General features: G+C 49.2%; 7 protein-coding genes across 11 annotated transcripts in view; 2 read left to right on the top strand and 5 right to left on the bottom strand.

Moving 5' to 3' along the window:
• LOC131206697 (cuticlin-4) overlaps positions 1 to 4,689 on the bottom strand; it is a 37,803-nt gene extending 33,114 nt beyond the window's left edge. The window contains exons 1-2 of one of the 2 annotated variants that reach the window (XM_058199363.1): positions 4,671 to 4,689; positions 3,321 to 3,712 (exon numbers count right to left, since the gene is read on the bottom strand). The gene's annotated coding sequence lies outside the window, so the exon portion shown is untranslated. Of the gene's footprint in view, positions 1 to 3,320; positions 3,713 to 4,419; positions 4,449 to 4,670 lie in introns of those variants that run through there. The other variant, XM_058199364.1, reaches the window with a different exon arrangement.
• Positions 4,690 to 8,747: 4,058 nt separating this feature from the next.
• Positions 8,748 to 11,634, bottom strand: LOC131215604 (macoilin-2-like). The gene is made up of 4 exons (XM_058209996.1): positions 10,955 to 11,634; positions 10,674 to 10,884; positions 10,389 to 10,556; positions 8,748 to 8,984 (listed from the first exon to the last, which is right to left on the bottom strand). The coding sequence occupies exons 1-4, from the start codon at positions 11,632 to 11,634 to the stop codon at positions 8,748 to 8,750; spliced, it is 1,296 nt and encodes a 431-aa protein (XP_058065979.1).
• Positions 11,635 to 13,435: 1,801 nt separating this feature from the next.
• LOC131205816 (uncharacterized) lies at positions 13,436 to 15,515 on the top strand. Its single transcript, XM_058198074.1, has 7 exons — positions 13,436 to 13,622; positions 13,691 to 13,937; positions 14,003 to 14,144; positions 14,204 to 14,286; positions 14,351 to 14,548; positions 14,612 to 14,878; positions 14,932 to 15,515. The coding sequence occupies exons 1-7, from the start codon at positions 13,515 to 13,517 to the stop codon at positions 15,135 to 15,137; spliced, it is 1,251 nt and encodes a 416-aa protein (XP_058054057.1). The 5' UTR covers positions 13,436 to 13,514; the 3' UTR covers positions 15,138 to 15,515.
• On the bottom strand, positions 15,410 to 19,800 carry LOC131205815 (protein I'm not dead yet-like). Its single transcript, XM_058198073.1, has 7 exons — positions 19,438 to 19,800; positions 18,865 to 19,369; positions 18,745 to 18,809; positions 18,218 to 18,673; positions 18,052 to 18,149; positions 15,871 to 16,151; positions 15,410 to 15,792 (listed from the first exon to the last, which is right to left on the bottom strand). The coding sequence occupies exons 1-7, from the start codon at positions 19,506 to 19,508 to the stop codon at positions 15,517 to 15,519; spliced, it is 1,752 nt and encodes a 583-aa protein (XP_058054056.1). The 5' UTR covers positions 19,509 to 19,800; the 3' UTR covers positions 15,410 to 15,516.
• A 1,625-nt stretch (positions 19,801 to 21,425) lies between these two features.
• LOC131205569 (protein I'm not dead yet-like) lies at positions 21,426 to 28,431 on the bottom strand. 4 transcript variants are annotated; one of them, XM_058197717.1, is made up of 9 exons: positions 28,250 to 28,431; positions 24,149 to 24,236; positions 23,565 to 24,078; positions 23,418 to 23,500; positions 23,106 to 23,354; positions 22,834 to 23,040; positions 22,674 to 22,771; positions 22,332 to 22,612; positions 21,426 to 22,257 (listed from the first exon to the last, which is right to left on the bottom strand). In XM_058197717.1, exons 2-9 carry the CDS (start codon positions 24,190 to 24,192, stop codon positions 21,976 to 21,978), a joined length of 1,758 nt encoding a protein of 585 aa, XP_058053700.1. In that variant the 5' UTR covers positions 24,193 to 24,236; positions 28,250 to 28,431; the 3' UTR covers positions 21,426 to 21,975. The 4 variants fall into 4 exon arrangements, with proteins under 4 accessions (XP_058053700.1, XP_058053701.1, XP_058053704.1 ...); XM_058197718.1 differs by lacking the exon at positions 28,250 to 28,431 and adding an exon at positions 27,167 to 27,239; XM_058197721.1 differs by lacking the exon at positions 28,250 to 28,431 and adding an exon at positions 26,885 to 26,902.
• On the top strand, positions 24,983 to 31,314 carry LOC131205570 (FMRFamide-related neuropeptides). Its single transcript, XM_058197722.1, has 3 exons — positions 24,983 to 25,062; positions 30,845 to 30,985; positions 31,070 to 31,314. Exons 2-3 carry the CDS (start codon positions 30,847 to 30,849, stop codon positions 31,159 to 31,161), a joined length of 231 nt encoding a protein of 76 aa, XP_058053705.1. The 5' UTR covers positions 24,983 to 25,062; positions 30,845 to 30,846; the 3' UTR covers positions 31,162 to 31,314.
• Positions 31,315 to 31,781: 467 nt separating this feature from the next.
• On the bottom strand, positions 31,782 to 36,157 carry LOC131206538 (steroidogenic acute regulatory protein-like). Its single transcript, XM_058199118.1, has 11 exons — positions 35,766 to 36,157; positions 34,907 to 35,113; positions 34,670 to 34,827; positions 34,424 to 34,582; positions 34,294 to 34,347; positions 34,091 to 34,223; positions 33,852 to 34,015; positions 32,991 to 33,248; positions 32,291 to 32,925; positions 32,102 to 32,225; positions 31,782 to 32,030 (listed from the first exon to the last, which is right to left on the bottom strand). The coding sequence occupies exons 2-11, from the start codon at positions 35,070 to 35,072 to the stop codon at positions 31,911 to 31,913; spliced, it is 1,971 nt and encodes a 656-aa protein (XP_058055101.1). The 5' UTR covers positions 35,073 to 35,113; positions 35,766 to 36,157; the 3' UTR covers positions 31,782 to 31,910.
• Between the last annotated feature and the right edge of the window lie 32,854 nt (positions 36,158 to 69,011).

Genomic DNA, 69,011 nt, shown 5'->3' with positions numbered 1-69,011 from the left:
CAACGGCCAACGGCCAGAGTATGCTGGGCCCGTCTTCTGCCGTTCCGCATCGTCGATAATCGCGCCGTCGATCGCACCGTTCGTTTCGTTGATTTGTGTGGCCTTTCGCAACGGCCCCGAGGAGGGCTCGCGTGACCATCGCGCAAAGGCCGGCCGATGATCGGTCGGATTATAGACAAAAGCATAGTCTTCCCCGCTGATCCCTCCGCGGCCCGGGAGGCACCACATCGGTTAATTCGAGGCTGACCCATTTTTCGACGGTGCCCCGTTTTTGCCGGCGCGCGTTTCGATCGAAAGACTTCAACCAGTCGGGGAGGCCTAAGGCACGAACCCGGCCCCTTTCCGGGGTGGCCGGTGCCCGGGAAGCGGCGAAGCGGAGAGAAACAATAATTAACCGCGAATTCAATCGTCGTCGTCGTCGTGATCCTCGCTACATACTGGCGATGTCGCTTGGCGATCGATTTGATCGCTCCGAGAGATGCATCGAATTGATTCGATGATCTCTCTCTCGCTCGCTCTCTGGGTTCTGGGTGTCCTCATTTCCGAATCCGATGGGTACGTTCGCACCCTTCACCCGATACGGCTGAAGTAAATTGTTTACCTCTTCCGAACTGCTGTCAATCGAGTCAGTATCCGATTGAGACGCTTCCTTCGCAAACGGGTGCCTCGCCCGCATGTTTCGGTGACGTTCACGGGGGTGCAATAAACCTTTCGGAATAATTTCACGCACCGAGCTCCGAAGCTCCGAATTAAATAAACATTCTCGAAGCCGTATGGTAGCGTGGCATTCCGTGCCGCAAGGTCCCGGCCCGGGGCTGTGAACGCACTCGGGCCGTGGGCTAATGGGGACGCACGCATCTGCTCCGCGGGCCGCGGGGCACCGGTTGAAGGAACCCAAAACATAGCGGTACCCCAGCCATGCGGTGGATCCGCCGCATTTCGAGGGTGGAAATCGAATCGAATTTCAATTTGATGTTTGCCCATTCACTCACCACGCGCGCATGTGGCCACGCCATGTCGGTGGAGCTACCGAAACATACACGCGCTGAAACGGAGGCTATGCTGCTGCGGGCTGGTGGTTCGACAGACTGCGTTTGCTTTCAATGACCTCCAGCAAGCTAACGGCGCTCTGGGCACAGAGGCACAACGTTGCGCCTTTTGGGGGGACTTTAACGCCACTCGAACGCTTTGAACCCCACGCAAACCGCGGAATTCGAGGGTCTGCGTTCTGGTTTCCTTTCGATCCAGTTTTGGGCACTTACGGAGCTATTTCGGGGGGCGCACACAACCTAAAGCGTGAGGAAGTCGACTCGCGCGGCCCATTCATTGGGCGGCCCATTACCATTAACATCCAACAGCAGTCCGAACTCGCCATTTTCGATGTAAGCCCAAAAAGCAGGTGTGTAAATAGAGGCGCTCTCGAAAGGGTTTGCTTTGGGGAAAAATGGTAAGGCACCGGGGTTTGCAAATCGAAGCAAATGGCCTCCATTAAAAAGGGCGCTGCGTGGGCACTTCGTTTCCGTTGTAATGGAATTAAACGCAACCATAAGCATCTCCCCATGGCACTTCCCTTGCGCTGCGCCTCTTCTCTACACCGAGAGGTCACCGACTAATGGGATTCGTCGGCACAATGGCCACGTCGTACTCGACGGCCCCGTTCGACGGAAGTCAGCTGGGTCTTGCGTGGGCGCACGTGAGCTTCGGACCGAACCGCGCAACCCCAAGGCAAGCGAGGCGAGGCAGCAACGACTTCTATGACACCTCCGCTTCGCTTGAACGCCGTTGAAGTCTTTCGTTACGAACCCAGGCGACGAACCCCCGACTGAGTCGGAGTGATGACGATGACATCATGGTTCGGTCGAGACGATGCAGGAAGAGCACGTCCGCGTCCCTCGTCCCTCTCTCCCTCCCTCCGGAGTTGAAGGTTAATCCGTGTGCGTTCCCCACACGGATTGAGTAAGCGACCGAGGCGATTGTGTGGGCTTATGTGTTCAGGCTATGGAGTCGGAGTTCTTGATCCCGCGGGTCGGTTGTGGGTAAGAACAAGGAAACGTCCCTGCGCCTTTAAATCACTCACCTTCCCGAAATGACTCACCACACGCACCATCGTGGCACGCACCGAGGGCCCCGGGGCGTGATCGATCCCCCCCACCAAAGAAGTCGTGCACTCCGTTTGGCGATCTTCACGACTTCACTGTAATTGCACCTCTGGGGCGGGCGTTATTTGTTGCTTTATCGTGCGCTAAATCATCGTTCGTGCGCCGCCATTGCCGGCACCACACTTTTATGGCATCTCGACCTTGCCCCGCGAAGACCCGCGGAGGGCGAACCGAATGAGACGCGATCGTTTCGTTTCATTTGCCCGGGCTCAGGGGGAGAGGGCAAAAAAGTTCATGAGAACAGCGCATAAAAAAAATGGCGCAGCTTGTTGTGTTGTTTTATTCACACCCGGCCACGCCCGGTCCGGCCAGGGCACAGTTATTCTTAATTCGCACATTATGTAATCAACCGTTTTTTTTTTCTTTCTGCGCACCCCTCGTCCGATAACAATTAATATGCACCTGCGGAAGGCTTCCCATCGCGGGGCGCCTCTAACGGGGTTAGAGCCACGGGGTTAAGTAGAGCGAGGAAAGTGATGCCAGGGAAAAACGAGCCCACGGGTCCCACCGGTTGCGACCACAGGTGCCTACGAGGCCGGAAAGCCGTTATAGGGGAGGTAGTAAATTGATAAAATAAAGAGCGAACCGGGCGGGAGTTTTTTTTTCTACGAAACGGATCAGGTCGTGGTTTAATGGCGGAGTAACATGCTCCTTGAGCCGATCATGGGCGATCGACGCGAGTCACAAGGCAGTCATTAGGGTGCTTCGCCGTATGCAAAACATGCCACATACAGCAAACCTCCCAATCATTCCAATAAATGATCCCGCCCGAAATGATGGATCGAGTGGGAAAAAACTGTTTAACAAATTTTTTTCCGTACCGCAACAACAACAAATCGAGCTCCGATCGCTAATCCGCGATCCGATCCCGGATCTTATGATCGGAACGTGGCGGCCAGCATAAGTATGGGGCACCCGGTGATTGCGACTGGACGGTGAGCCTAATTTTTGCCAATGATTAACAAGCGTGACGGTGTACTTTACACCGCAAAGGCCACAGGCCGTAAATGCCACCGCGATCGGTGCAATGAGACGCCGGCTGCACTTCATTGGCGTGGAGACGAACCCTGGAGGCCGGTTTTGAGAAAACGGTTTCATAAAGCGACACGAAAACGATGGCCAGGACCGGGGCGATTGGGCAATTTACAATCTACTACTTACTTTCGACTTTTTTTGTTGAGGTTACGCAACGTTCGCAGAGCACCAAAAAACTCCTCCGAATGGTGATCGATGTTGGCCGGACTTTTGGACCGGTTCTGTTCGGTTTCGGGTGAGCTGAGCGAAAGACGATCGCAGCCCGGTGTTCCTCCTGATCCTGCTTGACTCCTTTTTCCTTGCACTGTGTCGGCCTTGTAGCCTTGCACAAGAGACACACGCGCACGCACACCCTCGGGATGGTTCCCAATTTTGCGTATTCTTTATCACTTGACTCTTCACTCCTTGCTGGCGTTAAACAGGCACTGCACTCACACAGCAGCAAAATCGGGTTCCGTTCGGGATCACCTCACGGTATGCATTTCGTTGCACTTTGGCTGCATCGCTTCCTTGCGCTCCTACGGCACCGAAACAACGACAAGAACGTTTATTACATTACAAAGAACAACCAATAAAAATGAGGTGCCACCTGCGAGGTGAGAAATTCCGCGGTCTAAAAAAAATCACTCACACACGCGCGCGCTTGGACCCTGGGATGCACAACCACACACTGCGCCGCCTATCTCGGACACGATCCGGACGGGAGACCAAATGCTGCGTGAAAACGTTTAATTTTTCGTGTCGTACAATTCTTCGGTTTCGTTTTAATCACTCCGAGGTACGTGAGTGAGTGAAAGAGACAGAGAGGGTGAGGGCACGAAAGGGACCCCAAAGGGAGAGAGCAAGAGTTTTCGGTTCCCCTTTTGCTGTCACTCGTCCCGGGTCCCATGCGAAAGGATACGCGCTGCTCAGCGGGTGTCAAATTTGGGGGAACAAATAAATTTCTCAACACCACGCCGCACGACGCAACAATCGAAAACAACGATCAACCGATCAACCGAAGATCTCCGAAGGAGGGCGTGCGAAAGCTGACTGGGGCCGCCATAAACAAAGAGCTAAACGAGCGATTGGAAAGGAAAAACAAATAAGACACGGGCCAACTAATAAACGCCCGCCGCACGCCGGACAGCCGAAACTAAAACAAAATAAGAACTCCAACCGAGGCTCCCCCCGGGGGGAAGTTATGAGTCGAGAAGTCAGAAGGCCAGCAAAAGAAAAACCCTACACGGGCGGACACCACCACGAAGTCACCAGTCACCAGTCACCCCGTAGCGCGCGTTTGCGGCCAAAAACGAGTAACGAGCCGGAGCCGGATCGAATGAAACGCATTTTCTTTCGCCTTCTCTCGCTCTCTCTCTCTCTCACTGGCGATGACGAAAGAACGCAACACAACCAGAGCCGCCAGTCCGCCAAATGCGCACGCGAAACCCACGGCACGGTGGAAACCCACGGCACGGAACGGAACGGGCCACTTACTTTACCGCTACGATGCTACGGACCGACTGACTGACGGTGGCTTCGGGTGCCACGAGAGACTTCAACGCGGCCACAAACCAGAATACCTTGAAACGGAACGGCGGCGGTTGGTGTGCGCGTTGCGTTCCTTACGCCGGCAACCGGGTGGGAAAAGCTATTTAACTTTGTGCTTTTTATTTGGAATTTTTGTATAATTTGGACTTTCGACTAATGGTACGATTAGTACCATTTGAATATTTTGCAAACTGCTGCGAGGGAGTGATCCAACGGCACATCAGCATTAATGTCCTGCTCGCCTCACACAACCCGATGGTGCAACAATACTGCGAAAACTAAGCCTCTGACAACTGGATCGTCGTGTCGTTGTTGGCGCTAACCTTTGGTCTTGTTTGGTCTTACTTTAGTTTAACTGCAGATTGAGATTATCCGCAGCTTGTTCAATCCCTATGTAATCCTGAGCCACAACGGAGAGCCTTCGATGTTCGCTGTTGAGGTGGAAGCAAGCTAGTCCGCCTCTTAGGCGCAATCTGTTGTTGGTAGTGAAGGTATTGGATCCACCTTAACCTGGTTAATGATCATTTTAACAAGTCTTTTAAGTTTGGCCGTTATTCCGAAACCAGTCAGGGTCTCATACCATTTTACTCTGCCTATGCTATCATATACGGCCTTGAAATCGATGAAGAGGTGTTCTAACTGAACTCAATCATCTTTTCAAGGACCCTCTCCATCATCAAAACCTGAGCAACGGTAGTCTAACCTCTTCTGCATCCTCTCTGATAGTTGCCAACAAGTTGTCTGATCTCCATGCGAGGCGATTGGCAGCTCTCGCCTCATCCTGGGGCCAGGTGTTAGATTTTTATCGACCGTTTGCATTTCCGAATTGAAGCCCCCGCTGCGATATCCTTGCGGGTTCCAATCCAATGCTTCCTAGCAGATTTCTGTCCCGCACCTGCGCAGTGTGTTGCCGATCCACCTCCACTTCCGTTCACGAATTTCGGATAGTATCGGTTTCTGGTGAAAACGACGATGAAGCTTTCGAGATCCAATTGTGTGGCCCGAATTATATACCTCAGGCATCTGTTCACGAAGCTGAACCTGAAGCTTCTGAGCGTTCTGAGCTGAAATACCTAAACTAAAACCTATTTACCGTATTTTTCCGTGTATAACGCGCACCCGTGTATAACGCGCACCCATATTTTAAGAGAAAAAAAATGGAAAAAAGTTTTTTATTATACATTTTTCAGATATGTGATATCCAACAAATACCCAATGATAATAATGTATTATGTATTAAAGTAGACTAAAGATAAAATGCGTATACATTGCAAAAGACATACTAGTATTTCATATTTCGTAATAATCTTCAAACTCAGATTTACTGCTGTCTGACAAATTCAGATTCTCTAATTGCTCTTCAATATACTCCTCATTGTCACTCTCTGAAGAGTCCTCAAAAATTGCGACATCTTCAGATCCATCCATAGTGTTGCTGATGCCACATTTTTTGAATGATTTCACAGCAACATCTGTTTTAACTTCCTGCCATGACTCAATGACGATATTGTAAGGATAATTATATTTGTTACAAAATTCTATTTGTAACAGGATCAACTCCTCGCTCCGAACAACCCCGGCTACTTCGTAATTTATGATAGGCGATTTTTGCAGTACCAAAAATTTACTTTATTTCCTCCGGGGTTTCGTGAGCGAAAAAGGACGAATTGCGCTCCCCCCGAGCTTATATCTACTCGCCTTTTTTCCCAAACATCGCCGCCAGGCGATGTTTGCGACCTGTCACCGATCGCCAGGCGATGTTTGCGACTACCGATCGTTACGAAATGAAACATTTCGTAACAATATTCCTAACATATGTTTCACTTCATAATTTACTCAATAATACCATAAAATATGTACCTAAAAGGGCACATTTGTATATTTAGAGGAGACAACATTTTTACTCCCCTTGTATAACGCGCACCCAGATTTTAGGGCTTAAAAAATTGGGAAAAAGGTGCGCGTTATACACGGAAAAATACGGTAACTAAACCAACCGACAAAAACCACTTTGGAATATTACGAAACCGAAACCGAAAACAACACCGTCTTTCTGACAAAACATAAGTAAATGATTTTAAGATCTCTTCATCGCATGCTACGATGCCTCTAGGGTGCTAGGATACCTCCCGTTTGGAACGGGTTGCTGCCATCTCTGTTCTTCCTCCGTCCCGCCTTAAGCCTTTCCTTTCGAGCGCCCCGCTCACGTCGTGGTGTTGGTGAGAGGCATTCCTCGTTGCGTTCGTAAACGATCGCGCTGCCGCCGCCCGCGACCGTCATCGTCTTGATCAATGATGGGTGCAATGTGATTGCGCGAAGAAACTGCTACAATATGCTGCGTGTAGTGGTTGTCGCGACCCGCGGCTCGCGACTGTCAGAAGCGCACCGCGCGCATAGTGGGCTTAATTTAATTCCGAGCTTGACCGCTTGTAGTTCCAGCGTTTTAGCCGTTAGCGAAAGAATTATTTTTTTTCAGTGGGTCAGCCATGAGACTCCCCGAACAAGGCGGGGGCTGGAAATTATTTTTTCTCACGCCCGATGATGGACACCTTCAATAGAGAAGTAATCCTCCGTGCATTCGCTTAACTGAGCATTCTCTGCAAAAAAAACCAGACCATTATGCAGATGTTCACCTTCTGATACGGATTTAAACCGTTAGGGTCAGCGTCGGATTTTTTTTGTTTGCTGGCAGCCGAAGAACCTACAAATCCTAACTATTGTTAAGATCGTAACCTTCTTTCCGTCGCATTATCCGCATTCCTAAGTCTATCACAAAAACTGGCGCCGAAAGTTCACTTTTACGATCGCATCCCCAACATGGATCCGATGCCTTTTTTCCTCCCCAGCGGCGATCATCTGCTCATCATTAACCGATTTCGATCGGCCGAAAAGAAAAACCTCCACCATCCAGGGGTGACCTTAATACGTTCGGCCCACTAATTAAACAACTTTTTCCCTCACTTACTTTCATTCGGCCGGCTGGCTGGCTGGCTGGCTGGCCGGGCGCTGGGGACTCCACATTCGCCCTCTTGACATGCAGCCAACACGATCGATCATTACTGGCTTCCTGCCGGGCACCAGTTCGGTGTCAGTAAATTAGAGAAAATGGAGGCAAAAACAAGTTCCCTGGGTCCAAAACACCAACCGACTAAACTAACATCTCGCCACCCGGCGGGTCTCCGTCCGGGAGCGTCTCGCGAGGAAGTAAAAGTGTCCTCATTTTCATCGGCCACCACCGAAAAAATGGGTCATCCAATCGAGTGTGGCGCTGGCGATCATCATCAGCAGCAGCAGCATATCAGCAACACCGAGCTGGCGTAAACATCATCGCCACCAGCGTCATCTGGGTCTGGGGCTGCGGCCCAACGCAAATCCGAACGTCCTACGCGCCACTGCAACCGACACATACACACAAATCTCTGCCACCCATTTTCCAACATGGCGCCCGCGGCTGCAGTCCAGGGCAGCCCGCCGCAAAACCGGACTTGGCGCTTGCGCTGGTGTCACCAATACCAACGGTGGACGAAGAACTGCAACCAGTCGCGGACAAAGCACCGCCGCCGCCGCCGCATCAAGAATGTGCAACAAAGACAAGACAAATGCAGCAAACCTCCACGGAGCAAAGAAACCGCCGCCGCCGCCGCCGTCTCTCGTGTCTTTCTTTAATTCCTTCGTCGTTACCGGGAAACGCTTTACCCGTTCCTCAGGACTGGCGGCGTGCCGTGGGCTGCATATGCAACGAGTTCCGATGCGGCGATGCCGGAAAGAATCGTGAACGCCGCCACTGCTGGAATGTCGAATAGCGAACGGGCCCCAAACCGATTCGGGAAGGCAGCCCCACAGCTCCCGGCGCGTTCGTTCCGGCTTCGTCGTGGAATGACTAATCGAGAGATTTCCGCCACCAAATCGTGCGCGACATTAGCAGGAGTCCGGCCGGCGGAAAATGTAGAAATGGGCGCCTTTATTTCGCTACCGTTTTACGACTACGTCTACTGCGGCCGATGTCCTGCCTCGATGAGCGCACTAAATCGTCGTGGGTGACGGGATGCCGAGCGATGGGTCCTCCAGGTGGCGGAAGTAGTCCTTCTCGAAGTCGTTGATCAGCTTCGACTGCTCCTGGTTGAAGTTCTGCTTTTTCAGCTGGTCGACGCTCAGCAGCAGCTTCTTGTAGTCGGCCAGCACCTCGGTGCGCTGCTTGCGTAGCTGTTTGATCTGCTTCTCGTACGTTATCCGCTCCTGGCGGGCACCGTCCCGTGTTTCCTGTCGGTGAGCGGGTGGCAAATGAGTCATTAAAAGTCGTCGTGGTCTACGGCAACAAGCGAGACAAACAGTGGAACGGTGGCCCAACTACGTGCTCAGTCAATGGATGGTTCTGCAGTCTTGCTTTCATTTGATTTGGAGTCTTTCTGGTGAGAAACTAAATCGAAACCTTGAGCGGATTGAGTAGAGGACTCGACGAAATCGACCGAACGAATTAAGAATTTGATGCTTCCAGTTTAGGCAAGTCACATCACTTTAATTTGATCAGAGATTAATTTAATGGGTTTACAGTTGTATGATTAATTTCATCCACTGATTGATGTTCAGGGATGTTCAAAAAATGAGTATATCTTCTTTTGGAATCGCTCTTGTGAGACGTTGAATGTTAGTTTGGGATTCTAAAGGAATTGATTAACATATTAATTTCATCTCGTAGATTGGTACGGCCATTTGTGGGCATTGGTGAATTTAGGTAGCGTGAAAACAAGTTTAGTTGAAGTTGGAGTTTTCAGTTTTTCAATTATTTTGGAGTTTTCAATTATGAGCAATAACAGTGTGATGTTTTTTATGCTCAAAATACAAAGTTAATGCTGAGGAACGCATTGTGAAAAATTCACTGGACATTATGGTGTTTCTCAGTTTGTAAGATGGCATGCATTGATGATGATTTAAAGATCATTTATGATGATTTTATCATAAAGATGATTTCGTGTTCTTAAACATCCCTAAGATTATAAAAAGCTCCCCAAATACAGCAAAACCATCATTTAGACAACTTATATCACAATATCATCTTATCTTAACGTTTTTGATTGATTTTTGGTTGGGCAAAGTAAATTTTTCATCCTCATTTTTCGTAAAATCTTTTGTGTTCTTGAACTAAACTTTGTGTTGCTTTCCACTTTTTTGAGTTTCTGAAGACACTGTCTGGTTACGGTTTGTTTAAAAATAGTTTACTATAAATGATATTAAGCCCAACGATTCCTATTGTTAAATTCATACAAGTTCCTTTCGTTATTTTGATAGTCAGAAAAAGATTTAATAACTTTGCTCCATTAGTTTATTGATGTAATGAAATAACTTCTTTTTGTTATATTTAAGATTTCAATCCACTGTTCCAACAGTCATGCAAGAATCTAACCTGTTTGATACCGCTGATTGGTGTTTTTGTATTAAAAAAAAATAAATATAATTTGACCACTAAACTACTTCAAATAATTTACCCAAATTACTAACAAATACTAATTTAAGCAGTCATATGTTTGTTCGCTTTAAAGTAATTTAACTGAAAGTAATAAACTGTTCCCTCATAAATGGTCGCTCAGATAGCATTTGGTTTCCTTTCAAATAATAATAATTAACGTACAGTAACAAACAACACTAGCAAACATAACAAACCGGTACCTTCTCCGAGTCGTTCGCGATGTTCAGCTTGATGCGCAGATTCTCGGCCTCCTCGTGCGCCTTGTACAGCCGCTTCTCCTGCGTCTGGTTGATCTGCGCCAGATTCCGTATCTCCGATCGGGCCGCGTACAGCTCCTTCGCCGCGTGGTTAAGCTGGACGTCCTTCTCCTGCCCAAAAAAAGCGCCAACAAACCAAACCAACCATCGAAATGTCAACTACCGTGCCGTCAAGAGAACTGAACTTCTATGCGGCTTTCTAACGCCATCGGAGCGATTGGAGCTTACCTTCAGCAGTTTGTCCAGCTCCAGGTTACGTTCCTCGAACTTTTTCACCGTCCGCTCGAGAGCCCCGTTCTTCGTCAGTAGCTGCTCCTTTAGCGCCTCCAATTGCTTCAGGCTATCCAGTGCCAGATGTAAATCCTTGACATTAGCCTCGTTCTGCTTCTGGCTCGACTCCATCTCCGTCTGCAGGATGGCGGCCTTCGACTTGAGGAATCTGTGGATCGTGTCGAACCATGTTTAGTGTGCTGTGGGTGGCTTCCTCCTCACCACCACCCGCCCCTTACTTGATCAACCCCTCGGTGCTGATGTTCTTCTTCTCGAGCACCTTCGGTACGACGTCGGCCATGTTTTTGCTTAAATTCCGTGCCGATGACGTCACCGACTTGCTGGCAACGAGCGTCCCGTTTCCGGGTGGGCCGCCACCTCCACCACCACCACCGGTGACTCGTTGCCCCCCGCCGGCTGTTACCTTCCGTTGCTCCACGGAGACGGTCGTGACCTTCACCAGCTGAAGTTGCTGTTGTTGCTGCAGCTGAAGGTTGTTGGTGCCGCTGCGAAGGTGCTGCTCTTCTTGGATCGCGTCGCACCGGATCTCGGTGAGGGTCGTCGTCGTGGCCGGTTGTTCACCGGCCAGCGAGCGCTCCTGCTCGCTCTCGCTCACCACCGTGGCAAAGAACCCGATCGCCGACCTCCGATCGTCGCCCGTTCCTTCCTGTTCCGGTTCGTCGTCCGTCGTGGCCCGCTCGGTCTCCCGCTCCGTCACCGTCTCGGTAGACGACGGGCTCTCTTCGACGGCCACCGCCGCCACCCCGTTGTTGAGCTTCTTCATACCGTGGCGCAAACGGCGCTTCGTCGTCATCCAGCTGACGTTCTCGTTCAGCTCGAACAGTCCCCGTGACTTGGCGTTTATTTCTTCGTTCAACCGGAACAGGACCCGTTCCCGTTCCAGCAGCACCGGGTCCATGGCTTCGGAGATGGCCGGGCCACGAAAATCTGACCCTTCGGCGACTCAGCAGACCGTGGACGGGGAGCTTAAAACCCTTTGGTCACTGTTGACTCCCGCGGCAAAGGGTGGCCTTCAGGGAAGCACCCGGCTAATGGTGTTGGTTCCGTTTCGACGCGTCACAGCCGACTGGCGTTGCGTTGTGCCTTTGGGTGGCTTCTCGTTTCTTTCGAGCGGTTTCCCTAGAGATAGACGCCGTTGCCCGGGGAAACTCTGCGGTAACCGGAGGCGACCCATGGCCTGCGATGTTTACACCGCCAAACATCGAGCGGACCTGTTGAGCCTGCCGCCGCCGATTGCGTGTCACGCCGACAGTTGACACGAACGAACCGGGACCGGCCGCTATGTTCCGATTTTGGGGGCGATATGTTGTCCGCATCTCGCCGTCACACGTAGCCCTCGGCGTCCTGGATTTTCCTATGCACGCCACAGCAGCGCACAGAAATAAACAGAATGTGACTCAAACGAAGTCTAGTCAAGACCCCAACGTTCCGAAAATTGAATATAACTTCGGTCGTTCGATCGCAGCAAGCGGGACGACGAATTTTGAAAGGCTCGCGATTGCGGTACGCTCAAATCACGATATTCGAGAATATTTTAGCCAATAAACTTTTCAATTTATTTAAAATAATCACGTATTAAAACCCTTTAACTAGTGATTATGATTAATGTACCGTCACGGAACATTGTCAGCAATTGAAACTGTTATTACTAAATGATTTCAAAAGTAACCAGCCTTAGCCGGCAAAAGAAATCCATTAAATTTAAAACCTTATTTATAATGTTTCCGATGGTCTAATTTTCGTCAAACATTCACCGTTTTGTTGCATAATTTGTTGCCATTTTATAGGTAGCTTTAGCTCTACTAATCGATTATCACAATCTTCTCTCGGTCGCAATTTCTTATGACTAAGGGAAATTATGCAATGTGAGAAAAAAATAATGTTTGATTGTTGTCAGATCCAGATTACGGATCTATCCGGAACACCTCTTCTGTTGGCCGATTCTGGCCGTTTCTGGGCAATCGCTAGCTTCAAACGGTCTAATTATTGACAGTAGAGATCTAAATTTAGTGTTTGGCCATACTGAAGAAACTCATAATAAATAAACTTGAAACTGTATGATTGATACTTTACCAGATATCGCAGAACCAGATCACCAAGTCATCTACCGAGAAAATAATGGATTTCTTTTTAGCCAACTGTATATTATTTGTGAATTATGTAATGAATCGTGTATCAGGTATTTCCGAACGTTAGTGAACTAATCTTTTTGACGCAAGGTTCTCCAATTACATCACTAGCTTATTATATTAAATTAATAAAAGTTTTGTACCGTTAGTTAATGCCGTAAGCCGTAAACAGTATCTATTAATTAACTATTGAGCTAATTTTTGCAGTCCAGTTTTTTTATGTACATACGTTGCGTGAACAGGCTACAAAACAAAAATCAAAACCTACAACGAAAGTGTTCGGTTTTCACATTTTACAATTCAGTTACGCAAGTAATTGATTAAACATAAATGTTGAAACAAACGAAAGGCGTGTGGCAAATTGCTGTCATTGATTTAACCCGAAACCTATCTGTATCTTAATTGCTGTGGCCAGCAAATTGGAACTGCCACAGAAACGGTCCAATGCACAGCTCGCCGTCGTCGAACCGATCTCTCTTATCGTTATCTCACCACACCTTGTCACTGATTACAGCCTGTAATTGCTCCATCGCGGCAGGTGATTTATTACGCCAGTCAGTGTCAGTGAAACGGCATGAGCGGAGAAAGTGTTGCACTAGCTGGATAATTCACAACTTTACAATCCCCCGGGCGACAACGAAAACACACCATGAACCTACTCTTTGGCCTGGTGCTGCTGGCCTCACACGGAGTCCTCCGAACCGGAGCCCAGCTGGAGCTCACCAATAACTACGTTTGCACCGAGGACTTTTGTGATGTGCGCTTATTAACACGCAGTTTGCAACTGTTCGGACCCAGGATAACAGTTCTACTTCCGATCCTCAGAACTACCGGGAGAACAACGAGTGTGAACCGCTAAGGATCGCTTGCCGGGCAATGAATGCGACCCACAACGGGATCATCTTCCCGTCGGCCACACCGTGTTCCTGCTGCCGAACTTGCATCGAGAACCTACGGCTCGGTGACGATTGTTCCGTGGGCGGCCTAGGGTTTCCGGTACCGGCCAGTATCTGTGGTCCCGGACTGTACTGCAAGGTGGCGGACGGGGACGAGCACCCGACCTGTCAACCGAGTAAGTATCCTGCACGGGCGACTCCGGACTACGGACTGATCCCCATTCGCTCCTCCCCGAAACAGTGTTGGAGTCCAGCAAATGCTACACGGCCCAGAAGGAATTTGACGATCAGCGCCAGGCAGGGCTGATCGGCCATCTGATGCAGCGCCCGGAGTGTGATGCGGACGGCAATTATCAGCCCGTTCGATGCATTCCCGGACAGACGTATGCGGGTGCCAAACGGCTGCCATGGGGCATCTCACTCATCTGTCTCTCCTTCCCAGGTGCTACTGCGTCGACGAAGATGGACAGCGGATCTTTGGCGAGGCGGTCCACACGGCCAACATCCAGATATCGATGAGATGCGGTGAGGGCTAGCGGTTGACTCAAGGCTGATAGGCTAATGATGTGGGCTGTCTCCCCCTTTGCAGAGTGTTCCCGATTGGCCGCGAAAGCCCGCCAGCTGCTCAATTCTCCTTACCCGGTCCTTACCTCGAGGTGCGACTCGAAAGGCTCGTTCGATCAGCTGCAGTGCGTCGATCAGATGTGTGTCTGCGTCGATATGCATACCGGTCAGCCCACGTCGGACCTTCGCAATGTGACCCGGGGTCTCTCGACGTTGCCGTGCTGTAAGTAGTAGAGGCTCAGGGTCCAGGTTTGTCCCACACACCCTGATTCGAGGCTCTTCTCAGTCGATAGGAGGCTCCACGAAAACACCACCTACCTGCGGGACTGTGAGAACGTGAAGTTGGCCCAACTGTACGACATCAGTGAGTATCAGGCGAACGACTACAACGTGCTCGAGTTTGATCGGGATATCTGCCAGCCGGATGGGTACTACGAGCGCATCCAGCGTCACCCGACCGGGCACTTCCTGTACTGCTCGGACCGGGACGGGGCCATGATCGAGAACTACCGGGCGCCCACGAACACGCGCCTGGCTGCCACCATGACCTGCAGTAAGTACGCCCAACCGTCCTACTACCCGAGACTCCAACAACATTTCCCGCAGAGTGCGCCCGGGCTCGGAAGTTGCTGGTGGACAGCAAAAGTCTAGACGTTCCGGAGTGCTGCCCGAACGGTAACTACCGCAGTTTGGCCTGTCGCCGGGGCGAGTGCTACTGCGTGGACGAGGACGGCAACCAGGTTGGGATCGAGCGACCGGAAAAGGATAAACGCAATCTGCCGTGCTACAACGGAGGCGACTTCTGTGCCTGAGAGTCGCCACAACGTGACTGAACCCACGGCACGTTGGTGGAATTTAAATGAGTTGCCCCGACACGTGGCGTTCATCAGGGACCCATGATGAGCGATAGATAAGCCAGGCGCGGGCAACATTGTTGCAACGTTGGCGGTTGGCAATGAATTCATCAGTTCAGCTGAATGGCCAACCGTTGTTGGTGTGTACAATTTGTTTCTATTGATACATCATTACCAATTCAAAGAAGAAACACCAGCACGTTCCCACATTGCTATAGGGTCATCGGGCGTTCGTTTCAACATTAAATTTATTAAACTCCTTACTTTAACGACTACAACAATGTAAAAAATGATGGCTTACATCGAATGGCACACGCGACAAAAATAAAACAGTGTCTCAATACAAGGAATCGTTTCGATGACGGGCCCACTCCGGGAAGGTGGCCAGCTCCGGATAGATAACGGCGCCCCACGTGGGAAAGCTGGCCCAGATGACGAGCAGGGTGACCACCGACGGACCGATACCGGCCACGGCCATGTCCTTGATGCGAATGCTTCCCACTCCCGCAACGATCGCGTTCGGCGGCGTTCCGACGGGCAGATGGAACGAGAAGCTGGACGACATGGCCGCCGGGAACATCAGATACAGCGGATGAATCTCGATCGCGATAGCCTGCAAGCAAGGATCAGAAGCGTTAGAGGGGGTCCCCCTTCAACTCCTGTTGTGGGGTCCTGCCTGCGGTGAACCTACCATTTCGGCCAGCACGGGCAAAATCACGTTACAGATGGCCACGTTCGAGGTGAACTCTGTGAGCGTTTGGGCCGTCAAGCAGACGACGAACAGGAGCAGCAGTGGCGGGAGCGTTTTTAGCCCGGCCAACGATTGACCCAACAGGGCGGACATTCCGGACGCCCGGCCACCCTCGGCCAACGCGAAACCTCCGCCGAGCAGGAACAGTAAACTCCAGGGAGTTTTCTGGTTGATGAACTTCCACGTGATCAGTCCGGAAGACGGTTTTTGGGGTAGTTTGCCTACGAGTTGAAATGGAAGAAAGAGAGCGAGAGCGCCGAGTGGTGAGTTGCGCTGATCGAAAGCGCTCGAGGTGAAAAGCTCATGCGGAGAAACCAACCAACACAGATTATAGAAACTTATCCACGATTATAGAAACTTTTCCACGTTTATAGAAACTCGACGAACTTTGTGAAAAGAGCCATCTTCCGGATTAAAGAATCGTTAAAATTATTATTATTATTATTATTTGTGGATTATTATCGAGCGGCAATGTGATTTTGGCCGGTTTTCAAATAAAACTTCCGTGCAGGCCAATTGATGATTTAATCAATTAAATCTGTTTGATTTATTTCACTTCATCAGCCGGAGTTTGTCGAAAATCAGTGCGCCACCGAAAAGCTGCTCATCAATAATTTAAAGAGCACTATTTCGAATATTAACGAACCTCAAGACCCAAATTCAAGTTGCTATTACCGAGATCAAAACTACACTCAACAACAACAAAATCAATCTAAATGTCGAAACTGACCAAATACACAACAAAGAACAAATCGATAAGAAAATACAGACGCTAAGTAACATTATAATAGTTCATTTTCGGCAATTTCAACCTGATAAAAATAAAGAACATGTACAGGGAAAATGGCAAATAGATAGAAGAAACGAACAAACAAAAAGCACATACAACACACTCAAGCAAACTAAACGATATACGTAATAACTCGCGGTCTGTATTATAACAGTCAATCAATCGTGAAGCACCGAAGAGCAACAAAATCTAGAAATTTCTTTAAATCATTCAAGGAAACCACAAAACCACACCCCATTTAAAGGTAAATGGCGTACTCCTGCTAAACACCCAAGAAAAAAGCGAAGCTATTAAAAATTGCTTCGAAAAATCACATACAATAACGCAAAACCTCAAAAGCCCAATGGACAGAAGGGTAGAATCCACCGTTAACGGCTACAACAACAACACTAGTTCAATCGTAAATCCTCAAACCGACCTGATCAAGTCGCGTGAAATCCAAAACATAGTTCAAAACCTCAAAAACAAAAAGTCAGTAGGTTTGGATGAAATAAACAACAGATCGATTAAGAACCTGCAAAAAAAGCAACCATACTATTGCAGCACATATTCAACAAAACTGGAAAAAATCAATAATAAGCACCATCGCAAAACCCGGTAAAGATACCAGAAATCCCGAAAGTTACAGGCCAATTAGCTTGCTAATTAGCGAAAACAAAACAATACCAATATGTTTTCCAACCGTTTCTTTCCACCACGCATCAAATCTACAGACTAACCAGAAAAATCACGGAAAACAGAAAAAATAAGAAATCAACAGGATTAGTACTGCTAGGCACTGAAAAAGCATTCGACTCCATCTCGCATAGTGGTCTAGTATACAAATTAATCCAAACAAATTTTCCAAAACCAATTATAAACATAATACAATCGTTTCTCTCTGATAGAACAAACATCGTACACATCGGGAATGCACAATCTACTGTATTCAAACCAACTGCAGGGGTCCCCCAAGGGAGTGTCCTATCTCCAATCCTGTTTAACAGATACTTCTCGGACATCCCCAGAGTCTAAAACTGCACACAGTATCTATACGCGAACGACTATGCCATCAGCGCCGAAGGGAAAACCCCAAACAGGGTCACTAACAAACTTAACGGAACCCTTAAAAAATACTCCAATTATTGCAACACATGGAAACTTAAAATTTCTCAGAAAAGTTTTTCCTGCATTACCTTCCTGCCACCAAAAACGGCATAAAAACCAACAATGCGTGCCACCTAAGGTAGGTTAAAATGCCCCAATCAACGAGGAAAAATAAAGCTGTACCCATAAAACCGAAAACATCGGAAATATACTACTACCTACTATCTACTACTACTACTACTCACCAGCGCCCTTGCGGCAGAACGACAAGCAACTCCAGTCTGCGGGGACGATGAAAAGCATGATAACGATGAAAATGGCGGGAGTGGCATCTTTGATTTTGCTAATCGGGGACCAAACACGTGGTGGTGTAAATTACATTACTTACATTATTAAGCTACAATTACTTACATGCCGGGGATTAGATCCGCCCAGCCGCTCACGAAGCCGGGTTCGCGTGTAAAATAAAGCACAACGGATAGGACGAAGAAAAAGGCGACCCCAAGTTCGTGTGAGGACATCGGCCCCAGCTCCCGGTACCGTTGCTCGATGACACGCTTGGCCACCGTCTCTCCTTCGGGCCCAATGTTGGCGGCTTTCGCTTCTTCGCTGTTCGGCCGGAAGAGCCCCATAAACAGCCACTGCAGGTACAGCCAGGTGAAGAACGTGTACACCAGCATTCCGGGCACGTTGTAGAACATAAACTTCGGGAAATCGATGCCGGGAACATCGGGGAATCGACTCTCGTAGATGCCCTTCAGCGTGAGGTTCGTTCCCGATCCCACGATCGTACCGCAGCCACCGCAGGTCGCGGCGTACGCCGTCCCGATGTAGTAGCACAGGGTGATCTTCGTCGGCCGTGGTGTGCTGGAAAACCGGGACCAGAACTCTCAGATAACAGGGCAAGAATCTTAGAAGGCCCGGCCCAGTGTTCTTACCTGTCTTCGTCGGAGGACGCACTTTCGATCGATTTCGGCCTATCGTACATCTTGCACAGTCCTTGCTGGAAAGGATCACGTCAGTCCGTTGGCTGGTAAGGGCCCAGTTCCGTTACTTACTGCTTCCAGCTCTTGGAGGACCGCCTGCACGATCGGACACATCATCGCCACGGTAGCCGTGTTCGAGATCCACATCGAAACGAACATCGTAACGGCGGTCAGCCCAAACGTTAGCCTCCGCTGGCTACATCCAATCACCGAAATCACCTTCAGAGCGACCCGTTTGTGTAGATTACAATACTCGACCGCCAGTGCCATCACAATTCCACCGACAAACATCATCATTGTGTCCTTCATATACATCATGCAGGTTTGATTCGTTCCGAGGATGCCCATCATCGGAAACAGCACAATCGGCAGCATGGATGTGATCGGCAGTGGCAACGCTTCCGTGATCCAAAAGACGGCCATCACCACGACGAGATACATACACCGGAACGGGGGTCCCGTGTCGTACAGGAAGATACTTCCGGCCAGACAGGGGACCGCCAGCACCAGCAGGGCCTTCCAGTACACGCCCATAAACAGCCACCACCGGCGGGAGCATCCCTGCGGTCGGTCCGGGCTGTCGGATCGGAGATCAACGCACAATTATTAGGATCTCCGGAACACGGAGGAAGTATCGCTACTCACGCCGTCTGCTCGATCGGCAGCGTCAGGAGCTCCTCCTTGCTGCGTGCCGCCATCTCCGTCGGTTGCGACATCGCTCACAAAGCACAAACTGTTCACAATCGTTCAATTAAGCCGCGCAGCAGCTGTGGAATCCCTTCAGCGCAAGGGTGCGCGCGCGCAATCCGATCCGTCACCGTCCGCCGATGTGCCGTAACTGGCCGTTCTGTGTCAACGGACGCGCGGCACGCGGCAACAGTTACGCTCGGCGCTCGAATTGCTCTTTTATCACACCGTGTCACCGTCCCTACCCCAAATTGTTGCGAACGGACCGGAACTATTTGTGCCACTAATCCGACACACCCGTTCGCCCGTCTCTCTTTCTAGCGGCGCAACCTTCGGATCGGTTCCCCCGAACCACGGTCCCTAGCGATCGACGGAAGCTGAATGAACGGTGTCGGCGCTGAGCGTCTTGCTAAAAGGCATCCTTCCTGATACGAGTCGAGCGCCACAAGCCACAGCTGTTCAAATGCGTTCGAAGGGCCGATCGAACAGTGACGCGTTGACGGCTCACCCCGGATAATGGGGATGTCCACTTTCGCAGGCACGGCTTGCCGGACCACGGTGGCCCTTATCGCGCTGCGACCGCCATAGCCCATCGACCTAATTTTGAAAACTATTATAAGGTTAAGTCTCGTTCTGTCCAATCTGGCTCGATTGGCGATGACGGTGATGGGCAAAGGTGTACCAATCGCCCAGCGGACGGTTTATCATGGGCTCCATTCACATTCCACAATCTTTTCGAATGTCAGATAAGTTCCTCAGCGAGAAAGAACGCAACAATAGCGAAAGGTAGCGAAAGGCATAAATTGATATGCTATATTTGAAATCACCAGCATGATCAACTAGTAACTTACCGATCGACCCACGGAGACACTCGGATCACCGACATTTCCTGTCGATTGCCCAAGGCGACAAATCGCCAACCCGCGGCTCACGTTATCATCGCAAGTGCGCAAGTTCGACTACGGCTCAATGATGTCACAGAATTTCGGCAGCTTCCTTGACCCAGCCACGGTCAAGATCATCTGGTGTACTTGCCCGCTACGGTACTTTGGAGCGGTTCCAGTTCGTCCAGCCAGCAAAGGACAAGCGCGACCGAAGCGCGAACCACGAGGATCGCCGAGCGCACCGAGCCCCAGCCGAAGCGAGTCAAAACAGGAAACACGTTTACGCGGGTCATTAAACGCCATTGATCCAGCGGCCGGCCTCGTCTGACCTCGGCTGATGTAAGTTTAAGTTCAGGCACGTAAACTTCGCCAGCGCCAGTGGCTCGTGCGATGTACGAGGTTATGAATATTTTTCGACGCACCCGAGTCTGAGGCCGGCCGACGCCGGGAAGAGTTGGCAGTTGCAATTAGTTCCGTAATTTCGTTCCGCTGTGTATCGATCGTATAAAAGCGCAATGATGGCCGATGGCGCAATGTACACAGCAACACCGCGACCCCAGAGAGCATAACGCAGGCCGAGGTGTTAACACGACAAGCATATTTACCAAACATTGCGCCGCTGCGCCGTGTTTTTCAAAGGCAGGGAAATTGTAATTCATTTCTATCGATCACGATCATGAGCTGATTGCATACGCCAAAGGCGCGTTCGCCTTCGTCATTCAGAACTTTTTGTTTTCGTGTAATAATGTTTTTGTTTATCGTTTCGAGGGGCCATTTACAACCTTGTTTTGCACAAACAGGACCAAGCTCTATGGATTATGTGGGAAAAATAATAGAAAATATTAGAAGCGATCGTGCTTCGATTCGTCAATTTGGGCACGCCGCGTAAAAGCGGTTGATGACAAAATAATGATCTTCTTCGAATGTTGAAAAGGGCCAACCGGAACTCGCAAAACGCCACTCGCTGGTACTAGGCGGAACGTTCGATGATCGGGGTAACCTTCGGCAGTCGTTCCGTGACGTGATTCTTCATAACAAAGCCTCCACTTCAAAACATTCGTAAACAATCATTGTATATTTATTGTATGTCTTCTCCTACACTCCAACACTCTGCCCCATATAATATGCCTGCGGTGTGCGTTTTCGATCGCTTTCTCTCTCTCTATTTCTTCGGGACAAAATATTTATAATCAACATGTCGTTTGTCTAGACACTCTGAGCCTCGAAGAGGGGCAGCGTGGTTTCGCTATACTCTACTAAACACTAAGGTCGTTTGTTGTTCGCTGGCTGCGTCACCGCTTGTAGGGCTTGCGCCTTTGCGCTTTGCTGAAATAATTTCGCTATGGAAGACCGACATGAAATTGTACACATTAATGCAAAGTACCGAGTGATAAGTACCACGCGCACGCAAGTTCAAGTACTGTTTCCACCACTCGCACCGATCGGTAGCAAACTAAAACGGAGTATCCTCGTCCACGGTCCACGCGGCAGTATTAACGTCCGGTCTGTAAATGCACATTCCCCACATCGGCTGTCGCACGTTTGGCACACACGTTTTGGTACGTATCTTTAAATTGCCTCCTAACGTTTTGCTACTGAAGTACTTCCGAAACTAGTTTAGCGTGGCGTTCAGGATGACCGGCCGGGCCCACTCGGGGAAGGTCGCCAGCTCCGGGTACACGACGGCGCCCCACGTCGGGAAGCTGGCCCAGATGACGAGCAGCGTGAATATCGACGGACCGATGCCGGCCACGGCCATATCCTTGATCGCAATGTTACCGACACCGGCCACGATCGCGTTCGGTGGCGTTCCCACGGGCATGTGGAACGCAAAGCTGCACGACATGGCCGCCGGGAACATCAGATACAGCGGATGAATCTCGATCGCGATAGCCTGCAAGTAAGGATCGGAAGCGTTAGAAGGGGTCCCTTCAACTCCTGCGGCGGTCCTGTGTGCGGTGAACCTACCATTTCGGCCAGCACGGGCAAAATCACGTTACAGATGGCCACGTTCGAGGTGAACTCTGTAAGCGTTTGGGCCGTCAGGCAGACGACGAAAAGGAGTAGCAGTGGCGGAAGCGTTTTCAGCCCGGCCAACGATTGGCCCAAGAGAGCGGACATTCCGGACACGCGGCCACCCTCGGCCAGGGCGAATCCACCACCGAGCAGGAAGATTAGACTCCACGGCACTTTCTGGTTGATGAACTTCCACGTGATCAGCCCAGACGTAGCCTCGGTCGGGAGCCGGCCTGCAGGAAGGACAGTAACATTAATCCGATCGATCGATTGATGGGGAACTCCGGGCGTTACCTGGATTGCTGCGGCAGAACTTCAGACACCGCCAGTTGGCCGGGATCATGAACAGCACAATCACGATAAACATGGCCGGAGTGGCATCCTTAATCTTACTACAAGAAGACAGAAACGTTAATTGAGCTCCCAGTCGAGCAACTCCCGTTCGGACACTTACACAGTGTGCAGTACGTCAGCCCAGCCGGTGATGAAGCCTGGCTCGCGGGTGAAGAACAGCACGACGGCCACGACGAACAGGAACGCTACGCTCTTCTCGTGCGACGTCATCGGTCCCAGCTCCTTGTAGCGGGTCTCAATCACCCGCTTCGCAACCGCTTCTCCCTCGGGACCGATATCGGCCGCCTTCGCTTCGGGACTGTTCGGTCTGCGTGGACAAACACAACAGTAATTTCAGTTCCCTCTTCCGTACGGTTTTGCGGCCGATCCTACCTAAACATGCCCATGTACAGCCACTGAAGGTAGACCCAGGTGAGGAACGTGTACAGCAGCATTCCGGGCACGTTGTAGAACATAAACTTTGGGAAATCGATGCCGGGTGCGGTCGGGAACCGGCTCTCGTAGATACCCTTGAACGTTAGGTTGACGCCCGACCCGACGATCGTACCACAGCCGCCGAGCGTGGACGCGTAGGCTGCCCCCAGGAAGTAGCAGAGTGTTGTCTTCGTCGGCCGAGGAGGTCTGAAAAGGAGAATAGCGGCCGTTTAGAAAGCATATGGAAATAATGCTTCGGTGTCCACTCACTCGTCATCCAGCTTATCCTTGCCCAGCATTCCTTCCTCTTCGCCCGTCTTCTTCCTTCGTTCGTACATCTGGCAGAGTCCTTGCTGAGGGCAAAAAGAAGATGGTTTATCGTCCGCTGGGCTGCACGTAACTCGCAGTAATTCGTACCGACTCCAGTTCCTCCAGGACGGCCTGCATGATCGGGCACATCATCGCCACGGCGGCCGTGTTCGAGATCCACATCGAGACGAACATCGTGACGGCGGTCAGGCCAAAGTTGAGCCGTCGCTGGCTGCATCCAATCACCGAGATCACCTTTAGGGCGACCCGTTTGTGCAGGTTGCAGTACTCGACGGCCAGGGCGATAATGATTCCGCCGATGAACATAAGCATCGTTTCCTTCATGTACATCATACAGGTTCGATCGGTTTCGAGGACTCCCAGCACCGGGAACAGCACGATCGGCAGCATGGACGTCACGGGTAGGGGCAGCGCTTCCGTCACCCAGTACAGCGACATCAGGACCACCACGAACATACATCGGTAGGCCGGTGTGGTGTCGATGAGAAACACGAGGCATGCGATCAGGGGAGCCACGATCACCACCATGCTCCGCCAGTAGGCTCCGATAAATTTCGTCGTTCGCCGGCCGCACCCGACACGCGGTGCCGCCGCTGACTCTCTGGAAAAGACGAGAGATGGGAAAGTCCAATTAATTCAAGCCACTCGGGGAGCTCCATTTGGATACGTACAGTGCAACCGCTTCCTCCATCTCCAGTTCCTTCTGATCAGCCATACTCGACGGGGTTCCTAGGCGATCATATGTCTGCTCACGTCACGCTGCAAGAGAAAACGAGTCATTAAAGCACCCGACTGGAGAACTGATCTGTCAAATGGGCCAAACAGCGCGCGTGTTGACGTTAGACCTCACTAGATGGTGACGAATGTGACATTTATTGTAGCTAATTGATAACCGGCACACCATTGCACACACGATCGAAGTGGGCTGGGTGAAAGATTACACCGCGAGTCAGTGTGTGACGTCATCGAGGAGCGCGAGCCTCAATTAGCGACCCCCGTGCCGGTTATCAGCAGAGCATCGTATACATATTTTTGGCCACAAACATTCGCCGCTTCGGAAGATTACTTTCAATCGGAGTTTGTTTGGGGATGCAGATAACGGAAGCACCAAGCAGCTTGCGAACGGATGGCGGCTTCGGAACGTTTGGAATCCTCAAGGTAAATAAATTTTGCTCACTAGTTGTCGTACTGACGTCTTTCGTATAGAAACCGATGAATCCGGTGGAACCACTGCCACTTATCAACTGGCAGAAGGCACTGAATTGCTGACTCACTGCAGGCGAAGGAATGCTGTCATACGCGCTAACGATGCAGATGTAATTACGAAGCCATTACTTCGAGTACCAAGAACAAGTTCTTCCCTTCAATTCAGCCTCCTCGCTGGCCGGCAGACCACTCAGACCGGGCAGAATTTACGGCCACTGTCGCAGTAGTTTATTGCGTTGCTCTGAACGAGACGAACAACTTGCGCCATCGATGGACGGCCAACGGCGCAAAACAAAGTACCCTGCGTCACGCGCAGATTCCGTTCCGTTCCTGATAGTGCAAAACCATCGGCCGGCTGCTCTGTCGATAAGGTCGAGAGGTTTGTAGCTTCTTATCGCCCAGCCCACCGCGTGTCATGTGGTTCTACGGCGTTCTGGGATGGCGTAACTCTCGCTTCACGCCGTTAAAACACCGTCGCAGGACACTCGCTGGCAACTGGTTGTTGGGAGCGGTTCCCGAGAGTTGTCACCAGAGACAACCGGCACTGAAATTGAACTACCGGCTGCTGGCATGGCATTAGCGAAAAGAATCTGCACAAACCGGTTCCGACATCGCGATTTGCATGCGTTCTGTGCGGCGACGATCCCGTTCAGGCATCAGGCGACCCGCTAGACCCGCCGAAGCGAAGAAGCCCCAAATCCGTCCCGGAACGGGTTTCGAGCCTCCAGCGCAGTGGGTGTGAAAACGAAAGTGATTTTTTTTGGGAGTAGCGTGAGGGCTTCAAAGGTCAGGACTTGATGGACCGTCGGGATGGAGTTTGAACCTGCGATAATGATTTGCGGTCGTTTCGCAAACGATCCCAGTTTGAGTGATCGAAACAACCAGACCTTATCAGCCTTATCTGATAGCAGATTGCTGAAGCCAAACGCAACCGAAACCGAGCTGTTAAACTGATGTGTTATCCAAACAACGTTGACCTCCGTTTGCGAGGCCGCTTACACGGGGATCCGCGAATGCAAATACCGTTCATCCGCCACTGTCATTTGGCAATCCTGCGACGGGCGATAAAGCCAGATTTAGCTGGAATTTTGTCCGACGAACCCCCGCGGCTAGATAGTGACCTTGGTTTTATCTTTCCGTGGCCAACGATTAGGATCTTGGCACTCGGAACTAGCGCACCCAAGATAACGCACCTGTGCCGTTGTCGGCTCCGGCTTTTTCGATTTACCCCTGAGCCGATGGTTCGATAGCAGATGGCCAAAGGCGTCTAAAAATACGGCCTGACCTTCGGGCGACCGGCAAAAAATTATGCATCTACCACACTCTGGCACTGCAAGCCGCTAATTGACGTCAATTTTAAGCGTTACCAGTCCGAGGCCCCGAAATCGATGTGGTTATGCGTTGTGTCCAAAGGTTACGTAGAACGTGTTACGCAATTGCGTTCAGTAACGGTTTTTTTTGCTGTATTCTAGAGACAGAACATCTTCGCCGGGGTCGTCTATACGGAAGAAAATAGGACACACCTTGAGCGGCCGCGTGGCAGGCATCAATCCTGCCCAAAGTCCATTACCCGAACTTGGTGCGAACTTGAACCGGTGACGGGAGTCTAAATTTAGGGCCCCCTAGAACTGAAACCGGACGTGAAGCGCCGTCCTGTCATAACCGACGCGGCGTCACGAGGACGTCAATATGATCGCGTTAACCCGCCACCGATCTTGCGTCACTCTTGCGCCACCCAGCGACACATTTGTTGGTCCAATTCTCTGGTCGTATCTCCCGCAGGGCCTATCTTCTTCGCATCGCACCAGAGCGCGTCTTGTTATCTTCCAGATGGCGAGCCCGCGGAGCGATGACTCGAGGAGCATACTTATATGCTGTGGCGTGGATCACACTGACGATCGATTGCAGACAACCCTTTCCGAGAAGCACACTCGAAAGCGAACTCGGTTGCAATTCTGCACCGGTTACGCGTACAAGGGAACCCCTGTAGAACTTGTTCCCCATACTTATGTTGCCGTGTGGGGGGACATGGTTCAAAAACAGAGATAACGACCAGCCAGCTATCGTTTCACATGTGAGTTGTTTATACAGGTGTCGGCTCTGACTCTGCAGAACGGTCCTGAGCGGGCAGCGCTTTAGGTTTCCTGCGAACCAACATCAAACTAGTTCCTTTATAAACAACACAAAACCATCGTTCACACCCGTATTTCGTGATGTGAATTTGAATTACAAATCTGTTTTTCTGGTTTACTCTGCTCGGGGTGCTTGAGTCGTTGTCACTGGCACTTAGAACACCTCCGGCAATCGACTGAACACACAACACTCGCCAATCACGGCGGTGCTAATCAGCGAGAGGAAGAAGAAAAGCCGTTCTAACGATGCACGACGACGCGAAAATTGGGAAAGTCAACGTTTGGCGCCTTAGACACCACTACGACCTGCCGCTAGTTGCCAGTGACTGATAGCCCGTGACCCACACATACCGTTCGGTGGCCTTCAAATAGGATCGGTCTGATCGGTGTACAAATAAAAAAAGGCGCCGGTCGCATCTGGGCACCGCGCACGCGGTTTCACATTTCCCGGTTATGTAACCGATCGGCCGATGTCTGGGCCATCGACACCGATGGTCGCTGCTGCTGCTGCTAGGCGCTCGGTTGAACTTTTCCGGTCAAAGATCAGCGATCGGAGGCTATCAAAATTCGGTGCTAAGGGAGCGATTGATAACGTCCAGCGAAAGACCGATCGCGTGGACCGAAACAACAAAATCAACCTCATTCATTCGATTCGCTCAGAGTCCGCTCGTCAGAGATTGCTACACTCTCGAATGGGGTTGCAGAATGCAGCTTGCGGCGGTTGATGATGGGCAGCCGCATCGTTAATCGACTATAATTGTAGTGCCACGCCAGAACGGCGACAGGACGTCGATGCTTCGATGGCGTTCTCCAGTTCAACGCGCCGTTGCCACAGTGCGCTGCGTAACTGTAGAACCGGGCTGCGGTCGACCGTGTAATGGTCATGCATCACCGGCCACCGGAAGCTGTAATTGCTGCTTTTTCCATCCCATCTCACACAGCATAACATGATCATCATTCTACACTGCACGATCAGTCACTCCAAGCGATCAGGAGCACAACCTGCCGAACGGGTCGCAAGGTCCGGGAGATATTTTTATCCTGCCTCATGATGGTCCTATTTTTAGGCGACCCCTCCGGCCGGCCAAACCCCAAAACACAGCAAATCTAAACATCTGCAGTGATCATCGGTAATGACTGTGACGTGCATCACGCCGCGCACTCGAACGCCCACCCGCAGGAGACCATTTTCTTAGCACGCATTTCTTGGGCTTGGATTTGCTTTTCCATTCACGACGGAACATGAAGCTAACCATACCGAGACATACACACTCACAAACTCCTCTTCTAATACGCACGCACGCACACTCAAACACGGGTCACGAACTTCACGTCTAGAACTACGCGATAAGCCCCGGAGTCACTTTCTTCAGAAAAAAACCCGACAAACCAGCCCGGCCGAGAAAAAACCGACTCGCGGCGCGGCGCGTTTACCTTTCGCGATTTGATCACCTCGCTGCACCGCTTGCTGCTAGCAACTGCAATACTGCAATTGCAACTCTAGCACTTTTGCTCTACACCAAAACACATCCACATACACAGAGAGACCGGTGCCGGGGGTAAGGAACGCACCCAACGCGAGACAGAGACGGAACGGCGGCCAAACCGCCCGCCAGAAAGAATTCAGGCAGACTGAAGATTCAGGCAGCGCGCGTCGAACTTGAGACCGCGCCGCCGTCGGCGTGCGTGACACCCTGCGCACCACCGCTTGAGCCGCTCGCGCAGCCCGCGAAATGACGATCAGTTGTTCGCGATGCAAAGTGATTAGAATTTCCACGTGAAGATTTCGGGGGAATTACCTCGTGGAAGGATATCAAATCTTCAATGGTTAAAATGTCCCTTTTGTATCAATGATCCCTAAATATACTGTCATTTACAAGTGTTTTTGATTGATTTTTGATTGATTTAAGTAATTTTGCATCCTTCATGATAATATTCGAAATCGTTATTTAAACTGACAAACATTTGTTACACCCTGTAATTGATTATTTTGGTTTGTAGCCCTCTGCCAGGAAAATGATGAAATAATTTACAATATTTTTGAGCCCGATTGATGATGAAAGATTGTAAATTTTCGTTGAAATTACAGCATCCCGCAGACATTTACGCAAGATTACACCACTAGGGGGTAGAGCGGTCATAATCCAACCAAATGAGGATTTTAGTTATATTTTCCTATAATAGATAATACTACAAGAACGCGCGTATTACACATAAAATATTGAATTCGATCAAAACGTTTGCATGAAAACAAAAACGTTGAAAAGAGAAGTCGGTAGATTATTCCTAAAACACAATATGTCCGACAGTGAAATACAAATTCTCCATAGTGCGCGTTGTCGTAGGTTGTGGCACGCTGCTTTTCGGAACTCCGGAGCGATTTTCTTTCCTTACCAAAAAGAGTTTAATATAATTGGTGTTAGGATGAAATTTTACCCTTTTAGCATTCAAATGGTCCAACTTAGAGTTGGAATTTGCGCATCCCTGTCAACTAAATGTCCCAAATTGATTCCCAAAAAGGTGATTTGGCGAGGAATTTTGTCCATGAGTTCAGCATGATAAAAGAAGAAGTCAATAAAACATCTTAGCGGAAGTTCTACTTTCTTGATTTCTCACCTGCAATACCCTTTTTACTCAGGCTCAAAAACTTCTCTGTACACTTAATAAAAAAAAAACTACTTACCGTGCGGTATCTAAATTTGATGCCTTCTTTAGAACACTTTTAATATTAACGTTTGCCGTGGGACGATGCTTTTGGCGCCCCAATTTTAATCTCACGTGCCGCAACCAAACTTTTCCCGGAAAATGGAATTGTCCAACCGACGGTGTCGAGTGCCATTGAAAAACTAATCCCATGTTGAGACCTGCGTTTTCCAACAGGGCACCGCGTGGGCACCTCGTGGCCCACCGTGGCTCCTGTTGCATGCAGCGTTAATGATAATTCCATACATTTCGTATGCTGACACCCCCTTGACGCCACCACAGCACTGCACCGAGGCTCATATTATCTGATGGCTTTTATGTGGCCATTCAAACGATGAATAATGGCTGTACAGTGGGCCGGTGAGGGTGCTGATTGATGGCAGGACAGCAGCTCATCATGGCGCCCGGAGTCGTTATCATTTTCGATTCCATCAATGGGGCAGAGCATGGCCGAGGCACGCCGCATTTTCGGTGGCTCATTCCCATAAATATTGATCGATATAGGCCGGCCAGGTGATGTCGTTTTGTGTAACAGACAGTCCGTGTTTTTGGGGGGAGTGGGCAAGAACCTTAAAGGACACACGTTTCCCCCAGTAATCCACGCATCGGAACAGGACACCGGGATGGTCCGTGTGGTTGCGTGACCATCGAATGGCCTCAATTATTAACCACAAACCCTCCGGTGGGACGGACGGAAATAATTACGAATGTCCTTTCGATCGATGTGAAGCTTCCGTTCGCGTGCGACCGCTAGAAGTGAACCACTTCCGGTGCAAGGTCACCGCGGAGGAAAAATCGAAAAACTTTGACCTTTGATTGAAAGTCCTGGTGATTACCAAACGAGAGTTCATTAACCTTTCATACCCAGTTTTGCTCTTTTAATGGAATTGTTTTAAAACGCCCGTTTGAAGCGTGTAAAAGAAAATATTTTTTTGAGAAAACTGAAAGGCCCGCATTTGAAGGGTGGCTTCGGGATCCCTGAGCACACTGCATGGGCAAGCATCCCTTTCCGGCGGGACCTTTTTCGAGGCGTGTAATTAATTAAATAAATTCTAACGCGAACGCGCCTAATTGCATTCGCGGCTGGCTCCACACACTAGGCCCCGGGAGCGTCAGGATTGTTTTGGGATTTCGTATTAACAGCTCAGGGATGCTGCCCCGGCTGGTACAGAGATGTTGACAGAGATGTCGCGAGGACGAGGTTTTAGTATAAAAGATATCCGAAAGCCGAGTTTAGGCATCAGTCATCTGGTGGCTTCCAAGGAACATTCAACAACTTGTGAACTTCCTTCACCGAGACAATAAAACCGGGCGAATTTCTTCCAGCGATGGCTTCATTCAAAGTACTCGGCAGCCTCATAGTTGTTCTGTTGGTCGTTCTGGCGCTGAGCGGCCACGCTGAGGCCGGCTACCGGAAACCACCGTTCAACGGTAGCATCTTTGGAAAACGCAGCGGAAACTCGGTTGGTAAGTGTCGCTTCCAGATCGGCCTCGTGAACTGTTTTCCCCATTCTAAAGACTCCACTCTTCCATCCTTCCATCGCGACGCAGACTACGAAGGAAACGCCAAGGTTCTCTCGACCATGTGCGAAATTGCGGCGGAAGCTTGCCAGAGTTGGTTCACCGGACAAGAACAGAAGTAACTTCCGCTGTCGAGTGTGTCCCACGTAGACTAACCAATGACCAAAACCCGGGTGTGTGCTTGAGAAATGTTGTGTGTCGCTAAACTCTGTGGACTTTTGAGGCATCGTGCAATAGATTAACGAAATGTTTGCATGTAACGTTCTATTCCGGAATAAAATGTTTTGTGATCAGTACGATCAGTAAAAGTCAAACATGAATCCGTCGTCTCGAAATATCATACTTTTATTCATATCACAATAAAATATACAAGCAATACAGCGCACGTCTGGGTAGTCAATTGTTAATAGAAACATTCGAAAAGGAATCGGCGCCATCCTGCGGGCGCGCTCGTAAGTGAATAGAAAAATTAGAAAATGCAGACTTTTCACTTCCTCTAGAGGCGGGTAGAACCGTTTCATTGAAAACAACGAGTGATGAGTGGAAATGCACGACAGACTCCGTTTTTCAGTACATCCTCCAGTTATCTGTTGTCTGGATGAAACAGCGGGATGTTTAGGAATAGATCTTTAGACTATCACTTCTCGGATGCACACTTTACTATAATTGACTAAAAAATTGCACCCGAACAAAGAAAACGATGGCTGCGGATGAGTCAGCTTATCATTGATGTATTTATCGACCTTTTCGTATGACGGAGGTGAGAAGGATGAAAACGCAAATGCAAAAGAGAATAAATAATCTCCCAACGACGGCGTTAACAATGACAACGATGGTGAAGTTAAAGATGGGAGTGTGATTGTGATTCGTTCTACGCGTTGCTCGTCCGTTCGGCCGTCTCTTGGCCCCCAGGCACTTTTTCTTGTTTGCGCAGCTCGACCACGTACTTGCGCAGATAGGTCATATAATCTTGCATTAGCGTAGTATAAGCCTATAGAAATAAAAGCAAATGAATGAGATTAACAAGGTGAACCCGATTTGCTCCATGACGATACTACGTACGGTGTCGAGAACGTATCGTGGGATGTACCCCTTCAAATCCAAGCACAGAAGCATCTCGAAAATGCAGTGGTCCTTTTGATTATCGAGCTCACGCATCGCCCAGCAGGAAACATTATTTTCGCCCCTGCAAAAAAAAAGCACAAAGTTAGTAAATTTCGAAAGGAACCATCCGCTCGGACAAAACCTTACCGTATGTACTTCGTGGTGCAAGGAGCCTCCGCATAGTCAATACTAGTAGCGGCGCTCACGTACACATTGCCACCCTTGGCCATCTCGCGATCACTTTCCACACCTGGCCGCTTCTTCGTGGGCTGCTCAACACCATTGACCACTTTCTTCTGGCCACGAGCTTCACTGGTGGCACTTTGTTCACCGGTCAATGCATCGGAAAACACATCTTCCGGATCGGAGGTTGCACCACTGGCGGCAAAATCCTGTGCCCCTAAACTTTTGCTAAGCGTTTTAAAAGCAGTCTTAGTGACTTCGGTCTGTTCTCGGTCGATCAGTCCCGCTTCGCTGTGCGATTGACTCATTTTCGGTACAATCGTTGTCGTAGAATTGGATTCTCTCTCTGCGCCATCGTCGTCGTCATCCTCTTCGGCGGTATCGCTCTGAGACACTGAACTGTCCATCGTCCGTTCACCTTCCTCCGGCATTGGTGAAAGAAGCCCGGTGGGATTCGACAATATATTCACTCCTTCATACACACGGCCACCACGGCACAACTGCCAGCAGCGGAGGTTGACGAAATCTCGACTCTTTACGACTCCACCGCCACCGCCAATCGTCGCTTGGTAAGAGATGTCCGTGTGACTGTCGATTTTCTGACGAAAATAAAACCAAAAATGTATAGAAAGCAACGCTTTAACATGTTACAATTCAAATTTACCCGAATGATCCTCGATTCCAGTAACGTTGGATTCCACTTCGGCACGTCTTCGATTTTGTAGAACAGCTCCTGTAGTAGCTTACGGGCTGGGTAGTGGACTTTAGCGGTCAGTTTGTAAACTTTACCCAGCGACTCAACCTGAGAGCTCTGGATCGTGTCACCTTTGCTGGTCACTTTCTCGATCTTCCAGTTGTCCGATTCGAGCAGGCTGTAAGCGAAGCGCACGGTTTTCGTGCCCAGCGCTTTAAACACATCATCCTGCATGGTGGGAGAGAACAAGAACACTTCTTAACCCGAAACCACATCCATTCTAGCAGGAGTCAGAGGAAGTACTGAGATCGAGTGCCCGTTGCGGTCCTGGTGATCATCACCGTATGAAAGTAAAATAACTGATTCACATCTGAATAAAATATACATTAGAGTTCTTCCCATTTTGGGCGGGCCTATGTCTACCGAATTCATTAACATTTTTAAGCGAAAGGTTCAACCAGTTCGATCGGACAGTGACAAATTTTGTAAATAACACTTTACCTTTACCGGTACGAGGCTTTCACAGATAAAACCATCAGCTACATTAACGCTTGCAATCGAGAACTTTTTTTGAGGTTTTCTTCTTTCGAACAAATTGGCAAAAAATAACTTCATCTCAGAACCGATACGAATGCGATCGACGATCGACGCGCACTGAGACTCGATTTGCAAGTCCAATGGAATAGATGAAGTGGGATTAATTCAAAAATCGTTCATCAATCATGGAACAGCATACTTCGATCACGTTCTCTAACTGCCGGACACGGCATTTACATGTGTTCAGGCAGCGATTGACCTTTGCCACGCTGCTAATTCAATCCCGAACCGTACCTGTGCGTTTTCTTCATCGTCGTCGTCATCGTCGTCGCTGTTGTGGATGGATTCGAACGGAGAGTAGAAGTTGCCAATACTTTCCGTTCGACCCGCTATGGAAGCCCTCAAAAATGGGTCCAGCAGCGGTGTTCGAGCATCGATCGATGGGGCACTCGTCACGGCTGGTTTAATGGCAAAGGAAAGGAAAACAAAAGTCATAAAACCAAAAGAGCGGAAACTTGACTGTGTCTACTTACCAACGGGATAACTTCTGGCGTATCGTTCCTGAGGTATTACACGACAGTCCAAGAACCATGCTTCACCCCACGCCAACACAAATGATACCACTATCAAAAGCACCTCGAACACTGGCTGTGGTGTAGCTGTCCACTAGAAGAGAGAGAGAGAATAAATAACAATTCTTATGCTGTACATTTTTCTAAGACAGTTGCGTACTCACATTGTACATAAATACTTTGCAAATAAGAAACGCACAAGAACTGGTGGTGGACAACTGAAAATGGCATAAAGGACCAGAGATTAAGCCACATTCAGCAGGTGTATGGCCAAGGCGGAGTGTGAATCCTTACCGCTATCACTAGCCAATGGCTCATGCTCAAGATGCCGTAAAAGAGGATGAGGAAAATAAACCTAATGAGGGCTATTATAACGACATCGAACAGCGAGGTGTAAATGCTGTAGTGAAGAACCTGAGATTTCAACGCGTGAATCACGTTTTCCCCCGTGATCTGTAAAAAAACGCAAAAACACGGCGTTGTTTACTTCATTCTGCCATTGGGCTGCTTGGATCAAAGAGAAAGAACGTAATTACTCACCACGACGGAGATGATCCATAGCAACGTGATGAATACGACGTCAAACGTTACGAAGAGACAGAAAAACCTTCGCACGACGGACATGCGTCCCTGGTCCATGTACCCGGCAATGAAGTCCTCGCTCAACAGGTTAACTGTGTGCGATTGGGAGCGTGACACTGGGCCCGCGAAAGGCGATCGTTAATTTGTAAAACGATTGTAGCGTCTCGTGGCGAGCAATTGGCCGGCTATACTCACTGCCTATGGTGGGGAGCCCTGGCCCGTTGGAGCTGTATCCCCCCATGAAACCGTGCATCATCGGGCGATGGTGTCCGATTGGGGTGTGTGATTGTTGTAGCTGCTGCTGCTGCTGCTGCTGATAAAACGTGTGTATCGCTGTTCTGATGTCATCTTCCTGGTCCATTATTTTTCAAAGAAGCATTACGAACCGCGTCTTCGCGAAAGCTGATGTGGGGAATAAATGTGCCAAACAAATTGGGAGAAATTCAATTGGTCAATGAACCGATAGTGTGTCTTTCTATTGTTATCAGCACACAGTGCGCAACAGAGAGAAAGAGAGAGAAAAGGTACAAGAAGCACATAAAAACGCGGCGAAAGATGAGAGTGGAAACATCAATACCCAGCGATTCATCAAACAGAAGAAGAAACAATAGTGCGGTCGGGACCTTCCAGGATTCCAGGATGCTGGTGAAAATATGTGCAAAAGCTACAGGACACAGAAACGTTTTAACAATATCAAGCACAACACACTCCAACGGCTCCTACGATCAGTGGCTCAGAGTAGAGTGAAAGGAGCACAAGGTCGCCCATTTTGCGGCTTCGGGTCAATTTGGTGATAGTGTAACAAGGAAATGATAGGGGCATATTTACAGAGACACAATCTTCCCAAGTTCCATTGTTTTCTTGACCACGCAAACATGTCTACACAAAGAAGGCAATGTTCGAACACAAACTAACACACGGAAACAGTGTGCACGACACGGAAACGGAACCAAACACCTACAACGGAAACGTGATGAATCAGCGTGCAAAGGGTGGTCTGTTGTGATGGGTAAATCGCTATCTAATCATCCGGGTACCAGCGCACGGTCTTTACCATCGGGGTCACTTCATCGGGTGCTGGAGTTTCTGGGCCGGAATGGCCTTTCGATGCCCGGTGCTGATACGGAGTCGTGCAGAAAGTGGAAGAGCACGGCTCACTGGGAGGACATCATCAAAGCGGCCACCGGGCAGAAAGTGTGGAAGGTGCCCCGCGGGTGATTCAAACGAACAGCACGCGGGAAGCGAAACTGAACAGAATAAACAGCAGCAACAGCAGAAATGATAACAGACACTTGAACACTTGTGTGCAGACGACTTTCATCTTCGTCGATGGCGTTGTCGCTCGACTTCCGGAATGCTGAGGGTGGTCCAAAATCGGGGGAAGGGGGAAGGACGTCTTGAGCGACGATTACAAAAAACGGCGTAAGGACTAAGGACTCACAGAGATTTCGCTTCACCTCCTGATTGCTTATGTTTGTTGTGTCTCAGTCTTTTGACGTTTTTCTTCTTTCATCGAAAACATCGAAAACATGCAAAACATGGAAAACATCGAACATCGACAAGCGATTAAATAAATGGAAGATTTTTTTGAAAACCGGAATTTTAGTGGTTCGCATTTTCATCGGGGAGCAGAAAGCTTTTCCGAAGCTTTTCGAATGGCGGCTGCAAAAGCTCTGAGCAGATTTGAAATATTTTAATCCGTTGTATTTCACTGGGCGTCAAATATTCCTTTGAATCGTGGTCTTGTTCCAGTAAATATTCGAGTAATTCATATTGGCTCAATCCTAAGAACAGTTTTGCGTCTTATAACCTTATAACATTGCTTTGAGCATTCATTCAACAAATAAATATTGATAATAGAAATTTAATCCATCTATCCAGCTGGCTACTACTCAACATTTTTTCATATTATCTCTGAGTGTAAATTTGAAAACCATCTTGCGCCGTTAGCGGGTTCGGCTGGGGTGTAATTAGTTCTGCCATTTAAATGCAAGCTACTGTATTTTCGCCGATCGCAGGAAGGCATCGGGAACGTGTACAAACGTAATCTCGCTGATCGTACGTCGCCGGCGCGTCCTTTCGGAACAAGTGCCGGCCTTCCCACGGCGACGGTTTCAACGAACGACAGCCCCGAATGGGCGGAATGAAATGAACGAAATAAAACAAGCCCCATCGCTCCCAGCCAAACACCCGATATAATCTGCTTCTGGTTTCTTCGGCCCCGTTCCGGGCAAACCGGGCTGTGGCCCGTTCGCCAATGTTTGGCTAACGCGAACTTCCGAACCAGCCCCTGCCAAGATATCATCTCGCCCATGTCAGGCCCGGCTGCAAATGAGACGAAGGGCGCAAAAAAATGTAGAACACTGGCAAAGCTGTACAGAAGCAGCAGCGTAGGGAGTAAGCCTGCCAAATTTTCAAGCCCAATCCGTAGACAGCAACGAGCTCGATATAACTTCCTCACCTTAGCGTCTTGCCCTGAGAGCAGGGCACCGGGGACACACCTGAGTTCAAGAAACCCCGACGACGGGCTGGAGGTTTGATTTGAAATGCTAATTTTTGCACCGATGTCTGCGCGATCCGAAGGGATTCACGCACAGCCCACCACAAACACACCCACAGGCACACAGTCACGAGCATACTCCTCCCCCTGGGGCCATAAGATCCGATCCGATCTCCGATCTCCGGCGGTTCTGCGGTTCTTGACGGAGATGATTCTCTGAAACATGAGGCGTTCCCGCGGCTTTTGGGGGGCTTTTGTTTCGGTTGCATGTAGCTACCTTTTCTGCGGGTTTCCGTTGCCGTTCTTTAGTTTTTTTTTTTCGAGATCCAATGTATCCGGCCGATCCTGCCCGGGCGATCGCCCTATCGCCATGTTGCCGGGGCTACCGGGGAGTCTTGTCCTTTGCCGCGCCGTCCAAGGTCTTTGCCGGAGGGCCCCATTTCCAGTGGCCCCCGTTTTCGGGAAGGACACATCGCCCCGCAGCAATACGTCCATTCATTTGCGCGTACGTTTCGGGGACCTTCCAACGTTTTCGCCTGGCCCTGGCTCCTGGCAGAGCGAAAGAGCAGAAGAAATCAACACCCACCGAAAAGAAACCGCTCTGTCAAATGACACAGAACGCAGAACGGTTCTTCGCTGGGATCCGGGAGGCCGGCGAGCAAGGATGTTATTAATGAAGATTAATGACTGGTTAGTCATCATCGGCATGATCCTCCTCGGATGGCCAATAATTTAATAATGTGAAAACAACGCAGATTGCGCGCGCCCCCAGGAAGAAGCTCCACGGTGCTCCAGTTTCGGTTTGGCGCTAACGGGATTGTTGGAAAACGTTTTAAAAAACTCGCTACATTGTACCGAGCCTTGACCCGACGTTGGTTCGATGGATCGGTTGACGATAAGTTGAAACAAACGAAACGTGATGTTAACGCATCAACTAGTGCTCCGAATTTTGCCTCATTATGTTGGGCCGATTCATTCACGGTTTTGGGTACGTCACAGGAACGCGCGTAACGGTTGTTAAATCATCCCCAACGAGTACGAATTTTCGGATAACGAAAATCATCATCAGCCAATAACAATCGGGCCCAACCGGGAGGCTCCCCAATCATTTGGGCCGGCGTCCGCAAGCTGGCCTCCGCTCTCGGCCGGCCGAATTAGCATATAATGATCCCAATTATTTGTAAACATATGTTCTGATTTCACCAATCGATTGATGCTTATTCACGTTCGTCCATTCTGACCAGAGGCACGAGTACTGTTTCGCTACACCTTTCCAGCATCCCGCAGAGCACGGAAAGAATTTGATTAGCGACTTGTTCGGCGAACTCATTTCGGGTCTCATCGCTCGTTCTAATCCATGCCTTCCTAGGACATGCCCGGACTGTTGCATTATTCATGGAGAAACTGTAGCCACAGACACGGTGCGCCAGCTTTCGATCGGTTCGGGTGTAAAATGTGAAACGATTACCAAAAACTAATCAACGTGCCCGACATGGTTTTGGTGGAGCCACCAAAACTCGCCCGGCCATAATGTTTGCCGAACGTTGGGAAAAACATACGGCCGATCGGGCCGTCGTCCGCGCATAATCGCCTAGTTCCGTTTTCACTTTCCATTTGCGGGCGATTTCTTACCAAATTTCACCACCATTCTGACCGGGTCGCCGGGCAGATGATGCGGAGGGAGAGAGGGATGCTTATTTAGCCATCTTCATATTTTCCCCCGGCGCCGCTTTCGTCCGGACGGGCCGATCGAAAAGGCTGATCATTTAATCACTCAGATTGCAGTGTGCATAATTGGATGGTTTATCGCACTAAACACACCAATTTCTGCGGCGATCGACCAGCAGCCGCGGCCAGTTTTCGGTGGCTGACCAGCCAAACCGGAACGCGACGATCCGTCGGCCGCCAGCCGGCGGTTCTCGTCGGCCGGGGAAGGAAGCGAGAAATTATCGTTGACGGGTGCGTCATAGTTTTGGGGCCAGCTGGGTAGCTGCGTTATGTTGTGCGTTGTTGTTGCGAGTTGGGTGGCAAAGAAAACTCCCAAACCGAAAATCACGTTTGAGATGGGCAGAACTCCTCCGGGATGGAAACCTTCAGGGCGAGCTTTACCGATATGTTCCGATGCATGCCGTTATCGGGGGGTTCGCTAAACCGTGGGAACGGAGCGCCGGCCAGAGTAATCGATCGAAATTCGGGATTTAGTAAGCGCGGGAAGTGAGCATCTGATTGCCGGTCAATAAACGGTGTGCAATCATAATGTTTCGCCTTGTTTTAGATCCGTTTGGCATCCGATAGTCGATCGCTTGCTGGTTCAGTGAACTATCGAACCGCAGTGTTATTCATTCTTCAGAGGAAATGAATTGGGAAGATCTAATCTGTTTTCCAATAATGCTAAAAAGTTGAAAAGTGTATTGGTTGCATTTATCTCTTGGTACTTTGCCTTGGCTTCATTGTGTATAACTTATTGGAAAAAACAATAGCAAGAATTTCAACCGTTTAAACTAAATCATTAATTCTCAAGATCATTAATTTTATATTGAGAATTGTGAGAATACAGTAAGCCTTTAAAAAATCATGTTCGGAGATAAAATTGCTAGAAATAAATGATACAACAAAAGCTCGCAATAACACATAGCACTTGTTACTTTATTTTTATTCATTACTTGTATTCTGCTATTTACTGTACTTTCAGGTTATTGGAATAAAGTTGGGGTTTACCTTTAATTTAGTCACAACATTAGTTTACCAACAAATATTTAACAAACCAATTTCAAATGTTCAACATTGTAAGCTTAGACACATTTTTTCAGTTTAAAATGGTATATTTTATTTATTTATTAACATTTGAACGGAAAGAACCGCAATAAGCACCAAATTAAACTTGTGGCAGTCAAGTTAATTTCAGGTTCATGGCACGAGCTGATGTCGTTTGCATAGAGTCGGATGTTCTGAGGACGAGCCAGAAGGGTTTTCATCTCGGTGCCATTGATAGGATACTAAAATTTTTATGAATAAATAATATTTTTGTAGTCTGCAGGGGTTTGAATTCGATGCCACTCGAAGTGGATAAGGATGTATCACATTATATTTAGTTTCCATCGCATTTGTTGTATATATTTTTGCAATGACTACAACATCGACTATTAATTCAATACAGATTAACCATTGTTTGAATAATCAATATTACAATTACGTGCAATTTTCCAAAGTACGTACGAGTGTGTCAAAGCTTTGAGGATGTTGATATGAAATTGATCCATTGTAATCTTAGTGTGCTGCGTAGTGTTCACATTAATCAACATTCATCTTATTTCGACATAACATTTCGATCAATTTCGAAAGTGAACAAAGTGAGCACATTCGGTCACAAAATTCTCACAAAAGCAGTTTAAATATTTCCAAAACACTGGTTATTTAATAAGGAATTGAAGATTTTAAAAATCAACCTGCAAATCGGCAAACGGAAAAGTAGTGCACTCGTTGCCGTCGGTGTGCGAGTTCTTCGTATGCGGGCGCCAGAATCTGAACCACCATCCGACGGGCTTGCAACAGACCAACTGCCCTCGAAAAACAGTCGTGTCGATGCCTGGCACTGGGTCCTTGCACAGCAAGAGAGCTCGAAAGAACCAAACCACCATCCCCAGCGCCACTAGCCGCCACTAGGCGACGGAAATGGACGGGAAGGCGGACGCCCCGGGGACGACGGCCTACTCGGCCGGGGACACTGTGGGCACCGGGGGTAATTTTCTATAATTTATACCAATTTCGTTTATAATTTTCATTTCTGAACTTCACTTTTTCTCGTCGCATCGTATCGGCGGCCGAGATGGGCGAGCTTTGGCGCGGTCAGTTTTCGCCGATGCCGATTGCATCGATCGTGGTTCCGGCGGGAAGGGGTGGCCGGGGTGCGCGGGGTTGGCGGGGAACAAGTTTAAAGGTACAGTGCCAACTGCGAGACCACCGCCCGGCCACCAGCGATCCTCGCCGTGGACCGATCGCCTCGGCTGCGACTCCGCCGCCGACTCATGCGTAATGGCCGCCAACACGAGAAAAACCCGCCACTTTCTTGGCGGTTTTCCTCTTCTTTTCCACCTATCTGCGCGGTTTGCGTTCATCCGTCCCGCTGGTGGAGTGTCCGGTGTGATGTGTGGCTGGCGAGAGTTGCACGGTTTTCGTTCGGTTTTCTTTTTGTTTTTCGGGTTTTGGTTGGGGCGAGCGTTTGCCAAAGGAAAACCCGGCCCGAGCGCGAACACGGCGTCCGTGGGCCTTATTATTTTCCACTTTTCGATCTCCCACCCGTCCAACACGGCGGGCTCTTGACTCCGGACCGGAGCCCATTGCCGTTTGCCGCCATTTCGCTCGACACCACGGTGATGCAATGGGCCAAACGAGGAGGGTTGCGCCCAAGGACCGAAGGGTTTGAAGGAAGGTGTGCTGAACTCGCCAGCTTGGGGCATCCGGCGCGTATGCTTTTGGGCCGCGGATCGAAACTCGAACGCGGCCCAGATTGATAAGAGACCCGAGCCTGGAGCGAAAAGCAGCCTGCGCTGCTGTCTGCACACGGGCCCCGGTGAGGGGTCCGAGTGTTGAGGTTAAGTACGACCCGAGTGCGCCGGATCTGATCCGATCCAGGACTCCCCCAGGGGACCAAGTCGTGTCTGGATTGGTCGAGAGTCCGTTCAGCCGTATCTTGATGCAAAGGTGCTGATAGTGAAGGGCCTCGATCGAGAGTTATCCGAAGGAACGGCGTGCGGACGGATCGTGGACAAAAGTATCCCTCAACGAACGTCGGGTGATGATGCGCGAAGCTCTATTTGATCCTTTCGGGTACGAAAGTTCATTCCTCAAGGAGGTATAATCAGGACTAAGGGATGTGAACGGCATTAGCTCATTGTTTTACGAAAGGTGCGTTAACACCGACGGTGATATCGCGTCGCTATGCTGAATTTGTAAAACAATCAATGCTCTTCAACATATCATTTGATATCCATACATGGATGGAATTCCTCAAACACTCAAACAACAATAGTTACTTAGGAATACTGAACAGTGAATTTGAGGATCATAACCTTTTTTATTAAATTTTTAACAGACTTCATTGAAAGACACATTCTCAAAAATTACCAGACATCCATATGACGATAGAGAGTACTTTCCTCGATACGTTAATTTATTTCCGTTCGCTTCAACTTATTTATTTAAAGCTGCCCTAAGAGGAGTAAGACTCCTTCGGAGGCTTGTGATTTTGCGCTCGTCACCAACACTCGGTATCGACTCGAAAACAAATGGCTCTGGAACCTCCCAACCAAAATGCTTTGCGTTTGTTCAGCGTTTCAATGTTCAAAAACAAAGGTAAAATCGATGTCGTGTCCTGTTCATTTTTTTCTCTTCTCGTTATTGTTTCAAAACATCCATCCCGTATTGCCGCCCTTACGCGGTCCGTTGATTCCTTCGGACCGTAATTATGGCTACAAACCCCGCCGGACCATATGCAAAGCGCTGAACCGAAGGCAAACGTCAAAAATAAAATGGACCACAACCGCAAAAGGTTGCCGAAGGGTGGCTTTGCTTGTTTGGCGCCCTGACCGTGTTAGAAGTTACTTTTTACCCTGCACGGTCTCCCCAAAAAGGAAGCAAAAAAAAAAAAAACGAAGGAGAAACAGAGCTAGGGCTACCGGCCAGGGAAGCGTGTCAGCTGGCCCCGACATACGCAACACGTGACGTTATGTGAAAGTGCATTAAAAATTAAGACCCACAAACCACAAACTTGGGAGCCGGCGCTCGCTCCCTACTTTAAATGTGTCGCTGCAAAGTACGCTCCGTACGCCATTAGGGTCAGGTCAGGGGCGCTCCCAGACAGCCCACCGCCGTGTCCTCCCTCCGGAGATGTCTTTATCGCGGGCGATGGATTTGTTTGAGAAATCGGCCACCGGCGTGTGTTGTCTATGCAATTTGTCATCAATCCCGTGACAGAATCGCCACTCAGCGCACGAAGGACGAAGGACCGAACTGGAATCGATCATTATTGTCCGGGACGGCAGGATTCGAGTGGGGCCAGAGCCATCATCGATCGGGCCCGTCCGACAGGTAAGGTGAGCAAATTTACATAGCCAGCCAGCATTAATGTCCACTAGAATGTAAATCATGTTTGAACGATCAGAACCCGGCCAATGAAGCCGGCACGTGCACGGGCCCCCCCCGGGGTCCTGCTCGAAGCATGTCTCCACTCCTGTCAATGTCGTGGCCATTGATCGGTCCGGTGGATGTAGAACAAAAAAAAAGAGAATAAGCCTGCCAAACGCACCAACGTCACAGACATTGTCGCCCGCAGCGAGACAGACCAGTGAAAGCACTCGGGTCCGTTCTCGGGAGCATCCCGTCGTGACAGTCGTGATCGGAGTCGGCTGATAAACGCCTGAAAATGATACCGGACAGGCACACGAACAATAATAATAATCATCGCCGTCGTCGTCATCATCATCGTCAAGCGCATCGGATCGGCGATTGCATCGTATAATTTGCAAATTAACATTTAATTTACGAACAAACGGAAAAGTTGAGCATTAAAAGAGTCGGGGTCGGGTCGGGTCGGGGAAAAGTGAAAATAAACGCAAAACCCACGGACAGCGGGCTCCTAGTGTTACGCACAAAATCCTTGCCCCGATCGAGTTGGCAAACTTGGTGTGTCCTTTCAGCGAGCAGACTTGGGTACTTTTCGGGGCCACAAAAAAAAAACAGGCGTCTGAAGCGATAAGATGCCACTGAGACGCCTTGCACGGTGGAGCGTGATTAGAAAATCAAGTGGTGCCCAGGTATTCCGACGATGGCCGCGGGCAGTGGCACCGATTTGGAGCGACCGCACCGGATAATTAGGGGCTTTGGGAGGATAGCTGACCGTGTGGTGTTTTGGAGCTTAAGGATGATACTCGGAGTGTGTCAAACGCCTCCGAAACATGCCTCCAATGTGTATCTGACCCTTGAAAGACCCTTGGTTGCCTACAAATTTAATCAAAAAAGGAGTACGATTTGTATCCTTTTCACGAATTAATTCCATTAAAAAAACTGCAAGAAGCTGTGGTCGAGGAATTGAGCCTAAACATCTTGGCTAATGTTCCTGAGGCCCTTTTGGAGATCATTAGGATGAGTACTGAAGCGTTTAGGACCCCAAATGATGACCATTAAACCACCGACAGAGTCATAACAATGCTTGATGCACATTAGACACTGTGGCCAACTAAACTGCCTTCGAAGATTCAAACCGCTGGGCTCCGTTCCGTCCTGCAGAAAGTCCTGCTGGGCTGTCGATTAAAACATAACTTTTTGCTCTCTTTCCTACGGGTCCCAAAATTCGGACGAATTTCGGACTCTTGCTGGGTGCTAATCAAATAGTCCGGGACCCGCGATGGTTTCGGGGAGGTTCCGTGAAGGTGCTTCTTCGTTCAAGGGGGCCCCCAGGAAGCTCCATGGTCCGCGATGCCCACTGGCGGCGGGTATCAATTAGAAGTGTTTTATATTTCCGATTTCGATAAATTTTTCGCGGTGGCTGCGCCAAATGTGCGCCACCAATTCCCGGCGCACCCGATTTATGCTCGTATGCTGACCAGCCCCGCCCGGGGGCTGGAAGTCCCATCCGTCGCCGTCAGTCCCTAGAAAAGCCGTCGGGCAAATCGTCGGGCCAAAGGCGGCCGGCCGCAAACGAGCCGGCCCGAGCGAGCCTTTTATGATGATGAATGAATCCAGCAATTAGTGCGAGACTCCGAGATCCGTTTTATATCCTCCCGGTGGTGCCGCCCGTCCGGCCCACAAAAAGGACCCGGACGCGCCGGGGGAAGACAGTTGGTGGATCAAAAACTTTGGCGCGACTTTTTGATTTCTGTTCGCAGAAACCGAAAGTGGGCTCGTCGGGATTCGGGGTCGTTATTCGCGTGTTTTTTTTTTCGGTTCCTTCGGTGCAGTAGCATCCGTCACGATTGGGGCCGTCTTTTTGCTGGGCACCCGAGAAGCGGTCGAGGTCTAACATCCGCCGGAGGGTTTTCCGGTGAACGTTTCGGATTCGGCTCGGTTTGCGCTGGTAGCAGTCCTAAGCTCACGGACAGCCAGCTGCCAGCGGATTGACAACGCCGATCGATCGATCTGGAGCGTCAGGGACACACCACCTCGGCTCGGTGTCCAATTTGCCCAATGGGACCCCGAAGAAGCGAGAGTCCGCGCCAATTACCCGACCGTCGGTGCACGGAGGCCGCAAAAACGACGACGATCACCTTGAGTCTGACTGCTCCGAGCTGCGAGCGGCGGGCATAAAAACCTCTCCGGGGAACCCTGCCGGGCGCTGGTGGTGCGGGCGCTGGGTTTACCGTTCCGAGAGGGCCAGCTTAATATTCAAATGACAACGCACGAGGACGAGGATCCCCCGTGCGCCCGGGTGGGTCGTGCCGCACCATCTATCGGTCCCATTTGCAATTTCCGTTATCAGCAATTAAGCTGTTGTTGCTGTTGCTGGCTGGATCGAAGGCTCATGTGACTCCGTTTTTCCGCTGTGTACGTTTCCCCCGGCCCTCCCGGCCACCTGGCCCGCACCGCCACGTCACGACGCCACGAATGATAATTGTTATCGATAATTAGGCAGCAATTTCCACTTCACTCCTGTCAGTGCTTCTCATATTTTCTGTTCTCGGTGTGTGTGATGGTGTATGCTGGCCCTCCCCGCTTCGTCCGAGGTTTGCCTTGACGTTTGTTTTCCGTCTGGCCACCGTTGAGCCATCACGGATCGCGCCCGTCTATTGCTTCGCCAGACTTCGGTGGAGCAAAGTGGAGCAGTGGAGATAGAGATTGGGTCTGAGGTCTCTCGTACTTAGTTTTCCCACTTATTTTGCATCCAACTGGTAGTGATGGTGACCGTTGACGGACCCGAGGACTTTTGCCGTTTCCTTGCCCGTCATCTGCTGGAGGTTATGTGGTGCGTTTGACCAATTGGTCGGAGTCCTTCGACGGCGGTACATGTTGTCGCCGCCGCCGTCGTTGTCATCGTCAAAATGTCGCGCAAATGGGAAAATAATTAGGGACAGCGGTGACCGGTTAGAAAATGGCGTTTAGCTTAAACCAAATTAGCGCCGCCAGAAGCTGGGCCACGAGGTTTAAACTTGTGGGCTTCGTCGTTCCAGAGGAGCGACCTAAGCGGTGGCACTGAGGCGTGAGCATAAAAAAAATTATGGCCAAGAATCTGTTTCCTAAAGGATGGACGTAATATTTAGAGGATCAATAACACCTGAAACTGGTTGAAATCAATTAAATTAAATAATTTCCAAGTAGTGGCCACATTCCCATTGAAAATAATTCAGAAAGGATGTTTCGTCCTTCCTTTCACGCCAATATGCTTTCTGAGAGCTTGGTTCAATAAAGTCCTCAATTGGAATCAATCCTACGGGGTTCTAATCGATTCATTATAATTCCATGTTTGTGCTGCCTTGGGTTTCCTGTTAAAAGGGCCCTACACGTGTAACCACCAATTGGTACCATCCGTGGACCAACAATTTGTCTTCATCGCAACGCACGCAACGTACCCAAATGAAGTCCTTATTGGCTGTGTCCTTTCCGTTTGATGTCTCTTTAAGCTAGCTGGACTCAGAACCTGCTCCTTACGACTTTCTGTTGTTCCGTTGTTCCCAATCCACAATTTATCCTTTATTGTCCGTTGCAATCAAAGCAATAATTACTGCACAAATTACTCGCATCAAGCGCCATTGCATAATGCAGTAAGCCATCGATTCTCGCCGAGTCCTGGCCCGCCGTGGATTTCTGGCAAGGAAAAGTGTGTCAAAAAGTGTGAGTCCTTCTCGATGGTCGCTCGATGGCCCGTTCGCAGATCCTCAGACCCTGGCGGTCGCCTGGGCCTATTCCGGGGGCCACGCATGCGGTCCAACTAAAGTGGCCGGCCTGACGTACCGGGTCGGCGCATCGAGGAGACATAAATCCATCACCTCCCCAACGGCCCCGCACGGTATCCGGTGTGTAATTTTTCCGCGCGCAGCGTGATTTATTGAAAAGTGTAGCCAACTGAAGCACCACACCGTCCGTTCCGGTGTGCATTCTTTAGATTTCCCATCCATGGCGGGCGGGCGTTCCCTTCGGGACCGGGTCTATTGGGCGAGCATAAAATGGGGCCGGCCGCAGCAGGATGGATGCTAAAATGTGTTATTGATTTATGCATCAGATCGACGCAGAGAGTGGCGGTGTGAAGGTGGCACGCAGGGAAACAGAGTTATTTTTCATTCGTGTCGTAAAATTTGCATATTCATAAATTTTGCACTCGCCCGCCGAAGGTATGGGAAGTAAAAAATAGATTGAACGCTCGCGTTGTAGACCGCTCGGACTGCCGGTGGGTGCCGCCCGGGACTCGTTGCAACAAAAACAACTACAAAAAAAGGAACAGCAAAAAGATGGAGGCATTCCGTGTTTTTCGAGAGCATTTGAACACCATTAAAAACGCCGTCCACCGGCCGGACCCGGGCGGCCGGTGAATCCGGTGCGGTTGTGAAAACATATTCCGGCCATATTTTACACTGTTCGTGATCAAAACATTACGTATCTATCGGCAGAATTGCAAATTCGCTGTGTGCATATTTTAAGATTTTAATTTAAATTTTAAAGCCGTATTTCTGTTTTTTTCTCTCAACTCCGCTCGGGAGGTTCTCGTACTTTCAGCATATTTGTGTTTTTGTTCTACACTGTTTAATGAATTTTGAGAGCATAATACTGTAAATCAGCTGCGTGAATGCATTTAAAAACTCATATTTTTTTGCTTCAGGGACTCTATCCCAACAAATCCTGGCTTTCACAGCGATAACTTGCTTGCAGTCCCCGAAATGGGGCTGGGTCGGAACTGGGCCAACCAGTGGCCAACCGTGGGTAACCATCTGCTTTCCAGCGGGCCAAGGAGTGAAATTAGCCACCGATCGAGGCGACCCTAGCGCGCTCCTTATTGAATCATTAGCCCTATTATCAAATCACTACCAAATTACAGTGTTTCATTGAAAACTACGGTAATTTGATCTTATTTTCACTTAATAATCGCGCCTAATTTGTTACCACCGTCCAGTGCCCCGGAAAGTCCACGGTAGCTAGCTGCCTGGCTGGCTGGCTGCCGTGGCGCTAGGGCTGGTGGCCTCCGCTGGGGCTAGTCACCGGTTAACCGCTCAACTCGATCCCGAAAACTCAACCTCAACGGGCGATAACGGGTCATCGGCTAGCATCCAAATCGGCGTCCTCATGATCGGCAGCGTCATTATTTTTATTATTTTATAATAACAATAATCATTATGATCATCGGTATCATAAAGCGTCCATTATGTACTTAGCACATATTTAAACACAACCGGGGCACAATGTGACGCTCTCTAGTCAGCGGCCGCCCGAGGGCAGCAAATAACGTCCCCATGGCTGGCTAACACCGCGCCCCATCGCAAAGCTCCTTCGCGAGCTGTCCTAACACTCGCTGGTCGCGATCGATCTATTCCGAGCTCACCGCCTCGACAGGGCTCGGCCCGGCTCGATCGGAGACCTCCGATAAGGTCGCGCCATAAATCAGCGCGTGTCCGGCCCTCGCGCGTTCGCAGATCCCGGGCTGGACCTTCCGAAAACTCCAGCCCTCCGCCCGGTTCCGAAGATGCCCGGCCCGGGCGGGAGCGTCCTGTACGCCCCACCAGAGCACCGGTCAGACCGATTGATTGATTGATATTGATCCAAAGTTTTTAATGAAAAATTCTTCAGCATTTCAGCGTTCGCTCGGCTTTTCCCGGGGCACCACCGGGGCGGCGCGCCAGAAACGGGAGAATGCCGGTGACTCCACTAATATAGTGTTTTTCGTATAAAACTACAATATACTTTATTGATGGGCGCCATAAATCAAGCCAAACCTGTCAGAATTTCTAATTGCATGCTCGGAAGGCGCTGGGCGCGATGGTACGCCCGCGGGGCCGAGAACGGACTGGGCTATGGTTCCGTCGCGTCCTTGCTGCGATCGCGCTCGGGAGTGTATGGCCGTCGATCGGGCTCGATGGATCGATGGTGATATTGGCAAACAACATTTGTCATGCTCGTGATTGATTTCTCAACAGTGATTGCATTTTTTTTTCTCGTTGCGATCGGTCTGTGGATTGCAATCCCCTCGCATCGAAGGTCCGTTCTCGGTGCGGAACTTCTCGCGAGCTTTCGTTTTCTTGTGGACGGCGTTAATGGGACAATTGGTTGCAGGGGAAAGTTTTCTGATAATGATAATCATGTTCATTAGCATGTTTAATCGAAATATTCGCATGCCTTCGAGTAAAATTCATGTGAATGGAGTCTCGTGCGATCCTTCCAAGCATTGAACTTCATTTATGATTGATTTTTCGATCGGTTGCACTTACTGTTTTATTCTGGACATTTCAGGAGTTCAGAGGAATTACCCCAATGGATACTACTAAGGAATGAAACGGATATGAATTTTAACAGAATTTAGAAAAGGGTTTTATTAGATTTGCTGCGTTTTTTGACTGCAGTGATCGAAATCTCGTAAAACATCGATCAAACTATTGCAAATTTATGCTCGTTTGCACTAAAAAAATCGTTTACTTCTTTTTGTCTCTTCTATTCAGTCGAAAGTTTACAAAGGGAAAATTTAGCACAATTTAGAGTATTTATTTGATAGAGTCGAAAATGCAACACAGGCCTGTTGTGAAAGGTGTTGATGGTGCCGATACAGTAACAGCTAGTTACGTGCAATTTTGGTTTCGTCGATTCCGTTCAGAGCTTGTTGGCGAAATAATCGAAATTAATCGGCTTGTTAGTAGTCTCAGCATCGCCTAGGAGCTTAAGATAGAACAGTTTTAAACGACTTGCGCAAAGCTGGAATCAAAAAGAAGTGCACCACCAATTAACAACAAAACCCATGAGGGATCGAACTTCCACCAGAGAATTTCCTTGGTCAAATGGAATGACATCGATCAAGTTCTTAAATGGATGGTGACTGGCGAAGAAAATGTGTCACTACTGTGAGCCTGTCACTACTGGCCTGGTAACGAATAACTGTCTCGCATTGAATAACTTCCAGAGTTAGAAGAAATTGGGGCCAAGAGAAGATTGTGATAAAAGATTAATAGAGTTCAATATTCTCTTAAAGTGACAACAAATTCTGCAGCAAAACAGTGCATAATTAACCTAAATCGCACTATCGGAAACATCTTGAAAAAAGTTTTGCATTTCACGCTTGCACAATGGATTTCTTTTTGCCAACTTAACAACAAAATCATATGAAACCGTTAAAAGCAAATTTTGATAGAACGAATCATGTGACTACTCGTAGACGTCTAGTAGAAGGGACAGAAAAAAACATTTGTTGCTCATTGTTGTGGAATACCGGGAAATCCCGGTGCCAACCCTAGAGAACGTGCTGAAGCTGAAGGGCCACTGGTGCACGGCTTTTCCAAGGATTTCCTTTTTATTGTCCCCCCGGCGCAGCTTGTCAATCGAGTCAATTGGCTATGAAATGCAATTATGGACACACTTTTTTGTGGGGGAAATTCCCATCCGTTTTTATTTGCCTCTTCTACGCCTCTTCGGTATTTGGAGGCTCCATTGGAGCGGTCGCGGAGTGATTTGGATGCAATTTGCAATTACTACCGTTTCGTTTCGCTACTTTTCTTCCTTTTGCCTCCTTTTCCACCACCGCATCCGAGTGCATCATCTTTCCGGGCGGTGCATCCCGGTTCCCGGGTGGTTGGTGTGTGGATTTTCCACAACGATCTGTCATCAGCAGCGTGTGTGCTTGTGGAGCTATTTTCCAACAAAGCGATGACAGCGGTGCACGCATCGGCCCACGCGTTGCGCGCCGTTTTTCGATAATTCAATTTAATGAATTGCATTAACTGCAATAAGCATGCACCATTACTGTGCTGATTGTGCAATTAGCTGCTATCAGCGGCACGCGCTTCTCGCATTCTTGGCGTTCCATTTGCATGCGCACCACCGTCTAGTGTCGGCTGTCTGTGGTCTGTGGGAGTCGGCTGAATGAAATGTTTTATTTCTTTATGACCCGTTACGGCCACGCCAATGCCACCAACATTGGCGTGGCCACCGGCAGAATGCACTTTGATTACGGCCACATTACCGGCGGTCCCCCCACGAAAAGGCCAACGTGTGGACGTGAAGAAGCAGCGAAACCTCCTCGTCACCTCGCTCCTCGCTCCTCGGCCAGGATGATACTTCTTCCACCACGGAGGACGAATTAGGGCCCATGAATAAGTAAACAGCCACCGGTTCCCCCGGGGTTGGTTAAGAAAACCGCGTAATGCTGGAAGTAATTATTAGCGCAGGTCATAAAGACACTACTTCCCGGACCGGGACCGGGACCGGTGCCGGCTGGTCTTCCGAGACTTCCGATTAGACGTTCCCGAGCGGGCACGGGCAACCCCTCGGCAACCAGCCGGGCAGGGGGGTCGGTTGGAATCGAAATTGATTTGTTCCGACACGTTTAGTGGTTGTTACTTTCTCGCCTGCTCGCCACCGCAAATCGTCGTGGGTAATTTAACGCTGGCATGAATTCAATTAATTACAACACTTGTTCTTGCTGCTTACCCTTACCGGCGCCGGCTTTGGGAATTGGATCGAAACGGAGACGTAAGTGCTCAACCCAAGTGAGCTTCAGCGATGGTCAGAGCACCGAAAAGGCAGGTTCTATCGTTTTTACTTGCTCCTGGGCCTGCGCTAGGAATTGTTCCTAACGTAGAATTTTTGGCAGAAGCTGGAACGTTGATTAAAGTGAATGTAGAGTCTTCCTAAACGCCTCATAATTAGATTTATACGATCTTCATATATTTTTGACGATGAAATTAAGACATTTTTATACTATTTTTGAACAGGGACGCATTTTTCCGTTATTCATAAATGATGTAAGTGCTGATGTCTTACAGCTTGATTGTCAGTCAGCTGATGATTTAAAATTATTCATGCCTGTTTGATGATTGTAATGCTTTACAGCTTCAGGTTTGTTTGATTGATTGCTTCATTGTTTGATTGATTGGGATTCTTTTAATTGTCCGATGTTCTTGTTCTATTTTAATGTTTCTAACCACTCTGACTATAAGACTCGTTGTTTGTACCTATCTAGAATGGAAAAGGCTCAAATATTCGATAGTAATAGTAATAGTAATAGTAATAGTAATAAACCGTAATAGTCTGACTAGACTAATGGACTGGAAGGCTTAGATTTGGGTACTTAATGTAATTTTTTTTAAGTCTAAGGCATATAAGGCATGTCGTGATTTGAACCCTGAACCAAACGCTACAAGTACGCAAAACTCTATGCCATTGGGATGGACGTATCAATAATAATGAATAATGTGTAACCCATTGTAAACTTTTGACTGTCGAACACCGCTGTAAAATGCGTCAGATCCTGTATAATAATATTTAATATCTATAGCGTAGTTTAATTTCAAAAAGCATTTGTTTCAGACGCTCCTTAGCGTTTTAATGTTTCGTAGCGGAATTGACATCACTTAGAACGGCATTCTCTTAGAATTAAAGATACTTTTATATTTTTTCAAAGTTTATAACTAACCCACATACGCAAGTCGCAAAAAGTCCAAAGGGAAACAGCAGAGCCATATTAATTTTCGTACAAAATGTGAGATGTTTTCGTGGATACTTTATTGGGCCTTCATTACAAGTGGGTGTATGGCTGTAATAAATTGACTTACTCTCCAATACCGTGTTAAGTTTGCATGCCAAATATCTATTCAAGTGTGGCTGATTTATACCTATCAAACAGTCCTTCCAATAACAGCTCTTAGCGGGATTCGGGAAAATGTGTGAAGCAATTCGCCTTTTTTATCACTCCCGCCAAATCTTCGAACACGCAGCCAAATTGCGCAGGAGTTGCGTTTCTTGCTGCGGTGCTGGCCAGAAAATCTGTCCCGAACTCCACCACCACCGTTCCTGATTCCCCTGAGACCAACCAGGCAGCAGCTGCAGTGCGTTGCCAGGGCGGCGTGGTGGCGCACTTCGTGGAGAGCTATCTTTCCCGATCTTCACCTCGAGACCACCACGGGCCGTCATTAGAAAACCGCTCCAAGTGTCGTGCCGGGCGATGCAATTCTTCTACACGGCCCCGGGGACCCAGCCACACGGTGCTGTGGTTTCGAATAAACATGCAAAGTCTTTCCGAATCTCGTCCATCACGTCCGCGGGAGCGGGTTGAAGGGCGGTTCGGGGTCCGTGGTGGGACGGTGGTTTACGCGCTCATAAGCGACTGCAGTATTTGGCTGCAGCCGCCATTTGGGTGCGCGAGCCCCAGAATGGGGTCGTTCGTTCCTCGAAATCGTTTCGAAGAATACGAAACGAACCGTGGCTTGGCGTGGCCTTAGTGTGTGTATGTGTGTGTGTTTATGTTTCTATGCCCCGAAGGGCGTTTTGCTGACACAAAAAATGCATGCATGTGCACTTTTTCCCCGGCGACCCAACCCTCGGACTCGGCCGGCCTCGGTGTTGTTGCGTTTGGTGAATGCATAAATCGCTGCCTCGGGACGAAAGGGAAAAGGAATCGGCGGAGGGGCGACAGGAAGGGATCCTTTCGCGGCACGACGGCAGGACTCGGGCCTCGGGATCCATCCATCGTCCGTCTGTTCGACTGGGCTGTCTGTCTGCTGTGCCGTGGCGCGCTTCGGTTCCGTGGCCTCTGCGCTGAAAGATGCATAAGAACCGCAGCATTAAAAATACATAAATTCTGCCCGGCCTGGCCCGGCCCGGGTGGTGGAGCGGCCGGAGATGTCGGTTCCCGCCGTGCCGGGCTGGGCCGGGCCGCCTGCCAATTGGATGAGAAGTGATCCACCGAAGCGTCTTACACGGGCACCCAGCTTGTGCTGAAGTTGCCGAAGAGACACTCGTCTCTGGGCGCAGGCAGGTCGGGTGTCGGGTGTGGCGGGTTGCACGTCTGAACGCTTCCTGCCCAACAATCCGGTTTATGCGGTTCGCAGGCCCCCCGTTTCGTGGGACTCCTATGCACGAGGGTGGCACGGTAAGTCACGGCAGGTTTGGTGCATTATTTGAAGCACTAAAAGGATCAGTTTTCGAATCAGGATCTTTGGGTTAGCCTTCGAAAGATTTGTGTTGGCACTTTAAAAGTTAAGTATCTCATAATTTCCAAGAGCAATTTGAAAAGTCTGTACTTTGATCCTGGGGTCCATTTGAAGTTCCTTAGGAATGACATGTAGGAATGTGCTTGATCAACCAATAACTCTTCTGCTGATGGACCGCTTCAGCTGCTCTGTTCATCTGCTTCAGCTGTTCTAGGTTTGTTATAAAATTTTATTTTGTTTTGAAATTTTAATTTTACTTATTAATAGGAACATCTCCTACAGAAGTGAAGTGTAGCAGACCCCGGGCTTTTCAGGTGCAACTTGGCAAACAACTGGGCTGTTCAATATTTTCGAAGTCTCGATATCAATAACACAATTTTATGGTGTGAAATACGCTCTATTATTTAGTACACTTTATTATTCAGCCTTGTACTAAATCTCTTTCAGTCGTTTGACGATATCCTGTAGTTTTTCTACGATTTCAAATATCGTGTCTGTTTTTGTACGGGATCGACGGACGTTTAAATTCAGTAAAAAACCCTTTGAATGTACTAATTGAAGGCAGCCTTCTTTAAAAAATTATCTTTGCTTTTAAACCTTCTAAAAATAAACATTCAATCGCTGCACGATACTTGATTTGAGGCACTTCGATACTAAATGGTTAAAACAAGAATTTAGTGATCGATTGAAATGTAACATCAAATACGTTCATATGAAGAGTTTACCAACAAAAAACAAAATAGACTCGTAGTATATTCACGTGCTGCAACGCATCCCGGCACTGTTCGGCACACCCTCTGTTTCGTTGTTAAAATATTGTTCTTCGATCCGTTCAAGCGGCTGCCCGCACTCGAGGTGGCGGCCAGAGACCGAAGGGAGGCTCGTAGGACTCTCACCGGCCACGCTGGGACTCTGTTGTCCCAGCCGGGGTGGAATATATAAATCACGCGAACGGGGCCAGGCCAGGCCGTTCGTCGTCCGTGGGGCTGGGTCCGTGGTGAATAATTCGAAAGAAGTCGTCGATCATTGGGAACGTCGCTGGGCCTGGCAGGACAGTGAGTAATGGTATGCGTTGTGGTCGAGAGCTGGCAGAAGTTCGGTAACGGAATGGCACACCGGTTCTGCAGTGGGATTCTAAAACTCACCGTTCAAGCTCGGGGCTGCGAACGGTCACAAAATGGCGCCGCCAAGCGGTGAAACCGAGTCTCCCACGCCAAGACGTGCGCAAATGGCGATGGTGCGCCATCCGCGTGTGTGCGCAGCTTCTTCGATCTCCTTTTTGGGAGGCTATTTCTTACATTCCGCGCGCGGTGGGCTATGGGATCGCGGTTTCGATACTCTTTGGCCCCCTTTCGCCTCGAGGTCGCCGAGGATCTCGCAGCGAGCTGCATTCTGGTCTGATTGGTGGATCCGCCGGCGGATCTTTTTAATTTCTGTGTTCTCGGACAGCGAGCAAAAAATGGCGCCTCAAATCCCCTCAAATGTATTGAGCCCCAAAAGTGCGTCGGAGCTGGGGCAATCCGCCATTGCTCAACCCCTGCCGCTGGTGACCTTTGCCGTGTCGGGGGAGCGTTTCGTAACGCCACGGCATCGATCTCAAATTCATGATCTGCCCCTCATTAGTGTGCAGCTTCGGGGTGAATAATTGAAACCCGCGGCCCGGCAGCGCGAGAGAAGAAGAACCTAATGACATTTCCCGTGTTGGGCGGCCCCGAGGGCTCACGATTTTTCTCCGGCCCTACGATATGCGATTGACCTCACGTGGTTCGTGACGCGCGGGTCATTAAAACTTCGCAAACCCGCGAAACGCGACACGATCGGCCGATCGACGAAAACCGTCCCCGAACGAAAGGAAAAACACCGTGACGTGTCGCGCGCGGCCGGAGCAGAAACGGCGACGGATAAATAATTTAACAACATAAACCTATATAATTGCGCAAGGTCGTTTGAGCCACGCTCGGTGGCCGCCGTGGACATGATGATGTGGCGCGGGACAGGATTCCTGGGATCGCGTTTTTGCAGCGTAAAAAATCCGCAATCCCAGTTCCCCAATTGTTGGCCCGATCGATCCGAGGGTGTGTTTGTTTTGATTTGCCGCTTAATTTGCCGTTTCAATGCATTCGCGAACTTTTCGGCCTCTCAACCGGCACCGGGTAATTGGCGTGACTCATAAGCGGACCTCGGAGCGTCGTCCTTACGCCGTTTTTCGTCAATAACATGCAACGGATGCATTTGGAGGGCGATTAAACCCACGTTCCGTGAGTCGCGGCCGGCGATTTGGCGATTCCACGAAATCGGCGGACCCCATAATCTAACGCGAGGATCGGCGCGCTGTGACGCTCTCGCGCACATTTTTCATCCTTTGACAGATTGCAAATCTGTGCGGGCCACGCTCGGGCGGTTCGGGAAAATCCGGTTTATCGTGGAGGATAAGCGTCGTCGTTCATCTTCCTTTCAACCCCTGGTTCCGTGATCGCGTGCTAAGCGTCCGCTTCCCGGTCGCGAACCGAGCCGGGCATTAACGATCGAGAACGATAGCCGCCCAGCGGTTTTTTTTTTTTTGATAAATCTCTTAACATTTTCACATTCCCGGTGCTCATAAAACGGTCACATTTAATCCTGAAGCACGGGCTGGCCATCGGAAACGGATCTCAGGAAAATGAGCTTTTCGGTGCAAAGTTTCAACAGAACCACGGAACCGGCACCTGCATCAGGGTCCTCGGCTTTTGGGTGCCTTCACTTTCGGTGCGATTTATCTTCACTCTCTCTCTCTCTCTCTGTCTCTCTCTGGTGCATTCTGGGTCTGTGGAACACTCGCCCTTCGTCCGTCTCAAACGCTGTTTTCGGTGGAAATGAAAACATATCATTAGCGTGTGCAAGCATAGGAAACATGGCCCCCAAGCCTCTGATGGCAGATTCGTACGAGAAAAGCGTCGCCCCGTCGGAGATCGTCGTGTCGCGACACACGGCGAATGATGTGCCCGCCAGGGTTGCGAAAGGATTTGTTCGCGCCGCGCCCGAGGGGAGGCCCGACCCGTCCGGCTACAGTGTTGCGTTAGAAGGAGACAAGCACGACGACGACTGCTCTGGCGGCCGGCGGTGGAAAACGGGACGCGCGAAACCAGAACGAGGCCGACCTTGGCGGGCAGCCGAAAGCAGGGCTATAATTTAACTGCAATTAATAATCGGTTAGCGGAGTTATGAGGAACTCATCTGTTGCTGGTGCGCCGATGCCGCCGACGCTGATGCACATTATGGGGATCGGGATCGGGGCGCCATTTTGTAGGGTTAACAGTTCGCTGTGCAGGATTGGCGTTTGTTGCAGAATCGCAGAAGGATTCATTGGAAAATATGGAAAACTTATGTTCAATACTGCGTTGTTCAATAAACTTCGCGGTTCAATATAAGTTTTTATTTTTGGATGGTTTAAAGTCAAGGAAATGTATGATCTAATGTTGAAAGTATATAAGGACTCTTCCCCTTTCCCTTCACCATGATCCTGAATCAAAACGAGAGGAATGAAATTTTGTTTGTGGATTAACCTTTCAGATCAGCTGAAGTTTGCTCAATAAACAAATCCTTTTTCATCAGGACAACGAAGCGTGTCACAAAAGCATCTTGACAAACGCTAAAATCCATAGGTTAAAGTTTAAATTGCTGCAGGATTCATTAGGTTTGGCCCCTAGCGACTTTCATCTGTTTCCAGAGCTGCCTGGTATTATGCTAAGCAGAACTAAAAATTCGTTCTTCAAAAACCTGGCCTCTGGGACCGGTGCTGTCCATCGCCCGTTTATGCTATCTAAACGAAACTTCACACCTTCCCAATCTGAGGTACGTCTGAGGTCTGCCGTTTTACCACCAACGGGCTGACGTCTGACGAAACCCCAACCTGTGCTTCACCGCGTCACTGGCGTCAAGTCAAGTCCGGGCCACGAGAAAAGGGGCGCAAAGTACAACAATAAAGAAAGCAAAGTGGGCCCAGCCCGTGTTCAGCGGGTTTTCAGCATTTTTAAGCAAACGCAACGCAAACTGAAACATATTCTCACGCCAATTTCGTGGCCCGTTCGTGGCCCGTTCGCTTATCTTCGTCCGGCGGGGCCAGGGGCACCTCCTTGGGGTGGGAGCTCCTGGTCGGCCTTCTCTTGGCACTTTTCGCACCGAGACAGCGTTTGGGCCCGTCCCTGACTGATTGTGTTTGGTTTCCTTCTTGGTGCGATGGTTGCCTTCTTACATTTTCACCTCCTGGCCGAGAAGATGTCGGACGGCCAGGTCCGCGGGCCGCGTTTCTAACTCGTCTCGATCGATGGCCAGTGGTCGGCCTTTCCGGTTCTCGTCCGTTCTGCCGTTGTCAATGTTGGCCGGAGCGACTGTTGGCTGCTGCTGCCGCTGCTGCGACTGCCGGTCAATGTCAGTGTTTTTTTCGCAGCACCACAACCGGAGCGACGTGGAAAAGGAGTATAAAGCTGGGAAGGCGAAGAAAAATAACGAACCAAAGTCAACCTTCGACCAATCAATCTGCACGAGGAGGGCCGGCGCACACTGGACAGCCGGCCGTGGGGCAGGATGGCACCCTCCGGTGGTGGTGAGCGAGTGCGACCAGACAGCTTAAGTGTCGGCCAGCAGTGAAACTTCCCGTCCGATCGTGGCCCGGCCACGAGAGTCGAAGGTCGATGTAAGGGCGGTGGCCCTACGGGAGTTGCGAGAAAAGCCCAATCTTCGAACCGGCATTGGCATCGATGCTCGTAGTATTTCTTTTGGGAAAAATGCGTTTTAAACTATTCGATGCATACGATGATCGATTAGTTTGCAAATGAAGGCGTCCAAGGCGTCGTCTTCAGCGACTTCTATATAGTCGGATCATGAGGTCCGAATGGCCACTCTCTGAACCAGGGCAATTGTCATCCTTTATCCTACATTGCGGAATGATGACTTTTTCTAGATTTTTTAAAACACAATGCATCAAATTGATCTTTATTCTTTTACGTTGTACGCGAGCTATAAGAACATGCACAAAAATTCGTTCGTTTAATTGGTTTTTGTCAGTTGAAGTGTTCCCATCAACACCTAAATCTAAGTTGGAGTGCTAGTTATAAATATTTATATAAGAACTTATAAAGAATAATAAACCAAAGTCCAATGAATGATATCAACTGGAAAACGTCTCTGGCGCGTACTTTTTTATTTTACATAGCGACCGTGGCTCCGTAGCCTCGTGTCGAGTGAGTTTTACGTTAGCGATATGGATTCGGCCACAGACAAGGGAATCCAACTAGCTACAAGATGGGAAAGTCGCAAAACAAACACATCCAAGGCGATACCCAAGTGAGCCTACTAAATATCCAAATAACAGCACACTAAATTGCGAAGAATTGTGAAGAAACAACGAGATAAAACTGGAATTTACACTCCGATCAAGTGGCGAATCTGCTACTAAAATCTCATCTTCTATTGTTGCTCCTCTATCTCCGGTCCCACAGTCACTCACCCAAAATGGCATCTACGGAAAAATATGTTTTCCTAATCCCCCTTTAAGCCCACTGAATCTTCTAAACCGAATGGATTCCTCGGGGCTCTAATATTACCGTGGCATCGGCGGTGTGACAATGAAATTACTATCCATCATAGACGCGCCTCCCGTACGTCGCCACTCGTCGCCCCGCAACGGTCACTAATTCCGGGGTATCGACGGGTGTTTTACCCTATCACTTCCCGATCCCCTCCGGATCGATCCCGCGTCTCGGCGCGTAGAAAATGAAAGCGAAAAAAGAGTTCTCTCCTCGATAAACATACACACCCGGCGCCACCATCCACCATCGCCACCACCGCAAGAGCGCTTAATCACAGCATGTTTGTTTACATCGATTTATCACCAACCGAAAGATAGATTATCATCGCTTAAGTGCCTTAATTTCGCTTTAATCACCCGCTAATTTAATTGTCCAATTTATTGCCGCCGTCGCCACCGCGCCGCCGGCGGTGGCCGCGTGCCGGCGACATTAAGCGGTTCCGTTTTTCCAGCCCACCAACAACAGGTACTTCGAAGGTGTGTGGTCGTGGAATTTTTGCAACAAATTTTGCAGCAAATAGAACATTAAACCTCTTTGTTTTGTTGAGAAAAACAATAGAAAAAGCAAGAAGTGGGTGTTGAAAAATGCAAGTTCCATTGGCTGATTGAAGCAAACAAAGCATAAGAATGTCCCTAGCGTCTCAAGGAGGAAGGAAAACGAGGGTTTGGGGATGAAAAACTTGCCCAAACTACCGTGAAAATTCAAAACTTTGACCGACCGGTACAGCGCCATCTACATTCCAGTAGGGAAAGCATAGGCAACGCTTTTGCACCAATACCATCACAAAGCGAATCTTGCCGCTTCGCTAGCTCCTCCTCCTGCTTTCGGACGCGGAACGAAGAAACGCACACCAACACACCAATGGGGCGCGGATAAACAAATTGAAAAGATGGCCGCAGCGCACAGTAGGGAATTTGCAAAGAAGAAAGCGGACATATTTTGTTTTAGGTTTGGTTGTAAAGAGCCACTCTTTCGACTTAGACAGATAAATTCTCGACATCTATGAAACATGGAAGGGTAAAAATGTAGATTTGTCATAGATAGCCTATCTATTTTAGGCTAATATAACTACCAGTCAGACTGAACAGTTTTTAACGTTGACTTATGACCGCCTTTTCCCCATAGTGCAGCGCCGCCAACTGTTCTGCGGGCATTCCGGTTGGCCGCGCGCACTTCAATCCTCTCGGTGTCTCAAGAAAAATGAATCCCAAAAACATCGTGGACACATGACGCGGGGTGCGCGCCCGAAAGAGGAGCCCCGGAAATCACTGGCCGACTTAGAGAGGATGACGCGCTGTCTCGGGACGCCAACGGAAGGTCAGATCCGAAACACGGTGGGGCAAATGAAATCGAAACTTTAATTTAATGTTAATGATACACCTCGAGGGGCGCTCGGTGCGCGCACCGCTCAGACAGTTTAAAATATATTAATTAGAGAAGCGAAAATAAATGTGATTATTGTTATACGCTCCGGCGTCCGGCGTCTGGTCTTGGAGCAGCCGTTTGTTTATTTGTTTTGGTAGTAGTTTATGTGTTTGATCGTCCGATCGTCCGATCGCTTTGACCGTTGTTTTGACCGACCGACGTGGGCGGGAAACATGAGTTATTGTTTTCCGGCAGTTTCCCACACCGTCTTTCCGGGACCGCTTTCCGCGGTTAGTGACCGGACATTCTTCGCCGACCCCTGCCGGTGGGAAGTGACCCATCAAAGCACACATACTGATTGACCATTTGTTGAGTAAATTCATCATTTTTTGTGCGTCGGAAAAGCCAATAAAAATGAAGCTACTTTCTCGGTGTTTGCCATCGAGAGGCTCATCTTGCCAAATTTCTCAATCCGTATCACCGTAATCTGAACAGATCGATGGCGAAAAAATGGCGAAGGAAATTATCGTTCTGCTTGGAAATCGGCAATCAATCGGTGCAGTGACGTCGGTCGGCTTTGCGAACCGGATTCCCCGGTCGGTGGCCAGGGTGACCGGGCGACCTTATCGCTGATCGAACCGCGGCCAGCCTTGCCGCTGCTTATCGAATACCTGCTCATTGTTTGTGTTTTGTTTCGCTTTCCGCGGCCCCGACTCGCGGCGGCGGATCATGTTGATTAATTGAACGGTCATGTAATTGCTATTGACGGCTTACGTGCGGTCACCGGTGTTGGGGGGGTGCGAGTGCGTGAAAGGGAAGCACACCGAGCGCCCGGTAACAATCCCCTCGGGGGGGACCACTAGGCGCAACTGAGTCCGGTACGACTCCATCTTGGGTTCGCTTCCAGAGCAGCTTCCTGAGGCCGAGATCCGCCAACTTGATCAACATTCCAATGGCAAAATGTTGCCAGCACGGCCAACAGAAATGTGGTGCGTGTTGCGATGGCCTAGGGAAAACAATGGCGAAGTTGTCCGTCTGACGGATGAACATTGGCCGACAGATGTCGTTGGAAAAGCTCGGCAACGGCGAATAATACAAAAATACTAAAGCCGTCAAGATGTTACGATCTCGGAGCAATATCCTTACCGTACTGGGTTGAGTGTCGGAACATAAATGGAAATTAATAGAATAAACGGTCTAATCGTTACAGGATCTTCAGACCACACACTTGACTTTAAATCGGAAACAAATCGGATCAATAAATATTATCAATCAACGACTTTCGGTCGAACGTCACACACTCGAGGGCTTTCCGAACCGAAACAATCAGCACACCTCTCGACATCGGTGGCAACACTCAGGATTGTGTGGCAATCAGGACGCGATAAAACCGTTTGTGGTCTACACTTTCAATCAAAATAGCACACACTCCCACCGACCGACCGACTTGGCACCCCAAATTCCGGAAAAATAAAACGAACTCGGCCCTCGTCGTCGGATGCAGGAAGTGAAACACCCGCGAGAGTCCCGGGCCCGTGTGTCTCGAGGCGTGTGGCGCAGGGAAAAGTCTCTACCGCCCACTTCAATAGGTTTCCTCGAAAAAACGGCCACCGAAAAAAAAAGCAAAACGCAGACTTGAGTGATTGTGCTAAAGTGGCCCTCACTCACCCTCGACAGCGACCATCAACACCGCGCCGACGCCACCGCCGCCAGCTAGCCAACGTCATCAGGCGGCCAGCCCCGGCCATTGTGCGTTCTGAAGACGTAATAGAACAATAAACCACTTAATATTTCTCTCTTTTCGTGCTTCTCGGGCCGGCTCGGGCCGAGAGCAGTTGGTCGAGAGGCGCGCGCGCACCCGCGGAACCTGCCTGCCCGGCGTTTCCGGTCTCGAACGCGCGTAGGCCGGGTTTTGTGGCCCGTTTTTCACTCTCGCTCCCATTTGGCTGTGTGTTTTGTGTACGCTCATCCGATTCGTTCTATTCACCGTTGACTTCCTATTCGAATTTTCTCCAGCCCAGCTTTCGCGGAGTGGCGGAGTGCGGAATGAAAAGTCCGGGCCCGGGCTGGTCTCTGACGCAGAACGGAACGCGGACCGCCCGTCAGAGGAAAGCGAGAGAGAGAGAGCGACGGTGAAGGAGAAATGAAATCATTGTTTCCACCACGAAAGAGTTTTCCGGCCACGGCTCCCACGGCCGCGAGTCGTTTGGGTGATTTTTTTCCCTTCCTTTTTGCTTCCTTTTGTAGGTCCATTTCCGTAACCGGCTTTAGGTGCTTCAGCGTTCCGAAGATGTGCGGAAAGCGAATGGGGCAAACATTCTGGCACAGCGAGCCTTCCATTTCTCTCGGACGGAGTCGGACTTGGGAGCTTGTGAATTACAACCGACCAGCGGATTAAGGCAGGTTGCAGGATTCGCAGGTTTCCAAACCTGTCTTGCATTCAACGGGAAAGGTTTCGGGGTTTAACGTAAAGTTCACCAAATTATTAGCAAACTCAGTTTGTCAAACCTTTCTAAATTTGGTTTCAACACCGAGTCGCGCGATTTTAGCTTATGTTTCGCGTTTACCGTATCACCAATAATCCTTTTCGGCTCGCCTTCGAGCAACCGAAACTTGACATTTGTATGTTCCCAAACACGCCAACCGTGCCAGCAAAAACCGAGCTCTACTCCAAACTAATAACAAATGTAGCCAAAGTTTCCGACACCGAAAGCGGCAAAGTCAAGACAAAAAGTTGAGAACCATAGGTCCTGCCGAACCCTGGAGTGGTCCTGCGTGCACAGCACGGAATCACGCAAAGGGTTGAAAAGAATTCGTACCGCTCGGCTCGGAGGTGTTCTGTGACGGATTCTCCCAATCCGCCGTGCTTCGTTTTGTCTGGCTGGCCCATTTGTGTCCAGTTCCTGCACGAACGGGAAACGGACAGCAGCATCAAATTATACATCTCCCGGGCCCTATCCGGTGGCCACTTTCGGTGGAGCCTCCGGAAGGGATTCCGTGCAGCTAATCGTTCGCCCCGGCCGGGCCCCGGGTTCCCGGGTGTTACACGGCCCCCCGCCGGAATGCACCGGGATTATGAACCCCGAGAGAGAAAAAAAAACGGATGAATCGGGTTGTATTTGCTCGGGTTCCCTCTTGCTTTGTCTGTCAGTCTCGGGTGCGGAGTTTCTGGCGTGTTTCTTTCGTTCCGAAACAATACGAGCCAAGACAAAGACACGTCGGCCAAAGGAGCCACCACCACCCAGCACTCCGAAAAAGGAACCGGATTAAGGCACCGGCTAAATGAGATGAAGTTGCAAACACATGCTTTACGAAAGTTGATCCGGCGTCGAGGCCTTATAATTACCCGCAGCAGCAGCTGCGTGATGTCAAACCTTGAAGAGGATTAACAGCTTAATTGCTTTTGCAAAACAAGTCACACGAAATGAAATGTTTGATAATTTTTCTATCGATAAAAGTTATCACTGTTCGATGAAAAATACCTCGACCGAACGTAGAGCGATCAGCAGCACATTTCACAGCACAACTTTCGGTAAAAAGTAGTCCCATTTGCTTCGGTGGCCCCCCGGGTCAACGGCCTCCCGTGCGCATTGTTTCACATTTGTTCTTGCCGGTACTTTTACTCATAAAAACATTATTTTCGCGACCAAATTCTGCACGTATTTCGGTGGGTTTATTGTTCGGATAGCGGCATTCCGGAGCTTCCGCAGCTTCCCGCGATGCACACACCGATCCGGAGGCGGAGAGGGAGCGTACGAGTAAAAAAGGGCCCCCGTCTCAAGACGCATCGATCGCACCGTTTCTTGGAGTTTCTTACCGTCCTTCCGCGAGCGGCTCTCGTTGGGAATTTGGATCGAAAAATGTCACATCGCCCGGCCGACGATGCAAGTGCAACGACGGTGAACGGGTCTCGAGGGAGAGACCGCGAACGACGGAATGGGGACGCTCGTTTGATGTGTTCCGCATGTGGGACTGGAACCGGGCCCGGTCTTGGGGCGAAATGGTTCTTTGAATCGTTCGCCGCCAGCTGCTGCTTCTTCTGTTGCTGCGTTGCTCTCTGCGGCCGCGCACCGTCACCGCAGACCCGATGCAGATCGATGGCCTCGAAAACGTGAACTATTCGAAGCATTTCGGCTATTTTGCATTAATAACTTTGTTACGGCGAGCGAGCTCTGCGGCCCGGTTTCGGAGCATAGAATTTTTGTTGATATTGCTCTGCTTTACGGTTATGTCCACACTTTCGGGCAACCGACCCCGATGCTGAGGAAGCAGCAACAGTAAGAAGTTAATATTTTTTGTGGTTTAAAACATAAATCAACTCTGAAGGTTCCAATGAGGTGCCATTGGAGAGAGTGGTAATCAACTGAATATATTGTTCCAAAGGTAGCTCAGGAAATAGGTTAGTGAATTTATATTTGAACACTCGCTTTAGAACTCATTATTCGAATGAAACCAATTTCATCGGTCAACATACAAATGGCTAGCGGATGAAAAGTCTCGTGGAATAAACGTTTACCCGGTTGTCGGAGGTACTTCATGAATTGAAATCCGATTTATTATTCTCATGTCATTTGCCCAGAGCATCATCATCATCATCATAGACAACAGGCCTGGTCATTGGACCTTCATGAACTGGTAGAATTTTATGAGTGGCTTCTAAAGAGTTGGCTTTCCCTAAATTTTACCTCCTTACTTTCTGAAAGGAGTTTGTTAGTAATTTTACTCAACAAATCGTGACTGCAAACAAATAACGGTAGAGTTATTTGCTGTAAAAGTAGCTGATCCAGGTTTGAGTTTCTACAGGGTTTAAATTCCTTTTTTCATTTCGTTGTAATAAACTGCTTAATAGTTATCGGTGCTTGAATTTTTATTTGAAAGGTTGATTCTTCAATTTTTTTATGAAAAACAATTTTGCTAAAATGTGCACCGCGATTGGCTTAGCAGTAGCCCATTCGGTCGACCCGATTTTTGAGTACCCGATTCTGTCTGTAGTCCTATCTCGGCAATAGCAACTTAAATTTGGGTCTTGAGGCCGTCAATAGTTGCTGGATTGTTCCAATAATAACGGTCCAATGGTGTCAAATCGCAACTTCTTCGAGGTACTTTGGAGACAACTTTGAATACACACAACTACAATACAATACAATACAATACACAACTTTGGAGATTAGTTTTTCATATTTCCCAATTTTCTGCTACCAAAATTGTATTTCATTCATAAATTTGATTAATCAACTTTGCAAATAAATGTTCAAGCATCGAAAAATATTAAGCCATTTTTTTTAAAATAACCAAATGGAAAAAAAATAATCTTAAATGGGCCACCTCGAATGTATATTTTAATGCATTCCGGAAAAGTCCAGCAATATTGGCAGCAAAATGGCTTCTTCAACAAAGTTCGCCGTTCTGACCCCAATTAGCCCCCCTCGGTCGACTGAATGGGAGAATAAAAACGATAAAATTTTCTCCATTCATTCCCACCCAACTCCGGCTCCGGTCAGTAAAATAAATAAATTAAATGCCATTTTTAATGCCACTTCGGGCGGCAAACGCGTTCGCCCCCCAACCGAAGCGCATCCACCGACCAGGGACAGTTTGTTTTTCTTTCCACGCCCACGAAAAGCCGAAGACAGTGGAAGAAAAGCACAACGAAATCCACGGGAAAAGCACCCGGCAGGAATTTCTCAACCGGCCCGAAACGGGCTGCATCGCGTCCGGTCCCCATTGTGTTCGGCGGCTGCATTCCGGTTGGCTCGCGGTGGTCAAGATTTATGGATTTCTGTAAATTATTCAACTTTGATTGATGTGCGACCGGAACGCACGCCAGGGGTCGGGGGGAGGGTCCGGCCAGAACGCCGAAGGGGAAATGATAAATCCCAACCGGAACCGGACCCTCCGAGACCGACCATTAATTGCGTTTGCGGGGATGGGGCCCGCGCGGACCTCCAGATGGACCTCCTTTTCGGGGCTACATTAAGAACGTCGGGGGCCCCCGTCGGTGGCTTACGCGAGAATGAAGTCGGCGGCGGAAATTAGCGCAGAACGCAAATACGGAGCGCTCTGGCGGAGGTCATCAGGGAAAAAGCGTCACCGCCGCCCGCGAATGGTGTTGGGCCGAGGCAGCATCACCCCGGCAGTGTTGGGAGGATCCAGCGGACGAAAAGAGATCCAGCCCGAGAAACACAACCACACGGGGAACGATGGCACACTGGCCACAAAACAAAAGCCCCGATAATGATCAGTTGCCTTCCAAATTACTTCCGACTTCGGACTGCGGACCGGGTTTCGGGTCAAATTTGTAGACGCATCATTATAATAATTATATAACCACGATTATCATCTGATTTCGCCCCGTGCCCGAAAGACTCCAGACTCTCGCCCGTTTTCACTTGCAGTCTCGTCCTCAGCCGAAGGAAGTGCGCGACCGCAGGATGGGCGCTAGACGTAGAGACCGGAACACACACAAACCGGCGTGATCAGACGAAAGGTGTGCCGATCGGGCACTATGCTGGCGCCAAACGGAGGTTTGAGGTGTGGCCCTCGTCTAGGGTCGACCTTTGTCAGGGGGCGACACACTGACAGACGGACAGCAGGACGGCCGTCACATTGACGAAGAGTCGATCAAAATTAATTCGCCTCCAAAATTGAATCCCCTCGCCGTGATCGTGATACTCCCGAAACAGATGATTGGCCCGCAATTGCTGTTGATCGTTGCTCCGTTGACCCACTGACTATTTTGCCGGCGCTCTCAGCTGGCCGCAAAGTTGAGCTGCTTCTTCGTTCCAGTGGTCACACAAGAATGTTGGTAAAATGTAATGTTTGTCCCATGAATATTTGGTTTGGTGTAGGTTTTTGAAACTATTGGATTTGAAACATGAGCAGTTGCTCATGTCAGTAAACTGATCGAACGGAGCTAAAACTCAGACAAACAGTAAAATTTTCTGTTGGACAATTAACCGAACTTATTTTTGTGTCTAAAATGCGATGTAAGATGATTTTCAGCATTAATTAATAACAACTCCGCAAGTTGACGCTGGTAATGCCTTAATCGTCATATTAAATAACTGTTTGTCGGTTTCTTTTTCCGAAAAAGTTAGGATCAAATTCGAATAAATAGCTTAGTGAGTCATAAGGTTCTTCATTAAATCAAGACTGGCTAAAAGTTATCCATTATTTTCTCGGTAGATGGCTTTAGTGATCGATATCTCGTGAAGTAGCAATTTTACAGCTTCAAATTTATGCTCGTTTTAATGCTGACACTTCAAACTATAGAACAAAAACTTTCACTGTTTTTATTTGTTCCATTCGGTTATGAGTTACAGGGTGTTAACTGTGGAAGTCAACTGAGAGAAAATTCGGTACATTTCACAGTTTTTCTTTGATAAAAGCGAAAATTCAAGCTGAAATTGTGCATGGTGTTCATGGTGTCGATATGGTAGCAGCAAGTTGTGAGAAATTTTGGTTTCGTCGACCCGTTTCAGTTATTTTTGATATTAAATATTCACCTCGCACAAGCAGAGCCGTCGTCGAAAATGTCGATAAAGTCACAGTAATAATCAAAGTGGATCGGCATATTAGTAAGTATTTTAGTAGTATATTAGTAGTATTGTTGTTGCACCAGCCGAATGGGCTTGATGTTGCGATCAAGTTGCGTTCCCATCGATTCGACCGCGCGTGGCAAGCACAGGTGGCTGCTTGTAGCCAAGCGGCCCGTTGCACGCGCGACACCGGTTTGCACGCGCAGACGATCGGGTTGC

This window comes from Anopheles bellator, chromosome 1 (genome assembly GCF_943735745.2).
Source record: "Anopheles bellator chromosome 1, idAnoBellAS_SP24_06.2, whole genome shotgun sequence".
Taxonomy (NCBI): Eukaryota; Metazoa; Arthropoda; class Insecta; order Diptera; family Culicidae; genus Anopheles; species Anopheles bellator.
The sequence above is the reverse complement of the archived record's forward strand: the minus strand, read 5'-3'. Positions and strand labels throughout refer to the sequence as shown.

Bases quoted from the DNA above. Each gene is read 5' to 3' on its own strand.
- LOC131206538 (XM_058199118.1), bottom strand. From the start codon at position 35,072: ATGGACCAGGAAGATGACATCAGAACAGCGATACACACGTTTTATCAG. The intron at 34,583-34,669 runs GTGAGTAATTAC...GTTTTTTTACAG, and splicing joins TATGGATCATCTCCGTCGTG to ATCACGGGGGAAAACGTGAT. The intron at 34,224-34,293 runs GTGAGTACGCAA...TCTCTCTTCTAG, and splicing joins GCAAAGTATTTATGTACAAT to TGGACAGCTACACCACAGCC.
- LOC131205815 (XM_058198073.1), bottom strand. From the start codon at position 19,508: ATGTCGCAACCGACGGAGATGGCGGCACGCAGCAAGGAGGAGCTCCTG. The intron at 18,810-18,864 runs GTAAGTAACGGA...GATCCTTTCCAG, and splicing joins TCCTCCAAGAGCTGGAAGCA to CAAGGACTGTGCAAGATGTA. The intron at 16,152-18,051 runs GTGAGTAGTAGT...TTCAACTCGTAG, and splicing joins GTTCTGCCGCAAGGGCGCTG to GCAAACTACCCCAAAAACCG.
- LOC131205569 (XM_058197717.1), bottom strand. From the start codon at position 24,192: ATGGCTGATCAGAAGGAACTGGAGATGGAGGAAGCGGTTGCACT. The intron at 24,079-24,148 runs GTACGTATCCAA...CGTCTTTTCCAG, and splicing joins ATGGAGGAAGCGGTTGCACT to AGAGTCAGCGGCGGCACCGC. The intron at 22,613-22,673 runs GTAACGCCCGGA...TCCTTCCTGCAG, and splicing joins GTTCTGCCGCAGCAATCCAG to GCCGGCTCCCGACCGAGGCT.
- LOC131205816 (XM_058198074.1), top strand. From the start codon at position 13,515: ATGAACCTACTCTTTGGCCTGGTGCTGCTGGCCTCACACGGAGTCCTC. The intron at 14,549-14,611 runs GTAAGTAGTAGA...GGCTCTTCTCAG, and splicing joins TCTCTCGACGTTGCCGTGCT to TCGATAGGAGGCTCCACGAA. The intron at 14,879-14,931 runs GTAAGTACGCCC...CATTTCCCGCAG, and splicing joins GGCTGCCACCATGACCTGCA to AGTGCGCCCGGGCTCGGAAG.
- LOC131205570 (XM_058197722.1), top strand. From the start codon at position 30,847: ATGGCTTCATTCAAAGTACTCGGCAGCCTCATAGTTGTTCTGTTGGTC. The intron at 30,986-31,069 runs GTAAGTGTCGCT...ATCGCGACGCAG, and splicing joins ACGCAGCGGAAACTCGGTTG to ACTACGAAGGAAACGCCAAG.
- LOC131215604 (XM_058209996.1), bottom strand. From the start codon at position 11,634: ATGGACCCGGTGCTGCTGGAACGGGAACGGGTCCTGTTCCGGTTGAAC. The intron at 10,885-10,954 runs GTAAGGGGCGGG...CACGATCCACAG, and splicing joins AGCACCGAGGGGTTGATCAA to ATTCCTCAAGTCGAAGGCCG. The intron at 8,985-10,388 runs GTACCGGTTTGT...GCTCACCGACAG, and splicing joins TCGCGAACGACTCGGAGAAG to GAAACACGGGACGGTGCCCG.